The following is a 72,089-nucleotide window of genomic DNA, read 5'->3' on the forward strand; positions in this document are numbered from 1 at the left end:
TAGATTATACTCTTGCTTAAAGATTTTGTATTGTTTATTCATGACAGGAAAAAGTCATGCAGCTTAAACAATCATTTTAAAAAGTTTTAAAAGACACCTGAGACACTTTTCCTGAACTATTTTTTTTTTAATTTTAATGCATTAATGTAAATCCAGCATAAATACTGTACTGTATCTCTGTTTTGTAAAATATTCTGCTGTGAATACATCAATCAGCACAATTATTTAATTGATTATTCTAATTTAATTAAGGTTTAATATTCATTAATCTATTAAAGTAAAGCTGATGTACTGACTCAGAGTCTTGCCTGCTCTCTGAAAAAGGTTTAAATGTCATTTTGTATCACCTTGATTTAGTGACTATTACACCATCTTTCATTGTTCACACACATTTGCACATGTGTAATTATGTAAACCCATGTAGGCCTGTGTAGTGTTATTAAGTTCTGTGTTGTTTTATGTGTCACAAAGGCTTTGGAGAATGATTATGTCATATCCAGGAAGCGATATATGTGAACAAATGTTCTCTTCTTTTATAAGTTAATTAAACTTTTATAAGTACTTCAGTTTATTTACTGCGGTATTTCTTTCTTTAGGCCCATTTCTCCAATTCTCTCACAGCACAACGTGTACCTACACACTTACCTTTCCCACCACATAAGATATGCAGAGTGCTTTATGCTAATTAGATGCAAATTCTATGCGTCTCCAATGTAAGATCAAGGGGATTCATCATGCATCTCACCTGGTTAAAAGCATGTTGTAATGGTTAAGAATGTTTCATTCATCTGACATTGACTTTTTTTTTTTAACATTTCTCTGTTTAATGTCACTGTGTACTGTACCAGCTCTATATGGTTGTATTCGTGGAAGTGTAATAGGAGGCGACCTGACCCCTCTAGTGTGTGATTCGGTGTATGTGCTTGTGCTCTGCAGTGGGTTGGCACTCTATCCAGGGTGCCCTTTGATAGAATCCCTGCAATCCTACACAGGAAAAGTGATAAAGATAATATACTGTATGCATGTGACCTTACTTTTCCTCTTCATACGCTTTACTTTAAATAGCTCTAGTACAAGTTAATTCTAAGCTCATCCAAGTACCAAGTAATTGATTTGGCCAAGTCTCTCTCTCTCTCTTACTCTGATGGAACTTTTTTGCAGGCTCATGATGGCCTCCTTTATGTGCATCAGCACCTCTTTAGACTGTATATTGAGACTTCCTCTAAACAGCAACCACAGGATAAACTGATTCAACACCCCAAATTTAAGCACCTCTATCTGTCATGACGTAGAGTAACTAAGACACAGGCACAATTTGTAAAGTGTCATTTTAAAACAGTTAATGCAATATGTTTATTAAACAGTTTGAATTAAAGCTGAAATTCTACACTTATGTCACGTATTTATATTTAATAACGACGTAGAGTACACAGAGCCAAATTGAGGTAGTGCAAATAAATTGTCCATATATGGTAAATGCACTAGACATTTCTGTTTTAGTGGCAGCAAAGAAAACTTATTGTGAAATAGCAGCAGTAAATATTGTGCAAAAATAAACGATTGTGCAGTTGTTTGTGTGTGCGTTTATCAGTCCAGTCCCAAAGTACAAAGGAGTTGGATGGTTTGTGGAAAGAAACTGTTACACAATGTGTATGTTTTGTTACCTTTTTCCAGATGACAGGAGGGTGAAGTGTGTGTGAGTGTGTGTCAGCCACAATGCTGGTGGCTTTGCAGATACAGCGTGTGTGGTGTAGATGTCTGTGATAAAGGAAAGAGAGAATCCAGTGATCTTCTCAACTGTCCTCCCTATCTATTATAAGGTCTTATACATGGCACAATTTCCAAACCAGACAGCGAAGCAGCTGCTCAGGATGCTCTTGATAGTCCCTCTATAGAAAATAATGAGAATCGTGAAAGCTCTGTCTTCTTTAGCCTTATCAAGAAGAAGATATCCAAGATGGCGGCGCGGCAGTAGCACGCAGCGGCCGCTCCGGAGCCAAAATGGTGCTACGTTGTTTACGTTGTTTACGTTTTGTGTGTAACGCGGTTATTTTACTCCGTGTATGGATACCGTCGCGACTGGTGTCCGTACATACAACAGCCAGACACTTTTGTTCCTAAATAACCCGGGTAACAACATCCACGATGAGCTGCGAGAAAAGCTACGCGACCTCGGCTTGCTGCGCGAACCAGGCCTCAAAGCCTCGGCGTTGCCTGATGCCGGCGGCCGGAGGAAGGGTCATCGGAAGCGGTGCGCGAGGAAGCAGAAGCGCGGCAAGCGGGCGGGAGTCTGTGCTAGGCTAAAAACAAACCCTAGCCGGCCGGCTCCCCCGTCCATCATCCTATCCAACGTCTGCTCCCTGGACAATAAACTGGACTACATCCGACTCCAGCAGGCTACACAGCGTGAGGTTAGAGACTGCTGTGTCTTTGTTTTCACGGAGACATGGCTCAGCAACAGAGTACCGGACGCCGCTATTCAGCTAGACAGGCTAGCCTCGTTTCGCGGCGACAGAAATGCAGCTCTGTGCGGTAAGACTCGTGGTGGCGGCTTGTGTGTTTACATCAACACGAAATGGTGCAAGAACTCTGTGCTAGTTTCTAGTTATTGCTCATTGCTAGTGGAGTTTGTGATTGTTAGATGCAGACCTTTTTATTTACCACGGGAATTCACCACTGTTTTCATTATCGGAGTGTACATTCCACCTAGCGCTAATGCTAAGGAAGCGCTATGGGAACTGTATACAAAGATCAGTGAACTGCAAAATACACACCCGGATGGACTGTTTATTGTTGCTGGAGATTTCAACCATGCAAATCTCAAGTCAGTGCTTCCTAGATTCCATCAGTATGTGGACTTTGCAACGAGAGGGAAAAACACGCTGGATCTTGTTTACACAAACATCCCCGGCGCATATCGGGCAGAGCCCCGCCCCCACCTCGGCTACTCAGACCACATCTCTGTTATGCTAATTCCAGCATACAGACCACTCGTCAGGCGCTCAAAACCGGTTCTGAAGAAGGTGAAAACCTGGCCAGCAGGAGCCATCTCTGCTCTTCAGGACTGTTTCGAGAACACTGACTGGAACATGTTTAGGGAGGCTGCAACTTACGGTGACTTCACTGACTTGGAGGAGTACACGTCATCAGTGACCAGCTACATTAACAAGTGCACCGATGAAGTCACTGTCTCCAAGAACATCATCTCACGACCCAACCAGAAACCCTGGATTACTGCGGAGGTGCGTGCACTTCTGAGGACCCGAGACTGTGCCTTCAGAGCGGGAGACAAGGTGGCCCTCAGAACAGCAAGGGCCAAACTATCTCGGGCCATCAGAGAGGCAAAGCGCGCACACGCCCAGAGAATCCACAATCACTTCAGGGACAGCGGCGACACACGGCGCATGTGGCAGGGCTTACAAGCCATCACTCACTACAGGACGACATCACCTGCCTGTGACGGTGACGGCTCCCTCCCAGATGCGCTGAACAACTTCTACGCTCGGTTCGACAGGCAGAACAACGTGGCGGCGAGGAAGTCCACCCCTCCTCCGAACGACCAGGTGCTGTGTCTCACTACAGCTGAGGTGAGGAAAACTCTACGCAGAGTCAACCCACGTAAAGCTGCTGGACCAGACAACATCCCAGGCAGAGTGCTCAGAGAATGTGCTGAACAGCTGGCAGATGTTCTCACCGACATCTTCAACATCTCTTTGAGCAGCGCCGTCGTTCCCACGTGCTTCAAAGCCACCACCATCGTCCCCGTGAAGTCTACTGTGTCCTGTCTCAATGACTACCGTCCCGTTGCACTTACACCCACCATCATGAAGTGCTTCGAGCGGCTCGTCATGAGACACATCAAGACGCTGCTGCCCCCTTCACTGGACCCACTGCAATTTGCGTATCGTCCTAACCGCTCAACGGACGATGCCATCTCCACTACACTCCATCTTGCCCTCACACACTTGGACAAGAAGGACGCATATGTTCGAATGCTGTACGTAGACTTCAGCTCAGCATTCAACACTATCATCCCCCAACAACTGATCGGGAAGCTGAGCCTGTTGGGCCTGAACACCTCCCTCTGCAACTGGATCCTAGACTTTCTGACCGGAAGGCCTCAGTCAGTACGGATCGGGAACTGCACCTCCAGCACCACCACACTGAGCACTGGGGCCCCACAAGGCTGTGTGCTCAGTCCCCTGCTGTTCACACTGCTGACTCACGACTGTGTAGCAACACACAGTTCAAATCACATCATTAAGTTCGCTGATGACACGACCGTGGTGGGTCTCATAAGCAAGAACGACGAGTCAGCGTACAGAGAGGAAGTGCAGAGGCTAACGGACTGGTGCAACAACAACAACCTGTCTCTGAATGTCGACAAGACAAAAGAGATGGTTGTTGACTTCAGGAGGACACGAGGCGACCATTCTCCGCTGAGCATCAACGGCTCCTCTGTGGAGATTGTCGAAAACACTAAATTCCTGGGTGTCCACCTGGAGAAGGACCTCAACTGGTCCCTCAACACCAGCTCCCTACACAAGAAAGCCCAACAGCGTCTCTTCTTGAGAAGACTGAGGAAGGCCCAGCTTCCACCACCGATCCTGATCACCTTCTATAGAGGGACTATCGAGAGCATCCTGAGCGGCTGCATCACTGTCTGGTTTGGGAATTGTGCCATATCGGACCGCAAAACCCTACAGCGGATAGTAAGGACAGCGGAGAAGATCATTGGGGTCTCTCTTCCCTCCATTGAAGACATCTACACCACACGCTGCATCCGCAAAGCCAACAGCATTGTGGCTGATCGGACACACCCCTCTCACACACACTTCACACTCCTGCCATCTGGAAAAAGGTACCGAAGCATTCGGGCACACACATCCAGACTGTGCAACAGCTTTTTTCCACAAGCCATCCGTCTCCTCAACAAAAAGGGACTGAACTGATAAACACACACACACACACACACACAAACATTATCACTTAGCTTAACTACTACAACTCAACTACATCAATACATCAAAACACTGTGACTGGACTGACAAATCAACACAAGCGCAGACACACTGACCCACACAAACTATTCTACACACATCTGTAAATGCCTCACTGTTTATCTCTTCTGCACAATATTCATTACTTTTTGCACAAATACCAATTCTTGCTGCTATGTTTTTTACTACCTCAACACCATATTTTATGTCTTATGTTTTATGTTCTGATATGTCGTTGTCGTCGCACTGTCACTTTGTTGTTGCTCGTTTTGCACATTTGCACGTGCACTTTATGTTGTTGTCTCTTGTCTGGGAAAAAAAAAAAAACCTGTAGATAGTCTTTTAGTTAGTTAGTCTTTTTTTTTTTTTTTTTTTTGTTAATTTAAATTTATGTTGTAATTTATGTTAGGAATATCTGTCTTGTCTCTGCTAGCCAGCTAACTAGGCCTCCTAGCTAGCTAGTTTAGCTTCTCTGTTAATTTATGTTGTAAGTTTATGTTGCATGTAGCACCTTGGTCCTGGAGGAACGTTGTTTCGTTTCACTGTGTACTAACTGTATATGGTTGAAGTGACAATAAAGCCTACTTGAAACTTGAAACTTGAGATGCTGCTGGGCTTTCTTGGTCAAAGAGCTGGTGTTGAGGGACCAGGTGAGATTTGTCGTGGGATATTTTGTAAACTGCACCAATTTTCTAAACACAAACCTAACAACTACTTAATTTGCAAGATTTATATACCCTTACCCAGCAATTACCTTATTGTTTGCTCCTCCTAAAGTCAAATAGTTACTTAATATTCGTTAGATGTCAGCTACTTTTGTTCAGGTCAGATTGATATGGCACCTCCCAGTTACATAATTTTCCCCTTCTCATCTCATATTTATTCTTGTCTGGGTAGGCATAAAAGATCTTATCTCCCCCCCCCCCTTTTTTTTTCAAAAAGGTAAGTTTGTTTTTTCCTAACCAGACTATTGCTAGTGAAGACTTGGATTTTCGTCTGAGAAAGTTTTAAGCTTTTTCTAAGATGCATAATAATCTTATTCTTATTTTCCTATTTTCCTATTCCTATTCAATAACTTCAATCCTTGAAGTTATTGAAATAATTTATTGGTATTTTTTTTTTATAATACTTCATTTTTTTATGATCTGAAAATTATAATGAATAATTATGGGACTTAAGTACAGTTAGTCATTCATTTTGTCAAAGCTTGATTGCATTATATTATATTATTTTAAAATATTATTATTATTGCATAATTATTATAATTATTTTTCATTATTTAAAAGACTGATCATAAAAATTTTGATTCATAAATAATCCTATTTTTAAATCATAATTTGATTATTAACCTATATGATTTTAAACATTGACATTTGATATTATATGTATACAGTATATTAGTAATTATTGTTATATTAACTTATATACTTTATTAATTAATATTCAAAAATTACAACCTCTATTGATGAATCTTAATTATGTAGTATAATATACAGTGTAGTAAGGCATAGTAATTAATTTGATTATAACCTATTGATCGCTTTGTTTCTTAGCTTTAAAAACGGGAAGTCTGGCCATCTGTGCTTTGTGTCCAGAAAAGAACGGAACTAAAAGTTATTTCTTTTAACTTTTCCTAAGCGTTTCTGTTAATCTTATTTTGGCAAAGCACTGTCTGCACTTTTCCATTACGATCTGCCTGCTTTAAAGTTCCTTATTTCTTGTTCTCTGTGCATACAGGTCATCCTTCTGTCTCCTTCTGTTTTCTACTTGAGTAAGGTTAGAAAAGGGGTATAATAATATAAAATATAATAAAATGAGTAAATAGTAATTTGTTAATTTAGATATTATATTAGGTTAAAATATTACTGTTAAAGTTGTTTGAAGAGTTTTTCTGTGCCTCTTGCCTGTGTATCCCTTCACTACCCTAAATTGAGTGTCTGCACGGCCTGTGTTTTTCTCAACAGAAGAACAGAGGGCCAGCTCTTTCACACAGGGATTCTGAGTATTGGACATTAAACCTATTTTAAATAGGACATTGGCTTACTTAGAGTACTAAATCCCTTAAATATAATTGAAATTAAATAAAATTTTTCACAGACTCTCTACCAGGTCGACACCAAGGAATTTGGTGCTCTTGACTATCTCCATGGAGGAGCTGTTGATGTTCAGTGGAGAGAGGTTGCTGGGTGGATGATGATGGCCTTTAGGCACATGGAAATGAGAGTGCTGCTTGTAGATGTCACTAAGAACATCTGTCAGCCGTTCAGCACATTCTCTGAGCACTCTGCCAGGGATATTGTCTGGTCTGGCAGCTTTACATGGGTTGACTTTGTGTAGAGTTTTCCTCACATCAGCCATGGTGAGACACAGCACCTGGTTGTTGGGAGGAGGGATGGTCTTCCTCACTGTCACATTGTTCTGGGATTCGTACCAAGTGTATAAACTGTCCAGGACATCTAGGTCTGTTACAGGCAGGTCGCAATGTCCTGTAATTAGTGATGGCTTGTATGCGCCTCTATGCCTTGCCACATGTTGTCTCTAAAGTGGTTTGTGGATTTTCCAGGTGTGTGTGCTTCACCTTTCTGATGGCAAAAGGCGGTTTTCCCTTGCTGTTTTTTAGGGCCACCTTGTCCCCTGCTCTGAAGGCTGAGTCTTGAGTCTTCAGAAGTACACGCACCTCTGCAGTAATCCACTGTTTCTGCTTGGGCCGTGAGATGATGTTCCTGGAGACAGTGACGTCATCAGTGCACTTGTTAATGTAGCTGGTCACTGACGTGTACTCCTTCAAATAAAGTCTTTTTTTCGTGTACTTTTCAAGCGCGCTCCGGCGCTTCTTGTGAATGGATAGTCTAAATAGTCTAAAGACTTAATCTTGCTTCTGCAGGTAAGTAACGCATGCGATCGAACGATTGCGTTTCGTATTTGGCCGCGGAAGCGGGATTCCCCCAAGCGCACGAAAAAAAACCCCAACAGATTGCTATTGGGTGGCCGGGGGGAGGAGCCTTGGATAAACGGCGCTCTCTCTCTCTTTTCTTTCTTGGCAACCTTCATAACGAGTTAACTCTTTCATGGAATAGCCTTATTCATCCCGTGTTTTCGTGCCATCATCTTCGAATTATTCGAATGTTGTTGATGCGAAGGCGTGGTTATATGATGATGTCCCAGTTAGAAGAGATGCTTGGGCTATCTCCCTCCTGGGACATCATCCTCCCTGAAAAGAAGCATACACTCCCCACCAAGCCGTGTAGACTGACATCTTCCCTGATGGAAAAGAGCTTCAGGCAGCTGATCAGGCTGGTGCTTTATTGCACACCATGGCGGTTTTGCAGGCTTACCAGGCTGACCTGCTGAAAGACTTGAGCACTGCCGGGGCTCTACAACGTCGTTCCTGGAAGTACGCTGAGCCACAGACCTGTCTCTTCGTGCAATAAAGCAGACGGTCCATGCTATCGGCTGTTTATGGCTGCGATGGTGTTCCGCAAAGTTACCTGTGGCTAAATCTCACGAGAGAATCGAGGATAAGGATTGTGCATTCCTATTTGATGCCCCATCTAGCCCTCTGGAGTGTTTGGCGAGACTTTTAACGTTGCCACTAGGTTCGGGAGGCGAAATCATATAAACAAGGCTTTAGGAAAGTCCTTCCCCGCCATGCTCAACAGTCGGGACTGTCGGCCACCCAACCCTGACCGGGTCTGACTCTCGCGAGGCGCTAAGCGCAGGAATAGAGCGTTATGAGCCAGGCACCCCCTTGTAAGACTGGATTTTGGATCTTTGCGGGCTGAACCGCTTTTCAAAATGAGACAAATGTTGTATGTCAAAGTAATTGCTCTCAATCCAACCAAGGGATTGGTTGTGACAACCGATCTGAAGTACACATATATTTCCGGATGCATATATTCCCGGATGTGAAGGACGCATATAATTCCGCATGTAGGCCGGGGCAAACTGTGCTCGCACCGCTTGAATGAGCTAGCTCAGCAGTTCTGCTTTGAGCACAGGGCGAGTCCCTGTCTCTCAGGGCGATGTACATTTTGGCCCATAATCGCCAGAGCGCACTGTGCTGCGCCGCTTCAATGAGCTAGCGCACCACTTTCTGCTTTGGGCACAGGACGAGTTTCTGTCCCTTAAGGCGATTTACACTTGAGGGCATATGGAGTTGGGAGCCCTGGTACCTTCAACGCACTAGAAGAACGTATGCCCTCAAGGAGAGGGTATTTGAAAGTGATGCATGGCGAAACATGTAGACCCAGTCCACTGCCGAATTGTTTCAGTGCTGGAGTTCTGGCTTATGCCCTAGTACCCTCGGAATGTACGTAGCCGCTATTTCAGCTTGTCATGTTCTGACGGATAGGGACTGGCTGACACCCATCCCAAACCACTGGAGTCAGCGCCTGTCTGGCTTCTGACCCTCAAGATGGTTTTCCTTATAACCACTTTTGGAGATCTGTAGGCTTTCCTTCCTGCCTAGACTTTGCCCCTGGGCTAGTCAGAGCTATTCAGCATCCTCACCCGAACTATTTTCATTCTTGACCATGCACCCAGTTTCCTCGAAGCCTCCTGTCGGAGCAGGATAGGTTTCACCTACTATCTTCAGTACGCACTCTTCAGATTTACGTCCACCGCACTAGCTAGTGGCATAAGTCAGAGCAGCCTTTTTCATCACATCAGGGAAAGATGCTATTGCCCTAGCCTACGAGGCGAAGTGAGACCACAAGCGTAGGGCTCATCCAACCAGGGGGATTGCGTCATCTATTGTGCTGGCAAGAGGGATTCCCCTGCAGCAAATGTGTGTCATGCGGCAGGTTGGTCCTTTGCGCACACATTTGTGAGATTCTATAGTCTGGATGTTCATGCTACTCCGGGCTCACAGGTCCTGGAGTCAGCCTCCCAGAGATTGTTCTAAAACCCCCTCAGCCTTTGTGCGCACACGCTTCACAACCTTGGGGTGCAGACACTTGCAGTGCGGCGGCGTTGGTATTCTCGTTCCCATAGCGTTTTCACGCAGCATCGAGTGTAGCCTTTGAAAGGGAACGTCTCGGGTTACTTTGCTGTAACCCTGTTCCCTGAAAAGGCGGAAACGAGATGCTCCGCTCCAATGCCGCACTGCCTGCGTGACTGGACGTCCTTTTTAGACAAATTTGATCTGAGAAATGTTTCCGGTTCACTTCATCAGATCACGTCACCTGACCGAGGTTATATATGCTAAAATTTGGAGTTTGATACACACATGCTTCACAACCGGCAACACAAAAAGATGTTCCCTTAGCGTTTTCACGCAGCATCTTGCTCCTGCCTTTTCAGGGAACAGGGTTACAGCAAAGTAACCCGAGACGTTTTGCCCTCTCATTGCCAAGTCCACATACTGATGGAATTTAGTACTGACTTGATATTTGCATGGTCGAAATCTCCAGTGACACTAAACATCTGCATCTAACAGTCACAAACTCCACCAATAAAGAGCAATAGCTAGAGAGTAGCACAATTCTCATTCACTGTTAACTGAGTTAACTATTTTTAACAGTTCAGTTATTTCTGCTTATCATTTGCATCAATGTTACAATTTTATTATAGGAAAAAATATTAAGTCCTCACTACTGCATGTTATTTATGTGGAGCTTTCTGTAGTGGTCGTATTCCTAGTTAATTTAGTCAAGATATTTAATAAGAATCTTGTTATGAGGAGACGTTTCAGGAGAGCGCCACTAGATATGTTGTTAAGTGTGGGAGACCCAGTGCAGGAACTTGGAGGGGAGTGTTTGTGCACACATTCAGGGGCAATTTGTTCTTTAAAAGCCAAGGCACAAGCTAAGATTAAAACAAGGGCACCCAAGTAAAGGCACAGAAAAGTAAAATACATAAAAAACAACACAACAAAAAAGTTCAGGGAAGCACAACGCTGAACGAAGGTAAGGCCACTTTGACATTGCCTTGTCTTCTCAAGACGGTGGTGCCCTGTTTGTCTTGAATTAAACTCAAATCATTTCTTTGTAACTGAAATTATCTTTTCTCTTAAGGAGCATGGAGCACACAACATTCTTTTTCTCTATTTATTAACTTATTTATTTACATGTATTATCTTTTTCTTTTTTGTGTTTTTTATTTCATGTATGTGTGCACCACTTTACTGTGCCTTTACTTGGGTTCTTTGTTTTGACCTTAGCTTCGGCCGTCGCTTCTGCCTTGGTTTTTGGCTGGTTTAAGAAGAAATTCACAATTTCGTAAATAAATTCCGAGTACACCCCTGGGGGTCTATAAATAATAATTAGCAAAAATGATTGAGCAGACTGTGGCTACAATTGTTATTTTACTATAGACAGCTTCAAATGCATTAAATTATGACACGGAGGTGCTTATGCGGACTGTAACAGAGCAGATCCTTTATTTATCCACACTTTAACTTTTTCATGACTTTGTTTAAGAACTTTTGTGATTCATAAATTTGAGAGTGATGTAACTAGTTTTTAAAAGTTTCAATTCTGAAGAGCATGAAGCGTTTTGCGCTATTTACAAAAGGTGATAGTGAAACCCTTTGAGTTAAGTTAAGTTAAGCCTTTATTTGTCACACATACATTACTGCACAGTGAAATTCTTTATTCTTCACATATCCCAGCTTCTTGTTAGTAGGCAGGGGTCAGAGCGCAGGGTCAGCCATTTTTACGGCACCCCTGGAGCAGACAGGGTTAAGGGCCTTGCTCAAGGGATCAACAGCGGCAACCTGGCAGAGCTGGGGCTCGAAACGCAGATCTTCTGATCTGTAACTCAGAGCCTTAACACACTGAGCCATCACTGCCCTTTGAGGAAGTGCAGTTAAACCAACAGCTCTTCCTGCAATCACAGATTTTATAAAAAAAAAAGATCATTTTAATTAAAGAAGTAACAAAACCAACGCACATCAATGCACAGAATGTATAAGTATTGAGGCTTTGAAAAAAAAGACATAGAAAGACAAATAAAAAGCATCGTCCACACTGAGCACCTGACACAGTGTTGACCTGCACTCAATCTATAGCAAGCAGTACTGGACCAATGCCAGGAAGATCGAGAAGAACCTCAGCCACCCCAACAATGGGCTGTTCTCTCTAGGGGTCAGGAAAGCACTTCCGCTCCCTGAAGGCCTGAGGACTGAGGAGAAGCTTCTTGCTGCAGGCTATATGGCCTCGTAAACACACCACATGGGGACTTAACACTCTGGCTGCTTTCTCACACAAAACAATCTCACTCATCACAATGTACATTACACACTACAGTACATATTAACACACATACTGTGTATGCACATTTTGCACATCACGGAACGCTGATTTTGCACATTATTCTGCACATCCTTACATTGTCTTGCTCATAACTGGACATGGTTTCTATACTCCACTTTATTATTATTTTATTTTATTCTTTGTGCATAATGTAAATTTATGTTTTGTTTTTTTTACAGCTAAATGGTCTTGCTTCTATGTATTTTTTAGATTTCTAATTTGTAAAATAGTAAAAAAATTCTATACCATGGAATAATAAGGAATGACAGGAACATACATAAACTTAAAAGCACAATAAAAACTGAATCAGTATGACATTAAATGAATTATATTCTCCATGTATTTCTCTACACAGGTGTTCTCACTCAGGACAGTAGATATCGTGTGAATTATCCTGATAATCCGATCTGTGCTGTGAGAGGATTCAGTGTCTCCATTCCCTGTAGTTATTATTATCCAACATCAAATCCCAACATTCAGGTGACACAAATGCTTTGGTGCTCAATGAACAACAACATAGAAAAGTGTACAGACCCTCCGTATGTTTATAACAGCTCATCAAACACCAACTCGGACTTTGAGTACGTTGGAGACGACAAATCAAACTGCACTTTGTTAATCCACAATGTACAGTTCAGTTATTCTGGAGAGTACAAATTTAGATTTATTTCTAATTTGCCTGGTGGCAGATGGACAGGTGATCCTGGAGCGACTCTACAAGTTGCAGGTAATTTTTTATAGATCCAGAGTTATTCAGTTTCTGTGTTTGAGGTAAAAACTTACTCAGGGCTTCCACCCACACCACATCATATTACACTTTTTACAGTATTTGTATACACTGTATAAAAAATATCAGAATTAATACTTACTGTAATTATGTCAGATGAGGAAACAGCATAATACATAACCTTGTCATTCACTACATTCAGGTCGTCAACTGACTTCATTTTATTGCCACATAATGTTGGTGATCCTAGAACTGAGCAAAGGAAGCAACCTCAGATCATAACACTGCCTCCAGAGCCTTTTACAGTGTACATTACTATAGGCCACTATCCATGATAAATGCTTTAGGCATATGTTAGTGAAAGACATAAGAGTCCTGACTGATAGATATTAAATATGTGTTTTATAAGTCCTTATTGAGTGACGTGGAGTCTTTCCTGCTCTCTGAAAAAGATTTAAAGGTGTCACTAATCAGGCTGAGTGGAAACGGAACCCTTAAACAAGGAGACTCGTTAAATCTGACGTGTGATGTGAACTGCACACACAGTTCCTCACAGTTTGTGTGGTCTAAGAACAACGAGCAGTTAAACACATCAGGACCCGTTCTTCACTTTCCTGCTCTAACCGTGAGGGATTCTGGGAATTACACCTGCACTTGGAAAACCAAGGAGACGTCAGGATCTAAAACCATCAGCCTTCAGGTCGAGGGTGGGTCCGTCTGCTCACAACACTCCTAAGTTACTGAAAGAAATAAAAGAGACTCCTTCAGTTAAATACTTAATTGTTAATTTATTATTGCTTTCTTTTTATCAGAAAATAATAAAAAACCCAAAATAGGTGAGTGATTGCTAAAGGAAATAAAGTGACTTGTGTTCACTTAAACATTTATATGTAAAATACTATTGTTTTTCTAACAGGTGACACGGATGGAAATGCTTGGCCAATCTGGATCGTTGTCATGGTAACAGCTGTAGTGATTTTAATCATCTCAGTGATCACAGTCTCTTGGTGAGCATATGGGTTTTACGTTACAGGCTGCACTGGATAACTGTTAACATGGTAATTATCAGCAGTTAATGTGTAGTTTGTTCCTCATGAACAGGTTTCTGTGTAAGTGCAGGAGTGTACAGACTGAGCAGAGGGACGATGCTCACACCTACGCTAACGTCAAACAGGAAAAGGACAAAGCTAAGATCTGTGCTAATGTAGAACAGAAGAAGGACAATAATGCTATCTATGCTAATATGTAAAAGTAACACGCTGCACACACTTTCACACCTCTCGCTCAACTCAGAGTCTTGTGAATAACCTCAGCAGCTAAAAAAAAACATGGCAGCAGACTCACTTCTGTGTTCTGCTTTTAAGCTCAATACGCTAATGGACAATTTAGTCATGTATCACATGTAGTTTTAATGTGATTTCAAATCATGGATAAATCTTAAAGCTGGTTAAGAAACGAGTTTCAAACATTTTCTGTGTGACTAATGTTAAGCTATAAATTAATTAGGTCAGAAATCCCAAAAGGTAATGCAGCAGGATGTGCTGGAGCCTCATCAGTTTTGTTATCTTTGTTAGATGGGTGCCTTATTCACAACAGGCTGCACTGTTTTTATATACAGTATACAGTATACACTTCCATACTCTCAGTTGGAGGACTTCCGGTTCCGGTCACCTGGTTAGTGTCTGAGACGTCATTCCAGACGCTAGCCCATTCGCTTGAGTGTGGGCTGTTATAAAGTTAGGGGGAAAGTCTTTCCGCTCATGTAGAGCGCCCGCCTCCTCTTTGTTGTGTACCTGACTTTCTCAGGTTTTTTCTGGACTCTTTAATAGTGAGGTCTTCCCCTATCAACCCTCTTTCATGTAGAACCGCTTCCATCTCAGTGCTGTCTTTTCCTGTTGTCTCTCTTTCGCGTAGAGTGCATGTCGTCTTGTTACGCACCTGACTCCGCTTCCATCTTAGGTTTTTTCTGGATTCCTCAGTAGCGAAATCTCATCCTATTGACTCTCCATCGTGCCTTTTTGGCTGCACGCTCAACTTCCGGTTTTGTTTCAGTTTCCACTTAGACTTTTGAGTTCCCTTTTTGACAACATTACCTTACTGTAAGTATCTCGTTTCCTGTACTTTCTGGTTGTAAAAAGTTGTAAAAATTACACACACACAAATCCAGGGATATTCACACACACGAAAGACGTTTTTCACATGCACAGCCCATGATGCACTCGTGAATTTTTAACATAAAAAAAACATTTACACAGTTGTACAACACAATTGTGTTTTGCATTTGGGGGTTGATGTTAATTCATCAACCCCCCCGATCCCCCCCCCCCCCCCCCCTTTTTTAATAGTCTACTCATCCAGTGGTAAGCTCCAGCCCTAATGTGGTCATGTGTATTTTAGGGTTTTGTGTATCATTCATAGTGTAGCATACACTTGATGCAGTTGCAGCTACTTTTAGCACTGCTATATGTATCATTTCTGAACTGCTACATGTGTTTGATTGTTCGTGAGAAAAACATTTATGTACAAAATCCACACCTCTTGCATTTTCAGTGAACGTACCTGGGTGCTTTAGTTAAGGTAATATTTACTGTAGGGTTAATTGATTTCCTTGGGTGCAGTTCCTAAGGTGGCGTAATTGGCTACATTGTTAAAACCTGGAGATCGGCAGAGTTTGAGCCACCACCTGCACCTCGCCACACAATATCAAAGCACTTTATAAAATCTGTAACCTTTTTAAATAAAATGGCAATTTTTTTTATTTCATGCAAATTTATTTCTAAATGTAACACTTAATAAAATGGGCATAATCAAACTGGCCATAACAACAGGGAGACAAAACTGAAGCCAAAAAGTCTCTGATGCCCCCTAGTGTCTGGATGTGGTAAGTTTTTAACCCTAGTCATTTCTGAGCCAAACTTAATGAAAAGTTGACTACACAAATTGTTCTCAGAAATGTGTGTTTTTAGTTCGATTTGTAAAAAAAGTTTCTCTAAAAATATTTTCTCTATGATATATATTTATATATACAAAAAATTATGATAAATAGAAAGATTTGGTTGATGAGGTAATAAAGGGAGTCAGACGTTAAAGTCGACCCTTAAACACACACACAAACACACACACACACACACTTCCAACACACACCGAAAGCTCTGGACAAAGCCTTGACATTTTCTGCTGCGAACTGTTCTAACAGACCATCAGCGGTGAGTGGATAGAACAATTGTAGAATCCAGGGCAGCTAACACTAGCTACATTTCATAATTTATTAACTGTAAAACCTTAGAGGGCACTCAGATATCCTGGTCTCTCCACTTTAAATGACCTTTACTATTAAAATGAGCAAAGAATAAGTGACATGTTTGATTCCCAGCCAGTGCCCAAACCCCCCAGACACTGGATGCAGTGCCGGTCCCAAGCCCGGATAAATATTTTCCTAATCTGGAGTAGACAACAAAATTTTATAACTTTTTTTGCTATAGAATTTTCACATGTAAAGCCACTTGTACTATAATCCAGTCTATTATTGCTACTAACTACAACCATTCACTTTTTAAAATTCAGTTTTATAGATTTATTTTCAATAAATTTTTCATTATTTGGGTTACATATGTAAAGCCAATTGTATTATAATCCACTGTATTATTGCCACTAACTGCAGTCGAACAGGGATTGTATGTGGCTGACAACGAAAGAACAACAACTTTCGTACAACACTCAACTTTGAAGAATTGGATTAGACAGAGAGTTAGACAGAGAGTTAGACAGAGAGTTCTGCCAGACAGAAATACAGACAGACATGTACGTGAGCATTAAGATGAAATAATATCACTGATTACATTAAAGCTCATCAAATATTTTTTAGCTTTAACCTTTTAACTATTGCTTTTTAATTTTGTTCCTGGAGATGATGGGTACTTACGCTAGTTAACACTATTTTGAGCAGACGTTTTCTCAGAACCACATCCAGTAATCTGATTTCTCTAAACTCTTAAAAAATAAAAAAGATGCTGGGTTGTATCTGTAACCACCTTGTTGGGTGGTTTATGCTGAGTTATTTTGGGTACTTTAAACACATTGTTTAGTTGCTCATGCTGTGTCAAATGAGAATTAGTGAGTCATTTACAAATGAACACCTGGTTGGGTTATTTTGACCCAACAACTGGTTTATTCTTTATTCTCTAGTTTCTCCAAACTGCAGCCTGCAAAGTGTTTGAAATATTACTGTTGTAAGGGCCATATTTCATTCTTGTGATTTGTTGTTATGTTTATCTTATTTCAGTTTATTAGTTAAGCATTAAGCATTAAGTATCATAAATATAATTTGTATTGTGACATCACTTCATGGGTTGTTCTGTGACATCATCCCACAGTTGTGCAGTTCCATGTCTATCACGCACGTTAGTTGTAGTTGTTGTTAAGACACGGAAGGATACAGAAAGGTTTGGAGCACACAAGCTTTTGACCGTGATAACGTGAGACAGTAAGCTAAAAGGAATACAGCCGCAGAAATGAAGATAAGTGATTTAAGATTGTGAAGAGCGCGCGTGCGACTTCAAAAACGCGCATCAACCGAAACCGAAAGCGAGAAGAGGACTTGCCTGCCTTAAACTTCACCATGTCACACGGCGAGGACAACGCCGCTATCGCCGAATCTGAGCAGGTGATGGTGCTCGACGAACTGAAGAGCGCCAGAGAAGGCAAGTGGAGTCAGTTGACTGTATTATACAATGAACTAGAGGCGCTTATGGACAATGCTTGTAATTTGCATGACGTTAAAGCCAAGCGCCGCCAATACAAAGCGCTGCTAAATGACTTTATTGAAAGTAATGTAACAGTGCGATCGTGCGCAAAGGTTGAAGAGCGTGAAACTGATCAGCAACACTGGTTTCACCCTAGATTAACGCGCTGCTCAGAATTCATGGTAAGAGTGGAGTCGTGGATCGCGGACACTAGTAATCGCTTTAAGTTGTCTCAAACAGTTGACGATGGAGTTTCGCCAAACGACAGTGTGTCAATGGCGGAGCGTAAGACGCCCGCCCCCCAAAGGCACGGAAGCGTAACGTCAGCGGCATCCAAGAGGTCCTTAACGTCAGCAGCATCCGAAGCTCGACTAAAAAAGGCAGAAGCCAATAGAGCAGCTTTGCTGGCTAAAGCAGCAACTTTAAGCCATCGGCAGGCGCTGGAGCTGGAGGAAGCACGATTAAAGGCCGAGGAAGAGCAATTGAAAGCAAGATTAAAGGTTGAGGAAGAGCAATTGAAAGCAAGATTAAAGGTTGAGGAAGAGCAATTGAAAGCACAACTAAAGGCTAAACAAGCACAATTAAAGGCACAAAAGGAAAGGCTGGAAATGGAAACGGCGCTTGCAATGGCCGATGCTGAACTAAATTCTTACCAGAACCGCAAAAAACAACATCCTGCCAGACGGAGCGTGGTCGTCGAAACGAGTGGTGCACGCCCCCCGGAACCAGAGCAAAACGACCACTGCAACCACAGTTCGGCAACGGAATACCTCGAGCTGCCATCACGCCTCCGAGCAACCCACTTAAGCATGCCAGTGAGTGCCAAACCCATAATGTCAAGCACCCTAATGGAACGGCCCACCCAAGGTAACGAACACTCACTTTACAACACTGACATAGTGGAGCCTCAGGGTAGGATGCCACTTCAGGCAGATCTTACAGAAACGTTTGCAAAGAGTCAGAGGCAACATTCCTTACCTCCGCGCAACGTTCCTCCATTCTATGGTAACCCTCTTAAGTTCACGTCCTTCGTAAGAGCTTTTAAACATGCCATCGAAACCAACACTGATAGCAATCATGATAGGCTGTTCTTTCTCGAGCAGTATACTGAAGGACAGCCTAAGGACCTAGTGAGAAGCTGTCTGCTCATGCCAGAACATCGTGGCTACGCAGAGGCTATGAAACTGTTACATGACAATTTCGGAAATAGACAAATAATCGCTACAACGCTGATGCAAAAGGCACTCAACTGGCCGGAAATAAAGTCAGAGGACGGATAGTCGCTAAAAACTTTCTCCCTGTTCCTAGTAGAATGTTACAATACCATGTCAAGCATTGATTACATGGATGAGCTAGACAATGCTACCAACTTGAGAGGTGTTGCCTCAAAACTGCCCTACAAATTGCGTGAAAAATGGAGAAGCCACGTATACAAGTACGAGGAGCGCAATCAGGAAAGAGCTAAGTTCGTGCAGCTGATGAAATTCGTAGAACGAGAAGCAAAGGTAATGTCCAACCCACTCTTTGGAGACCTGAACGTTTCGACTAGTGGTACAACGACTAGTGGTAAAAAACACAGCAGCAAATCCTCTCCAGGATTCAAGCAAAAAACTGAAGAAAAGAGGGGCAGCAGCTTTGCGACCGGCGTAAAACAGGTTGGTAAAGTTCATAGAGACTCAATCACAGTAAAGAGTAGTGGTGCATTAGTTATTAGTGCCTTCACTAAACCTTGTGCATCCTGTGAGCAAGATCATACCCTAGACGAATGCCACAAGTTTAACAATGAGACATATAAGGTCAAATTGGACTTTCTAAAAAGGAATGGATTCTGCTTTGGCTGTTTAGTAAAAGGACATTTAAGCAAAGACTGCACGAAGAAAATTACCTGTCAGCTGTGCTCAAAGAAACATCCTCGCATGCTACACATTGCAGCAAAAGACACAGCTCAAGCGATCGCAAAGGCTGACAACACCGAACCAGTTCAAACATTGCCTGTTACAGCGAGTCACGAAACGAGTGCGTGTATCGGGGCTGGAGATGACTGTATTCTCTCCATAGTACCTGTTAAAATAAAGTCCAAGAAAGGCAACAAGACAGTAAAAGTATACGCCTTTATGGACCCAGGTAGCTCTGCTACCTTTTGTACAGAGTCACTAGCAAGGCGATTAAACGTACAAGGTAAAAAAATTGACATCATGTTAAGCACCCTGAACGCGAAGAAACAAGTAAAAAGCTATGTGCTTACTGATCTAGAGGTTAGCAGTCTGGAAGAAAACACCTTTGTTGAACTTCCCAAAGTGTTCACACAAAAGAGTATCCCAGTCTCAGTGGAAAATATTCCACAACAGCACGACATTGATAAGTGGCCATACCTCAGCGAAGTAAAACTGCCTTACATTAATGCTGGAGTTGAAATTCTCATAGGTAACAAAGAGCACAGGCTCCTAGAACCATGGCGAGTAATTAACAGCAGGCACAATGGGCCATATGCAGTAAAGACTGCTCTTGGATGGACCATAAATGGACCTCTTCGAGAGTCGGTCGAGGAAGGCACATGTGACAATGAGCAAGTGAGCGTTGCAGTCAACAGAGTCTCCATCGAAAGTGTGGAACAAATGCTGATACAACAGTACAACCATGATTTTCCTGAACGGAACTGTGATGACAAAGCTGAGTTGTCACAAGAGGACTATCAGTTTTTAGACTCTGTAACTAACTCCCTGCAATTTACCGATAATCACTTCTACATCGGTCTCCCATTTAAGAAAGCAGCTATTCAAATGCCCAATAACCGAAGCGCAGCCATGCAGCGCGCACTGAACCTCAAACGGAAGTTTAAGCATAACCGCTCCTTTCACAAAGAGTATTTAAACTACATGAATGACATGTTTGAGAAGGGTCATGCAGTCAAGGTCCCCACACCCCACCTAAGTCGACAAGACGGGCAGGTGTGGTACATACCTCACCATGGTGTGTACCATCCTCAAAAGAAAAAGCTAAGGGTAGTCTTTGACTGTGCTGCTAGCTATCAGGGAATATCATTAAATAGCGAGCTTCTGCAGGGACCCGACCTGACAAACTCACTCATTGGGGTGCTCGCACGCTTTAGACAAGAAGAAGTTGCTATGATGGCAGATGTGGAAGCCATGTACTATCAGGTCAGAGTTCCGGAAAAGGACACAGACTTGTTGCGTTTCCTGTGGTGGCCGAAAGGAGACGTGAGTCAGGACTTGGTTGAGTATAAAATGGTTGTTCATTTGTTTGGTGCAAAATCATCTCCAAGTGTAGCCAACTTCGCCCTTAGGAAAACAGCAGAAGAAAACCGCAGCAATGCATCTGCCGAGGCAGTCAACACAGTACTTAGAAACTTTTATGTAGACGACTGCTTGAAGTCTGTCTCTAGTCATAGTCAAGCAGTTGCGCTATATAGTAATCTCACCAAACTGTGCGCAAGTGGAGGGTTTCACCTCACCAAGTGGGCAAGTAATAGTCGTACATTGCTAGCTTCCATCCCTGAGGGTGAGAGAATTAAAGACATGAGGGACTTAGATTTGAGTAAAGACGTACTCCCTGTTGAGAGGGCTCTAGGGGTGCTGTGGTGTATTAATTCAGACACGCTCAAGTTCAAGATTAGTTTAAAAGAGCGGCCTGTGACTAGAAGAGGAATCTTGTCAGTCACTAGTTCAATTTATGACCCCTTAGGCTTCCTTGCACCAGTCATACTGCCAGCTAAGATTTTAATGCAGCAGTTATGTAAAGAGAGACTTGCTTGGGACGATGACATTCCCGAACAATTTATAAAAAGATGGTGGCCCGGCTACACGAGTTGCATCAATTGTCTGAGTTTAGTGTAGCAAGATGCGTAAAACCAGTTGACTTTGGAGTCACAAATACAGCACAACTTCACCACTTCTCAGATGCAAGTGAAATGGGATATGGAGTTGTCTCATATATTAGGTTAGTAAATGCTGATGGACTTACACACTGTGCATTCATGATGGGGAATTCTCGCGTAGCGCCCTTGAAACAAACTACTATCCCCCGAATGGAATTGACAGCGGCAGTGGTCGCCGTAAACAACGACAAAATGCTGAAAGGTCAACTGGAAATAGAACTGCTGGACTCTGTGTTTTGGACCGACAGCACAACTGTTTTGAGATACATTGTTAATGAAAAACTTCGCTTCAAAACCTTTGTCGCTAACAGAATCTCCATCATACGAGAGTCAACCAAGCCACAGCAGTGGAGGTACGTCAACACTTTAAAAAACCCAGCCGACGCTGCTTCCAGAGGAGTTTCCTGTGAAAAATTCATGAAAAACAACAATTGGATCCATGGTCCGCCCTTTCTTAAAACACCAGAGAGTAAATGGCCTGAAAACATTCACGATCTGTCGACGAAAGAGGATGACATTGAGATTAAACACTCAGCCTCAGCGAATCTCGTAAAAACTACAGAGAGCACAGATGCCGTGAGTAAACTGATTAACTATCACTCCGACTGGTATAAGTTAAAAAGATCCGTTGCCTGGATTCTTTGCGTTAAAGACATGCTTAAACAGAGAACGAAAAGGATTAAGGGACAGGCAAACAACTCAATAGAAAACCATAAGTCTCTATCAATTAAGGACTTAACAAGGGCAGAAAACTAAGTCATTAAGTTCGTTCAAAACCAAAAATTCAAAGACGAAATTTCCATGTTACAAAAGGGTAATGCTTCCGTAAAAAGAAACAGTTGTCTCTCCAAACTAGATCCAGTAATGCAGGATGGAGTGCTAAGAGTAGGAGGACGTCTTGGTAGGTCTGCAATGCCTGAGCATGCAAAACACCCTGTCATTATACCCAAAGACTCACACATTACAACTTTAATCTTAAGAAACACTCACGAACAGGTCGGACATTGTGGAAGGAATTATATGCTTTCAAAATTGCGGCAGAAATACTGGATTCCGACAGCAAATTCCCTTGTGAGAAAGTTTCTGTCCAGTTGTGTGACATGCAGAAAGATCAGAGCGAAGAATAGTGAACAAAAAATGTCAGAACTGCCACCCGATAGAATAACACCAGATCACCCACCGTTCACTAACGTAGGGGTAGACTATTTTGGACCCTTCGAGGTCAAACGGGGTAGAAGTAATGTTAAAAGATATGGCGTATTGTTTACTTGTCTGACAACAAGAGCCGTGCATATTGAAGTCGCGCAGTCATTAGATACAGACTCCTGCTTAAACACTATTCGACGCTTCATGTGCAGAAGAGGCCAGGTGTCAGTTATGAGAAGTGATAATGGAACAAACTTCATAGGCGCTGAGACTGAATTGCGTAAAGCTATCCAACAGTGGAATCAGTCAAAAATTGAAGGCGTCCTCATGCAAAAGGGGATACAATGGATATTTAATCCTCCTGCTGGGTCTCACTTCGGTGGAATATGGGAAAGGCAGATAAGGTCAGTAAAAAAAATCTTGAGGTCTGTACTAAAAGAACAAACACTAAACGATGAGAGCTTGCACACATTCCTGTGTGAAGTGGAAGCTATAATAAATGACCGTCCCCTTACCACCGCTACAAACGATCCCACAGACCTGGAGCCCCTGACACCTAACCACCTGCTGCTGATGAAAAAACAGCCAAACTTGCCTCCTGGTCTTTTCAAAAAAGAGGACACTTACGCACGTCGCAAGTGGAAGCAAATTCAGTACCTTGCCGACCTATTCTGGAAGCGATGGGTCGTGAATACTTGCCCTTGCTTCAGGAGCGCCAAAAATGGTCTCAGGTGAGAAAAAACCTCTCGATTGGAGACGTAGTTCTAATAATTGATGAGTCTTCTCCAAGAAATTCATGGGTCATCGGACGGATCACGAAAGTGTTCCCTGATAAAAAAGGACTTGTGAGACGTGTACTGGTCAAAACTAAAACCAGTACCCTGGAAAGACCCATCGATAAGCTGTGCCTGATATGTGAAATGGACTGTTAATTACCTTATAAAGTAGTCATGTTCCTTTCATTTGGTACGCAGCAATATGAATACCTTAAGTTAAACCGTTAAAAAATGTTTAAAGTGTTAAGAAAGTTAATTCTAAAGTGTTAAGAAAGTTAATTCAAATTTTAATCCAATAGTAAATGTTGTGGCCCAATCGTAAAAAAAAAAAAAAAACAACAAAACAAAAAATGTGTGTAATTGTCAGTCTTCCTGCCTGTCAATTAGGGGCTGGAAATGTAAGGGCCATATTTCATTCTTGTGATTTGTTGTTATGTTTATCTTATTTCAGTTTATTAGTTAAGCATTAAGCATTAAGTATCATAAATATAATTTGTATTGTGACATCACTTCATGGGTTGTTCTGTGACATCATCCCACAGTTGTGCAGTTCCATGTCTATCACGCACGTTAGTTGTAGTTGTTGTTAAGACACGGAAGGATACAGAAAGGTTTGGAGCACACAAGCTTTTGACCGTGATAACGTGAGACAGTAAGCTAAAAGGAATACAGTAAAATAAGTTGTTGTAACTGTAATCTATCGAAGCTACAGAACACAGCAAGCGACTTGTCGTGACTACAGTGGATTTATGCAAGAAACTGTAACAACCGTTGTTTTTGATGTTGAAAATAAACAAGAGACAAAGAAATCAACGAAACGTCTGATGTCGTCAGTGACACTGTGTAACAAAAGACACGCGTCAGAACTTGTGAATAACATGCACCTACAACTGTTATTGTGTCACAAAGTGTAGTTTAAGAGTTGTTTAGGTGAGAATGTATGTGTGTACAGCTCAATACATCAATCGGTTATTGAGGATAGAGTCTATTTATAAAAATGCCCCAACGATGTCGGAGATTTGCGCTCCTGGCAGGCAATACAGGTGCCCTGCGCTCATGTAGCCGGCCAACACAACCTCACCTCGGCAAGAACTTCTAAAACTACCGCTGGCTGTGTTGTCTCTGCAGTGGTTAGAACAGCGGATTTATTTCATTCTGTGTATTTATAAAAGGCAATCTTTGGTATAATACGGCTATGGCACTTATAGGCTTATTTCTATATGATTTTTTTAATAAAATAATTTAAAAAATGTTAAAATGGAATTTTAAAAAATTTTTATAGGATCATCTGCACAATGCATGAAGTAACATTTTGCTAGCCCTTAAAGTTTTAAATCAGTTCAACTATTGTCCTTTTTTTATTTAAAACAAGTGGTCATAACTCACTTCAATGTATTATTTTATCAATACTGACACTTCTAGTTCCCAGTGTGCTAATATTCTTGTTCCGAAAGTATAAAGACAAGAGTCGTGCTGCATAGGCTAAATGCCAAGAGTGGCATGCGAGCGGGGTGATGTCATGCGCCCCCGGGACTTCAAACGTTAGAACTGAATGCTGCTATTTGATCACTGCTTTAGGATAGCCGTCCTTTCCTTCCTTTCCGTCCTCATTCTTTAAACCCTTTCTCCATTTTACCAAAAAAAATAACCCTCTTCCTGTCTGTGTGTCTGTGATGTCGCCCATGAGAAAGAAATTACAAGGGAACAAAAACACAATTTTTAATTCAGACTAAAATGAAAATTTATTAATTTTTATTCAAATAATGACTTCTTTTCCTCAATGTTATAAAAAACAAAACAATTTAAGTTACTGAACTGATTTACACCTGGACAATTGCAGTAAGACAATATGCATCTGCACAACTGCATTTAATGAGGCATGTGAACTAAAGTGCATCGCAGGGCAATAAAAAAAATATATATATCTTTTGAGGAAACAGTTAAAACCAAACTTGACAACATGCATCAAAAGGGTTTTGTTGTTACTCTGAACACACATCTGGAGAAGCATTAAATCTGTAGTCAAGAGGTGCTGTAGTTTGGAGTTGTAGTTACTGCGTGAGAGATCATTGATTATTGTTTTTGAAGAAGACTAGGTAACACTGAAAGAGACTGATTTATGATCAGATATAAATCAGATACAACAAAGCCACAAAATTGCAAACCCTGAGCAACAAACATGGTCAAGGCTGGTTATGTTATACATTAGCGTAGATGTCAGACTCGTCCTCGATTTGTTGGACATTAGCATAGATATGAGAATCATCTTCCTTTGCCTGGACATTAGCATAGATGTAAAAAGTGTCCTCCATCTGCTGCTCAGTGTGGACACTCCTGCTCTCACACAGAGACCTGTTTCTGTGGCACAAAATGCATGTTAATTGTTATTAATTGATAAAGGAATATTTTTGCATTGCAATTTCAGGTAATTTAAGTTTTACCTTCTGCTGTAAATCACAGCTCCTAAGAAGATCGAGATGATCACTCCAGCTGTCACACCAACAATCATCCAGATTGACCAATGAATAGGCTTTTTAAAATTAAGAATTGCAGAATCTTCCAGATGTTTACGATTTTCAGAATTGTACTCTGTTAAAAACACCAGTATTTTACATGTGAATATTTCTTATCTTATCACTTTATTTCCTTCAGTAATCACTCGAGATCAATCATTCAGGAGTGTTGTGAGCAGACGGACCCACCCTCGACCTGAAGGCTGATGGTTTTAGATCCTGACGTCTCCTTGGTTTTCCAAGTGCAGGTGTAATTTCCAAAATCCCTCACGGTTAGAGCAGGAAAGTGAAGAACGGGTCCTGATGTGTTTAACTGCTCGTTGTTCTTAGACCACACAAACTGTGAGGAACTGTGTGTGCAGTTCACATCACACGTCAGATTTAACGAGTCTCCTTGTTTAAGGTTTCCGTTTCCACTGAGGCTGATTAGTGACACCTTTAAATCTTTTTCAGAGAGCAGAAAAGACTCCACGTCACTCAATCAGGATTTCACACACAGGTAAACATGTATTACTGAATAATAAACAGATGAATGCGATTTCCTGATTGAATTAAAACTGGACTTAAATCCACTTTTACAATTCATGAAGAGAAGATGACTGCAATGGTTTAATGCATTCCTGTGGTTAAGGAAAGGTAAATAATTCAGATAATAAATATTTTGGATCTTTTGTTTTAATCAATAAATTTTACCTTCAACTTGTAGAGTCACTCCAGGTTCACCTGTCCACATGCCATCAGTCACATTAGTTATAAATCTGAATTTGTACTTTCCAGAATAATTGAACTGTACATTGTGGATTAACAAAGTGCAGTTTAATTTGTCGTCTCCAACGTACTCAAAGTCTGACTTGGTGTTTGATGAGCTGTTATAAACATATGGAGGGGCTGTACATGTTCCTCTGTTTGAGTTTATTGAGCACCAAAGCATTTGTGTCACCTGAATGTTGGGATTTGATGTTGGATAATAATAACTACAGGGAATGCAGACACTGAATCCTCTCACAGCACAGATCGGTTCATCAGGATAATTCACACCCCATCTACTGTCCTTAGTGAGAACACCTGTGTAGAAAAATACATGGAGATCAAAGACAATTGGTAAGATTACACTGATATAGTATAAGAGCCAACCTTTTACTACCGCCACTCTCGTACTTAACCAAGCTGAGGAAAACACACCATGTGTTCAGCACCGCGGTCAGCTCCACCTCAAACACAGAAGGGGCGGAGTGTCTTAACTGTCCGGAAGCAAAACAGCACCAAAAAAGGAGACCAACCAAAAGCAAATCTTTTTATCATCTCCTGGAATCCAGTGTTAAACGGGAGGCAGTACTGCATATACATATACAGCTATGAGGCCCATTGTCTTTCAAGTAAGCTAATGTCCAGTGATGAGTGGGAATCATTCTTGCATATCTTTAAAGAATCGTGAAACAAGAAGCACTCACTAGAGAAGCACAGCGAACGTACTTTACTTTCATGAGCGATGAAGCAGCCAAGTACAACTAGGTGAAGTCTGAAGTCCTACCACACTGTGTTTACTGGTATATTATATTCAGTATTAATTTGATAAGGAGATTCTATACCCGTGTGTGTATAAAGTTGTTGACTGATGTTGAACTGCAGTAGGATGTGTTAGAGTGAGCAGGTAATTAGGCACTACAACATTGTTACATAATAGCGGATGTTTAGGGTTAATTGACTTTAATATTTTACCTGTGTGTTTATAAATATTTATTAAATATTAAAAAAGGAAATAATCATGAATATCATACAGTATACTTTTTAAACAATTCAAAATAATTCAGTAATGATGCAGAGTGTACACACTGTAACATCAATCAGCACACAGTTAAAACTCTGAACAATAATTCTGTCTAAGAGTGAGATGATGTTTCATACCGGACAGCGAGAGCAGAATCAGAGCCAAGTGCAGCGTCTTCATCTCTTCTTCAGTTAGAACTTCACACACTCACTGTTGGGTGTGTGCTCACACTGAGCTCACTGACTTGGACAGGATGTGTGAGAGCAAAGTTAAAGTACTTCCTCGGTTTAAAAGAAAATACGCAGAATAGCTACAAACTCAGAAACCACAAGCGTGCCGAAAACACAGGAAAAAGGGCAGTGGCGCCTTCGGACACACACATACACACAAAACTTACATTTTGAGTTTATAGTGCACTTATAATGCCTAGCCACAGTATGTAAACATTTAACCACCTCATATGATCTTGTTAAACGTCTTGTTCCTAAAGCATGGACAATACTATGGAGCTGTTCCTCACCTCTGCAGTAAAGATAATAGATAACGCATATTATTGATCTATTAATAGAAAAGTATTCTGAGGCTATATCATGTGATATTTGCTTAAACGCCTAATTGAAACAGCGATAATGTATGTATATCAAATAAATAAATAAATAAATAGATTTGTATTTCATCATTTTCATGCTGAGTGATGCATGCTGGGAGGTTCTGTGTGCATTGCACTTGACAGTGAGATCTGAGAAGGTGAGAACTTAATCATTGTCAGTTAATGTTCTGCCACTTTCATGTTCTGTTTCCTCCCATGTCTCTGTTTTGGTTATGTACCTCATGTGTCTCTCGCGTATTTGTGAATGCTGTTTGTTATTTCTTTGCCATGGTTTCTTTAATTAAATGACTTTTTTATCTGCAGTAGAACCCACCCTTACTCCATAATGACATGACATTGTTTCCAGTTGGTTTGCTCAATCATTTGTGTTTTTAAAATCAGTTTTGAAAATTTTTCAATTTTAAAAATTTTTTCATGTTAAATTATATATTGGCCTTTAATTTATTGGTCAAGTATGAACGGTTTAAAGAATATAAGATATGCAGAGCACAGGAAAATATTAAAATAGGTTTTTCATCATGGACCCAGCACTACTGCATTGGATGGCTGAGAAATCCTGTCTGGAAAACTGATTTCAGATCTGCAATACTGAAATAAATCAGTTATTTTATAGACAATACAGCACTCTGGAGACTCTAAAGTGCAGCATCTTAACTATAGGTGGGAATTATTCAATGTCTAATCCACCTACTTGTTAAACTTACTGCACCTTTAAAGATGAACTAACTAGTTACTGAGTTCAACTTTGAGTTTTTGATGCAACTGTACCCCAGTGGAAAAAAAACAAACACTTTAGTGTATTACAAATATATTGAAATCCTCGATAGTACATTGCAAATATACTAACAAAAAATTGTACCATCAGTTAATATATAAAAAGTATACTAACACCATGCTTTTATAAAATTTTGGAATTAAATTTTAAATATACCTAAAAATTATTGTATCATAGTACACTTTTCAAAAATATATTATTGGAAAATATACTTTAAGTGAAAGGTGGGTCTAATTTCCAAAATATACGTATTTAAACTTGTTTTTCAATGTATTTTTGGTATATTTTTTAAAAAATATGCTCGAAATAATCATTGTACAAATGTACAGAAAGTACACATTAGAATAAAGTTTTTAATATTCGGTAGTCTCAGTATATTATCAGTTATATTTAAATGTACTCATATATAGTGCACTACTCTCTCGTGCTTTTAGACTCGTTTCTGCACGATGAATCTCTCTCAATCGTTGTTAAACCCGTTTTTGTGCGCTAAGAATTATATTTTCCTGTTCAAGATAATTTATGTTTGCACTCTCTCACTCTTCTGTGCGCTCACAGAATAAAGTGACACTGCAGCGGTGTGATATCTCTGTATCTATTCCAGCCAACCATAGACTAGTATTCGGCCAATCAGAGATTGTAGGCGGGCAGATTCGGACTGTCCGCTCTCTGATTGGCTCCCCAGTCCTTCACTTCTAGTTTGAATTAACGGCTGGAAGCTGCAACATCGCGTGCGTTAGTTCGTATCGTTATTATTTTATTTCCATTTATTTTTAAATTTAACCGTTTTTGTTAGGTCATTTGTAATTAAGTACATACTTTAAACTATAGAATGTATTGTCTAATGTGTTGTTGCTAAATCTCATTTACTTTGCTTGTGGTATAATGGCTCCGTAGCTCTCGGCCTGTTTTCAGTCTCTGTGTAACAGAATCAACACACCAGGTTTAAACTAATACTGTACCTGTATACTCTAATACTGACGTCTGTCTGTGTCCACACACCAGGTTTAAACTAATACTGTACCTGTATACTCTAATACTGATGTCTGTCTGTGTCCACACACCAGGTTTAAACTAATACTGTACCTGTATACTCTAATACTGATGTCTGTCTGTGCTTACACACCAGGTTTAAACTAATACTGTACCTGTATACTCTAATACTGACGCCTGTCTGTGTCCACACACCGGGTTTAAACTAATACTGTACCTGTATACTCTAATACTGACGCCTGTCTGTGTCCACACACCGGGTTTAAACTAATACTGTACCTGTATACTCTAATACTGACGCCTGTCTGTGTCCACACACCGGGTTTAAACTAATACTGTACCTGTATACTCTAATACTGACGCCTGTCTGTGTCCACACACCGGGTTTAAACTAATACTGTACCTGTATACTCTAATACTGACGCCTGTCTGTGTCCACACACCGGGTTTAAACTAATACTGTACCTGTATACTCTAATACTGACGTCTGTCTGTGTCCACACACCAGGTTTAAACTAATACTGTACCTGTATACTCTAATACTGACGTCTGTCTGTGTCCACACACCAGGTTTAAACTAATACTGTACCTGTATACTCTAATACTGACGTCTGTCTGTGTCCACACACCAGGTTTAAACTAATACTGTACCTGTATACTCTAATACTGACGTCTGTCTGTGTCCACACACCAGGTTTAAACTAATACTGTACCTGTATACTCTAATACTGACGTCTGTCTGTGTCCACACACCAGGTTTAAACTAATACTGTACCTGTATACTCTAATACTGACGCCTGTCTGTGTCCACACACCAGGTTTAAACTAATACTGTACCTGTATACTCTAATACTAATGTCTGTCTGTGTCCACACACCAGGTTTAAACTAATACTGTACCTGTATACTCTAATACTGATGTCTGTCTGTGTCCACACACCAGGTTTAAACTAATACTGTACCTGTATACTCTAATACTGATGTCTGTCTGTGTTCACAGAACAGTTTAAATTTTAGTTTGTGTGTTTGTTGAACACAAATAAACTATAGGACTGTTTTTTGTAACCTTGTGCAAATTAAATCTGTTGAACTCATGAATAAAATCTCTCTCATAATTACTGTACTAATGTAATGTGTTTCAAAATCATGTTATAGTGTAGAAAATACATTCAGCATTTGTAAATTATCCTAAACACCTTTAGTGTACTGGTAACACATTTGCAATACTGTAACATAGAAGGTTTTATGTACTGTATGATACAATAAAGTATATGTGTATTAACCACAAATATATATAAATTAAACCACCAACTTTTTTTGTATTTATAATTGACCAGAAGTATAACAGCTACTGCTGCAATAAGAATGTACTCATAGTATATTAATCATGTATTTGTAACACAGTAAAAATAGCTGTAATGTCTGTATAATATATTAAATATATACTTTAATTGTATTAATTACTGTCAGGTATGTAAATTAGTACACACACAGGCATATACTTTAAGTGTACTAAGTATACTTAAAGTTGTTCCACTTTAGCACACAAAAGTATACTTAATACACTTAAACAGCTTAAATACACTTAGTACAAAATTAGTTGTTCCAAAATAGCAAACTTCAAGTCTACTAGTCATTAGTCTGGCTGCAAGTACATTTAAGTATGCTTTGGCATGCTAGGATTTAATATACTTAGTATACTTTTTTTTTTATTAGGATAGGGTTAAGAAGATAATCATGTGTTTGGAGATTAGTAAAAAAAACCAAAAAAAACAATGAGCAAACAGCTCCTAACCAGACCAGTCACTGGTAGAGCCGGGGACCAATAATTACAGAGACACACTAATTAAAAGTTACTTGTACAATCAGTCAGTGTTTATCAGGCATTCTGTCATAACAATCTGTCACTGATTATTTTCCTATTGCAATGCATTCATCCTTTTTTTTTTGTAAGTAACAGTGATTGTGTGTGTGTGTGTGTGTGTGTGTGCATGCAGATATACTTAGCTTAATGATAATGAAATGAGAAGTGAAAACTAAAATGTTCCTAAAATGGCAAAAAATGCACAAAATGAAGAAATGTAATGTCAGCGTGTGAGGCTGGATGCAGGATGCAGTTAAAACGTTTGCTGAGCAATGAGGAAGACATGAACAGTGAGTAAAGACATGGTCAAAAAAATGTTTAATTAGTTATAATTAAGTTCATTTTTGATGTTATTAATATTTTAATAGTATTCAGTAATTATCCTGCAATAGTAGAAACTTGTCAGGAATTTCAAATTGAAAGTGGTTTTGATTTGTTAAGCATTTTTTATGGTTGACGTGTAAATCTGTATGTTTTATTTCATGCTGTACTTATTTAGAAGTAAAAATAATTCAGATTAGTATTTTAAGAATAAAAAAGTGGGAAAGTAAAGAGGAACTTTTTAAGGCAGTATATAAACTGAAAGTAATATGGTGTAAATGATGTTATCAGTTGTAGTTTGGATGTACAGTGTGTGTTTATGTCTGTGTTTAAGAAGAAAAAGGTGAATTAGGCTTCTGCTCATCTTCCTGTTATAACAGTTTGACACTTTTGTGGTGTTGTAGCCATACTGGGTGTGTTCAGTTTGCCAGGAACAGCCTTTAGTTCTCACTTCATGGTCTTCTCTAAGCTAATCTGATTATGTGTGTATTTGTATGTGTGAGTGCCATTTCAGAGTCAGTTTATAACTTTTCTCCATCACCAGAGCAGACTGTGTTGGCCTGAACTTTTCATTTATTTATTTATTTATTCATTTATTATTTGTATTATTTGTATTGTTTACTTCATGGAGTTTCTGAGCCCATGGCCCAATATTTTACCATCGTCTTTATTTTAAAGAAAAATGACTACAGGAAGTCCCCGACTTATAAACGAGTTCCGCTCCGAGAAATCATTAGAAAGTCAGATTCGTTAATAAGTCAGACAAAGTGAGTCTTATACACCTGTATACACCTTTGAAACATATATACAATGTGATGCATGATAAATAAACACACAGGTTAGGTTATACTCTTGCAAGTCTGCACCTGTATTCCACAAGGGGAGTCCCGGTGATGTAGCGGGGTCAGCTGACCTCGTTTAAAGGTCACCCGGTTAGATGTCAGGGATGATTATATATTATTGTGAAATATATTGTGTTTACTGCATGCTTGAAAGGATGCCATTTGGTCTCAGAGCTGTATTGGACTGTGAACTCTGTTTTGTCGAGGATTTTTTTGTACAATACATGTGAGCTACTTCAGAAATTCGTAACTTGAATGTTCATAAGTCGGGACTTTTTTATTTCAAATGAAATATTTCAATTTTTTTTTAATAAATACAACTGTTTAAAGAAAGATGGAATGGGAAAAAGTTTAATAATGTATTTTATTTCCACACATTATTACTATATTTTATTTAGGTTTGCACTGCAGTTTTTTTTTTATAGCTCTTTTAATGATGTGTGTGTGTGTGTGTGTGCATAAGACCTCTGCTGACTTTCCTGTTTGTGGTTTCTAAGCTTGTAGCTAAATCCAGAATGTTCTCTTTATCCGGGAAGTATTTTCAGTTTTTACACATGATGTCAGAGTCAGTAAGCTCAGTACACACAGACCCAACACTGTGTGTGTGAAGTTCTAACTGAAGAAGAGATGAAGACGCTGCACTTGGCTCTGATTCTGCTCTCGCTGTCCGGTATGAAACATCATCTCACTCTTAGACAGAATTATTGTTCAGAGTTTTAACTGTGTTCTGATTGATGTTACAGTGTATACACTCAGTTACTGGTGTAGTTTGACTCAAAAAGAATACTGTGTGATATTTAATAACATTTCATTTCGACTTAATAAATTAAAACTAATTACTAAATATTTATAAACGCATGATTAAAATATGAATAAGTATATTTACCTTCCATAATAAATAGCTATTATGTAATAATGTCGTAGTGCTCATTCACCTGCTCACTATAACACATCAACATCAATCAACAGCTTCATACACACAGGGTATAGAAGCTTCTTATCAGATTATTACTGAACATAATATACCAGTCAACACAGTATATTTAAACATTTAACCTCTTCACCAATATGACAATTTTTTAAATACTGATGCTAATCGACTTCATCAGGAGAAACGTGACGAGAGTCTGTTTCACGTGTAATTGCATGTGAGTTTACAGATATGAATCTAAAGACTGTTGTGTGGTAGAACTTAGTACAAGTCACTTTTTGTCTTGTTTGCGAATTGAAGTGAATGCACACACAGCAGGCGTGTCATCGTTGCACTTCCTATGTCATGACTATGTCACAGCCTGCTCTGAAGGAAAAACAAGACAAACTTGGTGGCATCAGATCCTAAATATATCATTTTGCAGTGAGCCAGAATTGAATGAGTAATGGTTCTAACTATGTTTTATTGCATAGCAACTTATGCCAGTAAATAAATTAAAAACAAGTTTGGTTAAATGTGATAAGATGACAGGATCAGACTGAGACCATCAGCAGGAATGTTTGTCATTAAAGCACACACTTCATATCAGGTCAGGCTTAGGAAATTTCTATTGTTTCTATGGATGCATGTTTCGAGTTGTCATGCTCCTTTAGGTTAATCAAAATGTAGGGAACTAGGAAGAATAATATTTTGTGATCTCTAAGAAACTTAAGCATCTGTAATAATATACAGTATACAGATAAAATAGTATAGAAAAAATATATATCAGAGACACTGAGACACTTAAATACACATATAAACCTTTAAACCACTACCATGTAATCTTACCAATCTCCTTTATTCTCCATGTATTTCTCTACACAGGTGTTCTCACTAAGGACAGTGAATGGGGTGTGAATTATCCTGATAATCCGATCTGTGCTGTGAGAGGATTCAGTGTCTCCATTCCCTGTAGTTATTATTATCCAACATCAAATCCCAGGATGCAGGTGACACAAATGCTTTGGTGCTCAATGAACTCAAACACAGGAATGTGTCGTGTCCCTCCGTATGTTTATGACAGCGCATCAAACACCAAGTCAGACTTTGAGTACGTTGGAGACGACAAATCAAACTGCACTTTGTTAATCCACAATGTACAGTTCAGTTATTCTGGAGAGTACAAATTCAGATTTATAACTGATGCGACCGTTGGCATGTGGACAGGTTTCCCTGGAGTGACTCTACAAACTGGAGGTAAAATGTATTGATTAGAATTAAAGTCCAAAATATTTATTATCTGAATGATTAACTTTTTCTTAACCACAGAAATGCATTAAACAACATTGCAGTCATCCTCACGTCATGAACTGTAAAAGTGAATTTGAGTCTATTTTTAATTTTATCAGGAAATCTCATTTATTTGATGTTAATGTTTATTATTCAATACTACATGTTTATCTGTGTGTGAAATCCTGATTGAGTGACGTGGAGTCTTTCCTGCTCTCTGAAAAAGATTTAAAGGTGTCACTAATCAGGCTCAGTGGAAACGGAACCCTTAAACAAGGAGACTCGTTAAATCTGACGTGTGATGTGAACTGCACACACAGTTCCTCACAGTTTGTGTGGTCTAAGAACAACGAGCAGTTAAACACATCAGGACCCGTTCTTCACTTTCCTGCTCTAACCGTGAGGGATTCTGGGAATTACACCTGCACTTGGAAAACCAACGAGACGTCAGGATCTAAAACCATCAGCCTTCAGGTCGAGGGTGGGTCCGTCTGCTCACAACACTCATGACTGTCTCGAGTGATTACTGAAGGAAATAAAGTGACTCGTGTTCAGTTAAATATTTCAGTGTTACCCCAGTGCTGGTGTTGTTTACAGGTGACAGCACGAAAGATCCAGAAAATTCTGAAAATCCTGATGCTCGGTCAGTCTGGATGATTGTTTTAGTGACAGCTGGAGTGATGTTCATGGTGTTCGCTATCCCAGCTGTGATTTACAACAGGAGGTAAAACTCTGCATGTTTCCACACATTACAATCTACACAGTGAGAAATAAAATCACATCCTGTGTTGGACTTTAATCGAGTCTCAGGATTCAGTTTCAGTTGTAGATTTTTAGCTCTACTTGATAACAGTTGAAGTGGAGTTTACTGCAATATTTAACACACACAGTATTGTTCCTTACTCTGTTTAAATGAGATGTATGAGATCACAGTGTGTATTCTAGGGCATGTCCATGTGCACTGTGTGTTTTCCTGCTTCTATTAGGAGGAAGTTTAAAGCTGCAGAAGAAAACAGGAGGGAAAGTGGAGAGAAAACACAGGTAGGAGCTTCTCACACAAACGCCTTTTTAAACTACAATGTTAAAATGCTAAAACGTTATTTATTTAACCGTTGGTTCTAACTGAGCAGTCTGATTTGACGAGAGGTGTACGACAAGTGGTGATAATAGATGGTAACAGCACTGGGACCAAATGTATCGCTCATATACTGTATAAGGTGTCAGTAATTACACTAACTGTTAGTTGCTCTATGTGTGTTGGAGCAAAATAACTGCGTAAGTAAACAAATAATCTGTTGATAATAAATTGTTCCACTCCTTCCCATTAACTCCCTCCTTCCCTCCTCTCGTCTTACAGAGTAGCCCTCCCTCCCGTCTTATTTGAGAGGACGGAGGGCTACTGTGTGAGACAACCTTCTCTCTCACAGACACGCACACGCACACACACACACATACCAGAAACACTGTTTATTAGAAAATTATGGAAAATAGTGGAAATAATGGAAACTCAGACAATTCGTTTCACAACCCAAAAATATTCAAATAAAAAAAAATAATCCGCAATATAAAGTGCAAATAAAACTAATGGATCCTATTCCAGGAGACTTAGGGAATATAGTGGGGTACACCCTGAACAGGGTGCCAATCCATCATAGGGCACAAATATAAACTGTACTCACTCACACAATTGGGCAATTTGGCAACGGCAAAGTAGAAACTAGAATGAATAAGTCGTAAAAACCCTGAGCAAACAGGATAACCTGGTCTGTTTCTTTTTAAACATTCAATCTGCAGTAGTTTTATTCTTAAGTTTGGTTTTGTTGGTTGGAGGGGAGCAAGTTCTCCAAAAGATGAGAAGTGTCCTCATGGTAAATATAAGTGTGAATACGTCTGAGCTGTTTCCCCACACTGCTGTACATTAGAACTGGTGATGTGTGTGTTGTGTTTTTACAGACAAAGCCACAGTTACAGCAAGTTTCACAAGATTCTGATGAAGAAACGCTGAGCAAGGAGGAAGTGACTTACGCATCTGTCCAAAAGAAAGCAAAGACCAAAGGGTAAAAAAATAATGTGTTTCATTGAAATGTTCTTGAAAATCACAATATGATATTTTGTCACCCAGCTCTTAGTGAGATTATTTTCTCTCTCTTGAGGTTAATAAACCGAGTTCCTCAGTCTGATGAAGAAGTGTTAGATGAAGGAGTGACTTATGCGTCTGTGTGCGTCAAACCCAACAAACCAACCAAACAGTAAGCATGAAAACATCACACTTTACTAATTAATTGCTTTAGACGTGCCATGTGTTAGGATGAAACAGTAACAGAATAAATTAACATAAAATCGTAAAAGTGTACTTTCTCTATTTAGCAATAAATATGGAATATATTACTTTTTATTAAGTTTATAATTTGTTTTAATGCTCTTGAGTATCTGTGAATGGAGTGTGTTCCTGGTCTCAGTGACGTTATCGCAGCTATAAACAGTCGTTTCCTCACCAGCCTCTCTTATATCTTTAAATGTAAGTGTGTTAGTGAGAAAGCACAAAGTGTGGTGTAAAAGCAGTCTAACATGCAGAATGTGTGTGTGATAAACAGGTGTGTGTGTAATTTCAGGCGTGTCCACACTGAGCAGCAGGAGGAGGACGATTCTGTAATCTACAGCACTGTGAAAACGGCCTGATGATGCTTTCACACCTCATTCACCCACAGTGCAGATGAGTTTTATTTAGTTATCATCATAATGCCTGGGATGTTTCCACACATGGAACTCATTATGGTTTAAGACTCGCTAATATCACAGGAAGTGGCAGTTTATTTACTGTAAACATCCTGTCTGGAAGTTGTGAGGCCACGCCCCCTTACACCAAGCACTTACTGTATAATAAAGGACAAAGCGATCCGTCTGCATTAAATATATAAGATGTGTGTAAGAGGCTACTTTTAGTGCAACAACCATGTGTAGATCATGAAGACACGCCCATCTGTGTGATTCATACAGAGAGCCCTTATCCTGTGGGATTTTGTTCAGAATCACTACAGACGTCCTCACACAACATTACTTAAGTCCAGAAAACTAATCCGGTCCGAATACGGCTTTAGAAACAAGATTTTCTGATTCTGATGTTGATCATCACCATTTAATGCAGGGAGTTTTTAATGATATAAAATCCCGGCACTGCCGAGCTGACACTGTTGGATTCATCAGCAAGTTCTTTAAACTTCATCTACTCGCTCAGCTGTAAGTCTCTTAGAATAAAAGTGTCCGACAAATGAGAAAATGTACAGTAAATGATTATTTAAGCCCTTACTGTATGTTAACAGAGTGTTTTTTTAAAAACATATTGCATATTGTTTGCAAAAGTAATATTTCGGTTTTGTTGTTTATGTACAATGTAATGAAAATGATATAATAGGTATATTCTTATGCTGAAGGTGCTAAATTTTCTCCATAATTTAGGTTATTTATTAATGAACACAGTAACAGTAATTAATAAACACGGTAATATGATGACAATAATCAGACTTGCCTGCTATGGTTTAAAATATAAAAAAAAAAATGAATAGACATTTATAAAAATAATTAATAAGTTATAAAACCTTAAGTATCTTGTGTGTTGCTGTAGAAAGTAAATATGTAATAATAGTATGGTAATCTGGTAAATCTGGTTCACCACCTTAAAAACTATTTTGTTGTTCTCAAACTTTAATATAAAACATGTCTGAGCCCTTAAAATGAAACCCCGTCATTCTGCAGAGAAAGTTCTGTAAATAAAAGATGTGGTTTAACACAAAGAGACTGGAAGTGTGTACTCAATATGCCGAGTGTACACAAGTGTGTGTTAGTGTTACAGGCACGGGATGAAACTTTGTGTTCAGACTTGTGCCACAAATTTAATGCATGTCATCTATATGAATATAACATAATAACACTGTTTCCTTTGCGTCCTGGCTGTATTACTACTGGTTTGAGTGAAATAAATCAAACTGACAGCGCCCTCTGCTGGACATTCCTCATAGCACGGGTACCTATTTATACAGTATATAACTTCAGTATTATAAACTTGACAATAACATGAAAAAATTATGACATTACAATATCTGCTTGTCATGAACTGATTATATTGTTATATTATAGTAGGTTAGATTAGATTAGATTCAATTAGATTTAACTGTTTAACTATTGTGCAAAGTGCATGTAAAAAGCCAATGAAACGCAGTTAGCATCTATCCAGAAATGCATAAGTGGCATGTTTATAATAAATTACAAATGGGGATTTACAGCTATGGGGTGATATGTACTGTACACAGGTATAGATGTTAATGTACAGAAGATGCAGTAGGGATTAGAAATAGGTTAAGTCTGGTATATACAGTATGCATGTGCAAACAATGTACTGTAGTGTGGAGTGGTTAAGAAATGTTTACAATATAACATGCTAAACAGGGTATACATATTTGTGTGTGTGTGTGTGTGTGTGTGTGTGTGTGTGTTTGAAACTAACATTAAGGTTTAGTAAGTTTAGTGCAAATAAATGACCAGATTTTAGAATTTTGCTAATTTAGAAAGATTTTAAGTCTGTAAATAATAATTGGGAGAATTATAGTATATTAAACTCCTAATAAGTGATAGTAGTTCCATTATCAATACATACTTTATACTGTATGTGCATTGATTAGCTTGTTAAAACAAAATGTTTCTACATTTTTGTTTAGCTCAATATGGTGGAACCTGATCGATGTTTCTGTGAGATTAGTAGATGGTCGACTGAACCATATTTTCTGCTCCCTGGTCTGAGATCTGGACTGTCACTAATTAACTATGCCTGGTCTGAGACCATAGGCTACACTGCAAGAAAATAAGCGTAGTTCCCTTTCAAAGGCTACACTCGATGCTGCGTGAAAACGCTATGGGAATATCTTTTTATGTGCCGGTTGTGAAGCATGTACGTATCAAACACGCCAAATTTTGGCCTATATAACCTCGGTAGGGTGACGTCATCTGATTAGACACACCTGCAGGTTATAAATACAGGTGAACCGGAAACATTCCTTAGATCTTTTGTCTTCACCGCTTTGTGCGCGCGTGTGTCAACAAGCATACTAAAAAAATTTCAGCAGAATTTAAAGCTTATAAAACTCACCAGACAATAATGCTGGAGTTAAGAGCTAGATGTCCCCCTCCGTGCGATAATTTCCTTTCGGAGGGCGATATGCACACTTTCTGCTTTGAATGTTTGGGTGAAAAGCACGCTCTCGAAGGGCTTAATAGAGAGTGTGCGAACACTGTGATCTTCTCCCCATGAAGCTGCTACACGCGCGTCTCGCGTTCTTTAGGGAGCCACGAGCCACGCTGCACTTATGGGGATCACAGGCTGACTTGGCCGAGGCACAAGAAACAGAGCCCCTCCTGGCCCTCTCACCTGATCCCGAACTCTCTCCTTCCACTTCATCAGTGCACTCTGGTGCCTCTCAGGGATGCGTTGAAGAGACTCACTCCCCTGCTTCTGTGGAAATGGATGTAGCTTCCTTAGAACGCTCCTCTAAAGATCAGAGAGAATATGAGGAGCTGCTTGAGGTTATAATGTGTGCAGTCGAATTGGCCATATTGATTGGCCACAGAAGCAAGCTCACCCAAAACACTTAAAATTACACGACAGATTCCTGTCCTGAGACGCTTGCGTGCTACAGTATCTCTCTCCTGCGGCATCATCTTTATTTAAGAAACCAACACTTCCCTCCAAGCCGTGTACAACTTCTTCTACCCTACAGGAAAAGCGTTTAAAGCAGCAGGTCAAGCCGGCACTTACTAGCACACCATGGCGGTTTTGCAGGCGTATCAGGCTGATCTGCTGAAAGATCTGAGCACGAGCAGCACGGTGAATCAAGAAGCATTCACTAAATTACGCCGGCTACTGATTTAACCCTGCGTGTGACTAAACAAACAGCCCGTGCTATCGGCCGTTCTATGGCCTCTTTGTTGACCGCTGAAAGACACCTATGGCTAAATCAAACAGGCATCAAGGATAAGGACAGAACTTTTCTCCTTGATGCTCCTGTTTCACCTTCCGGCCTATTTGGCAATGCTGGTAATACCGTCACCACTAGGTTCCGAGCGGCTAGATTGTATGAACAGGCCTTTGGGAAATTTCATGAGTCTCATGAGTCGAGGCCGTCGCCAACCAGCCTCGACCAGATCTGATTCTCACTAGGCGAGAGGCGCAGAAGGAGAGTGTCAGCAGCCGGGCACCCCCTGTAAGGACTGTGGTACGGCTCGTCGCCCCTCACAGACAGCCACCAAAAGATCAGATCGCCGCACTGTCTTCTTCGCTAAAAATAAATCCTGATAGCCTATGCGCAGCCTACTACGGGAGCGGCACTCAGCGCTTTTTCCCTTAAGCATGCCCCCCCCTGGCAGTGCAAGCTACTGCCAGGCTTATCTTCCTGGGTACTAAAGACTGTAGACAAGGGCTACGGGATTTAGTTTGCTCATTGACCTCCGCGTTTCAACGGCGTGGTCCACATTTCCGTGATACCGAAAAGTGCGCATTTGCTGACAGAAGTTGCTGGGGAATGGGGCAATGGAACATCCCCTACCAGACAGTGAGTCAGGCTACTACAGTCAGTATTTTCTGGTTCCAAGAGGAACGGGGGTCCAATTTTTTGATTTCACTGCCTGTCCCGCTATCTAAAATGACTAACACAGCTGCAAAATGTTGACTGTCAAAGTGATTGCTCTTAAATCCTACCAAGCGATTGACAATCAATTAAAGGAGGCTTACTCTTATATAGAAAAATTGCCACGACACAGGAGGTTCCTGAGGTTCACGTTTGGGGCGAAGTTTACCAGTATCGGGTCCTTCTATTTGGTCTAGCTCTCACCCGCACATATACAAAATGCATGGATGTAGCTCTGGCTCTTATGACTCCAGGGCATCCATATTGAATTACATATACGACTGGCTGGCCGTCTCAGTAGCTACCGCTTCGACATGCATGTCGTCCTAGCTCGTCTTTGTTTCTTAGGATTGAGACCGAATGCCACGAAAAGCTTGCTCTTTCCTGTTCAAAGGACAACATATTGGGTGCCACATGGGATTCGATCGTAAGTGGGCACAGTTGTCTCCCGCTTGTGTTAAATCCATTCTCAACACCCTTAAAGAATTTAAGCTAGACCAGGAAGTGATCATCAATTTCAGAGATCTTAGCTCTCATGGCAGCTGTATCCACGGTGACACCTTTGGGCCTTCTGCACATGAGAGCATCTCAGTTGTGGCTAAAAACCAGGGGATTTCACTCTAGGGCCAATCCCCAATAAAGGTTATGCGCCAGGTGCTTTGTACCCTTCCTATGTGGTTCAGACCCCGGTTTTTACTTTGGGTCCCACTCTAACTTCATCTTGTCGTCACAGATGCTAACGACAGATGCTTCTCTTACGGGCTGGGGTGCGGTCTTAGTTAACCGTCCAGCCCAAGGGAGCTGGAGAGGCCATCTTCTCGCGCGGCACATCAATTGCCTTAAAATGATGGCTCTATTTTTGGCCCTAAAGCACTTCCCCCAGCAGTTGAGAGGCTGCCATGTACTAGTGTGGGTGGACAACACTATGGAAGTCTCATAAATTAATTGCCAGGGCGGACTGTGCTCGCGCCGCTAATAGCTAGCGCACCAGATTTCTGTCCCTCAGGAATTTACATTCCAGGGCATATGAATGTGGGAGCAGCTGTACTGTCCAGTCAATCTCTGACACACGGGGAATGGAAACCCCAGTAGTCAGTCAATCTGGGAGAAATTTTATGTAGCAGAGGTGGATCTCTTTGCCTCGCAAGATCAGCAAATGTCCCCTTTACTACTCCCTGACTCTTCCAGCTCCCCTGGGTCTGGACGCCTTGGCCCATACATGGCCCAGGTTACACCTTTATGCGTTTTGCCTGACAGCTCTGCTCCCGGGAGTCTTGGCAAGGGTCCATCAAAAGCGTTTGCGCCTCTTATTTGATAGCGCCCTGTTGGCCAACCAGAGTGTGGTTCTCGGATCTAGTATCCCTCTTCAACGGCTCACCATGGGTGATTCCAATGAGGTGGGATCTTCTGTCTCAGGCGCAGGGGATGATATTTCACCCCCGGCCCGAGTTTTGGAACCTACACGTTCAGTCCCTGAACGGGACCAACTAAGTCAAGCTGGTCTACCAGCCAGCGTATTCTAAGTGCTAGGGCTCCCTCTCCCAGAAGAGCTTATGCCCTCAAATGGAATGTATTTGAAAGTTGGTGCATGACGAAGCAGGTAGACCCAGTCCACTGCCGAATTGTTTCAGTGCTGGAGTTTCTGCAGGAAAAGTTCGGGCTTGTGCCCTAGTACTCTCAGGACGTACGTAACCACTATTTTACCCTGTCACGTCTTAATTGATGAGGTTATTGTGGGAAACACCCCCTCTTCTTTTTGTTGAACCACTAGAGTCAGCGCCTCAGGTTTCTGACCCTTAAGATGGTTTTTCTAATTTGTAAAAGTTTCATTTACAACATGCACCCTGTTATTTTTTAAAGCCTTCTGTCCTCCGCCTTTACAGCTTCGGAGCAGGAGAGACTTCACTTACTGTCCAGTACGTGCTCAAGTGCGTAAGTCAGAGCAGCTCTTACTGTACAATGTTTTGGGACCGCAACCAGGGGGCGGCTGCCACTACACTGGGTGAGAGATGCTATGGCCCTCTCCTATGAGGCGCGTGGGCTCACTTTGCCTCTAGGAATCAGGGCTCATTCAACCAAGGGGATCGTCTCATCTATTGCACTAGCAAGAGGTATTCCCTTGCAGCAAGTGTGTGACACAGAGGGTTTCCTCTCCGCACACATTTGTTAGATTTTATAATCTGGATGTTCATGCCACACCGGGCTCAGGAGTCCTCGAGTCAGCTTCCCAGACGTAGTTCTGAGACCTCTTGGCCTTGTGCGCACACGCTACACAACTCAGGGTTCCAGACATTTGCAGTGCGGCCACGTTGGTACTCTCGTTCCCATAGCATTTTCACACAGCATCGAGTGTAGTCTTTGAAAGGGAACGTCTCGGGTTACTTTGGTGAGTCCCAATGCCACACTGCCTCGTGACCAGACGTCCGTTCAGACAAATTAATCTGCGGAATGTTTCCGGTTCACCTGTATTTATAACCTGCAGGTGCGTCTAATCAGATGACGTCACCCTACCGAGGTTATATAAGCCAAAATTTGGCGTGTTTGATACACACATGCTTCATAACCGGCAACGTAAAAAGATGTTCCCATAGCGTTTTCACGCAGTTTTTCTTGCAGGAGATGAACCTCCTGCAAGACCTCTGAAGGTGGCTCTGTCGGGCTCTGTGAATCAGCCTTGTTTGTCCATGCACATCACACAGATGCTCGATCAGATTCAGGTATGTTCTTTGGGATCAGCCCAGACAAGCTAGTATTCATTCCCCACACTGTTCATGACCCTGTTGCTGGTTCACCAGTTGTCCTCCCCATCTACTCAACACTGCATACTGGGAAAACTACACAAGACCTTATGTTTTGGAGTAGCTGTGACCTCTATATGTGAGTTATCTATAAATCATAATCTAGCTGTTAAATTCCCTCAGATCCTTACACCTACTTCTCCTGTTTCCCAACCCAAAAACTTTAAGAACTAGCTGTTAACATGCTACCCACCAAATTACACCCACATACTGCATGTGTTTCATTGTAATGAAATAATCAATGTTATTTACTTTACCAGTCAGTCGTTTTATTGTTTTGGCAGATCAATGTAGATCTTGGACCTGATCAAGTTAATTACTAATGTTGTGATTTGTTTCTTATTAATCATGTTATCGACTTAACAAAACTAAAAGTTACTTAAAAATCAGTATAGCCAACAATATTTGGATTATACACTCACACAAACACATTATACTGTGTAATTAACAAATTTACTGTTTCAAGTAAATACAGCGGCATACAGAGCCATAGAGAAGTTAGAACCATAGGGATTGTTGCTATAGTAAGTGCCAGAAATGTTAAAGGGCTAATATATAGTATATATTGTTTAGATTTAGGTCGCTGCATTTGTGTATGTTTATGTGGTTATCGAATATATGTACTAAAGTAGTCGGCATGTAAAACATACAATTTGCCAAATTTGCTATATTTACCGTGTGAATTGCTTTATTTACTTTGTTTCATTGGAAGGAAAATGTGTGCTGTAATACTGGAATTGTTGTTAAACTGAATTGAGCCAAATGTGCAAAATGTTTGTTTATTTTATAATTTTGCTGCTGAATATTTAGAAAAACATATTTTAAAGTACATTTTAATGTACAATACTAAAATTATTGATGTATTTACACAGACTAGAGTCACAGTTTTCCAAAGATGCTGCAATGTTGATGATGAAGATAATAAAGAACAGTGACCAAGCTGATGGTGAAAGTACCGAGGTGAATGATGAAGAAGATGCAAAGCCGTCTGATATAAAACACAGTCTGAGTCAATAGGTACTTTCTTTGTATGTATTAATTTTCATCCACCTTGCTGAGAGAAAAAGTGGTACTAGGTGTTTAGTTTGTGGTTTATCATTATAATGGGTAAATATGGTTATATTTTCTTAGTTTATGTTTATTTTATCATGTTTTCAAATACATTTCTGGAGATATGCAGTGAGGCAAAAAAAGATATACCTCAAGTATAAGAGACAAAATAAGAAAAAAAAAATCAGATTTATCACCTTTTAGCAAATTATGGTGGAAAATAAGTATTTGGTCAATAACAACATTTCATCTCAATACTTTGTTATATACCCTTTGTTGGCAATGACAGAGGTCAAACAAGTTTTCAAAAGGTTTTCACAAGGTTTTCACACACTGTTGCTGGTATTTTGGCCCATTCTTGTTAATGTTTTGCGGCTGTCGCTGGGCAACACAGACTTTCAATTCCCTCCAAAGATTTTCTATGGGGTTGAGATCTGGTGACTGGCTAGACCACTCCAGGACCTTGAAAAGCTTCTTATGAAGCCACTCCTTTGTTGCTTGGGATCATTGTCATGCTGAAAGACCCAACCACGTTTCATCTTCAATGCCCTTGCTGATGAAATAAGGTTTTCACTCAAAATCTCACGATACATGGCCCCAATCATTCTTTCCTTTACACGGATTAGTCGTCCTGGTCCCTTTGCAGGAAAAGGATGATGTTTCCACCCCCATGCTTCACAGTAGGTATGATGTTCTTCGGATGCAACTCAGCATTCTTTCTCCTCCAAACACTAAGTTCTATTTTAGTTTTATCTGACCATATGACATTCTTCCAATCCACTTCAAATCCAAATGCTCTCTAGTAAACTTCAGACAGGCCTGGACGCATACTGGCTTAAGCAGGGGGACACGTCTGGCACTGCAGGATTTGAGTCCCTGGCGGCGCAGTGTGTTACTGTTGGTAGCCTTTGTTACTTTGGTCCTAGCTCTCTGCAGGTCATTCACTAGGTCCCCCAGTGCGGTTCTGGAATTTTTGCTCACAGTCCTTGTGATCTTTTTGACCCCACGGGGTGAGATCTTGCGTGGAGCCCTAGATGGAGGAAGATTATCAGTGGTTTTGTATGTCTTCCATTTTCTAATAATTGTTCCGACAGTTGATTTCTTCATAGCAAGCTGCTACCTACTGCAGATTCAGTCTTCCCAGCCTGGTGCAGGTCTACAATTTTGTTTCTGGTGTCCTTTGACAGATTTCTGGTCTTGGCCATAGTGGAGTTTGGAGTGTGACTGTTTGATGTTGTGAACAAGTGTCTTTTGTTCTGATAACAGATGTCATTAACGGGGTAACGAGTGGAGGACAGAAGAGCCTCTTAAAGAAGTTACAGGTCTGTGAGAGCCAAAAATCTTGCTTGTTTGTAGGTGAACAAATACTTATTTTTCACCATAATTTGCAAATAAAATCTTTAAAATCCTACAATGTGATTTTCTGGATTTTTTAAATTTTATTTTGTCTCTTATAGTTAAGGTAAACCTATGATGAAAACTACAGGCCTTTCTCATCTTTTTAAGTGGTAGAACTTGCACAGTTGGTGGCTGACTAAATACTTTTTTGCCCTACAGTATATGTGCTATCAGGGTTCTTCAGTAAGGTCTTCATACACTATTTACTATATGCATACTCTTTACTGCGCTCACTTGGTTATGAGATGTGAGAACTAAAACATTATCTTAAAAAACAAAAGTGCCAAAGTACTCAGTACAGCTACAGCACCACAAAAATGTCAGACATTTATAACAGGAAGATGAGCCGAGGCCTATTGCTTTTTTTCCCCTCAGCACACAGAAAAGCTTTTGATACCGCGGGACAGTCTAGTGGTTAGCACTATCGCCTTGCACCACCAGGGTCCAGGTTCGATTCCCGACCAGTCTCGATTCCCGTCTTTGTGTGCATGTTTGCATGTTATTCCCGTGCTTGGTGGGTTTCCTCCAGGTACTCTGGTTTCCTCCAACAGCCTAAAGACATGTTGATTATGTGAATTGGTGTTCTCAAATTGCCTATAGTGTGTGAATGAGTGTGCGCCCTGCAATGGATTGGCACCCTGTCCAGGGTGTACTCCGCCTCATGCTCTAAGTTTCCTGGAATAGGTTCCAGGCCCCCCACGACCCTGAATATAGGATTAAGCAGTAATGATGATGAGTAAGTGAGTGAGTAATGCTCCCATATTTAGAAAATAAACAATAAATTTGTTGTGTGTGCAACGCCTGTTCCTCTGTGCTTCTATGGTATCAATTTCTGTTCAGACACATGTTAGATTTTCTTTAGGTGTGCACTCAAAGAGTAAATTTTTAAACTTGTTTAAAGATTATCGTGTGTGTGTGTGTGCGCATGTGTGTCTGTGTGCATGTCTCTTTGTGCACAAAACAAAAGGCTTCTGTTCCTGTCATATTTCACACTTGTGTCTAAGTTTGTAGCTATATTGGGTATATTCTATTAACCCAGGAAGTAATTTTAATTTCACACATCCTGTCTGAACCTGAAAGCTCAGTATACAAACCCAGCACAGAGTGTGTAAAGTTCTAACTGAAGAAGAGATGAAGATGCTGCACTTGGCTCTGATTCTGCTCTCGCTGTCTGGTATGAAACATCATCTCACTCTTAGACAGAATTATTGTTCGGAACTGTGTGCTGATTGATGTTGCAGTGTGTACAGTGTGTACTGTTTGGCCAGTTATTTGGATTATACTCTTGCTTAAAGACTTTGTATTGTCTACCCATTACAGCTTAAACAATCACTTAAAATAGTGCTGAGAGACACATGATACTTTTATTAATGTTTTATTTAAGTATTAAGCGGCAAATATGAATCCAGCATTCTAACGGTATAAAATATTCTACTGTGAATATATCAAAAAGGAGAATATCTTTACAGTAATCTCAGCTTTATTTCTTTATTTTTTAATTAAGGTTTATTTTTAATTAATACATTTGAGTTGTATAAGCAATGCTGATGTACTGACTTGGAGTTTTTTTTGCTCTTTTTAACTTTAAGATTTAAAGGTTCTTTTTTTTTGTCATGTATCATCTTGGTCTTATAACTATCACTATTATACATTCCCGTATAAGTCAGTGTAGTCCAGGGTCTTAAATGATAGATGAGCATTTTTTTTCCTTTTTTTTATAAGTTAATTTCGAAATACTTGGATTTCTCTACTGTTGTAGTTCTTATTATTCGTACTACCATTCTTTAATGGCATCTCTCCAAGTCTTGTGCCTGATTTGTACACTCCACAACAGCCAACACACTGCACGACCTTACCCAACACATACAGTAGATAATGGCAAGATTGGCCCAATGTTGGCACAACATTGGTTTAGTAGACAATGTCAAGGTTGGAAATTAGAAATTATATTAAACTCTTTTCATCATTGCCAATAATTTGAAAACACATATCTCCAGAGTTTTATTTATTGATTTTATTTGTGATAAAATTATTACAAACTTAAAAAATTAATTAAAGCATTATGATGATAAACTACAAAATTAACACCTGGTATACAAACACTTTTTTTCTAAGCAAGTTGGATGAAAATAAATGCATACAAATAAAAGTACCTACTGCCTCAGTATTTTATATCAGGTGGATCTGCATCTTCCTCATCATCATTCACCTAAATACTTTTACCACCAGCTTGGTCACTGTAGCTCAGCTTTTCTTTATCATTATTATTTTCATCATCATGAAGCGGTTCATCATCAGTTTCTGGCACTTACTATAGCAGTAACCCTTATGGTTTTAACCTCGCTATGGTTCTGTATGCTGCTGTATTTACTGGCTACATATAGCATATAAAAGGGCATAGCTAAACATCCTTCTCACCACATTACAGCAAAACGTCTCGGGTTACTTTGCTGTAACCCTGTTCCCTGAAAAGGCGGGAACGAGATGCTGCGTGAAAACGCTATAGGAAGTGCTTTAGGGAACATCTTGTCATGTTGCCGGTTGTGAAGCATGTGTGTACCAAACACGCCAAATTTTTGGCTTTTATAACCTCGGTCAGGTGACGTCATCTGATAGGACGCACCTGCAGGTTATAAATAGGAGTGAACCGGAAACATTCCTCAGATTGATTTGTCACAAAAACAGCCTTTTTCCATCTTAGAAATATTGCCAAACTTAGGAGTATCCTATCCGTATCTGATGCAGAAAAGCTAGTTCATGCATTCATGACCTCCAGACTGGACTATTGTAATGCATTACTAGGTGGTTGTCCTGCATCCTCAATAAACAAGCTACAGTTAGTCCAAAATGCAGCCGCCAGGGTTCTCACTAGATCCAGAAAATATGATCATATAACACCTATATTATCATCCCTGCACTGGCTACCTGTTCAATTTAGAATTAATTACAAAATAGTACTACTTACACACAAGGCTTTAAATGGTTTAGCTCCCTCATACCTAACCAGTCTTTTGATACGCTATAATCCACCACGTCCCTTAAGATCACAAAACTCCGGACTTCTGGTAATTCCCAGAATTTTAAAATCTACAAAAGGGGGCAGGGCATTTTCATATTTGGCTCCAAAGCTTTGGAATAGCCTTCCAGACACTGTTCGGGGAGCAGACACGGTTTCCCAATTCAAAAGTAGGCTCAAGACGCATCTCTTTAATCTGGCATACGCGTAACTCAACCCATAACCTCATACTCCATTACACTTATCCTGAATGGCAACTACGCTAATTCTCTCCATCTTTTCTGTATTTTTCTACCCATCCTGAGACATCTGGAGATTGTGCCAGCTTCAGTAGACAAAGGCCAACCCTGCGAGGTTTCTAAAGCATCTTGAGAAGGACCTGCTCCAGCTAGATCCTGCTTTATGATGGCTGGAGCTACACATCCTGCTCCTGTGCTTCCAGTGATCTGACCCCATCTGCCCTCTGCACCTATGCTGAACTGAATCTACACAACTTCTGATATATTGAACTTTCACCTGCACAACACACTTGATGTTATTTCTATCTGTTATCACCCAGATGAGGATGGGTTCCCTGTTGAGTCTGGTTCCTCTCAAGGTTTCTTCCTATTGCCATCTCAGGGAGTTTTTCCTTGCCACTGTCGCCGTCGCCCTTGGCTTGCTCATCAGAGACATTTCATTCATCATTCATTCATTTCATTATTATCTAGACACATTTTTCTCACACATACACACTTCCAAATATTTTCTTTTCTTTTCTTTCTTAAAAAAAAAAAAAAAAAAAATCTTTCATTTTTTTTTTGTGAAGCTGCTTTGGGACAATGACCATTGTTAAAAGCGCTATATAAATAAAATTGAATTGAATTGAATTGAATTTGTCTGAACGGACGTCCGGTCACATAGGCAGTGCGGCATTGGGACGCAGCATCTCGTTCCCGCCTTTTCAGGGAACAGTCTTGAGTCCCGACTCTTGAGCAAGGCGGGGAAGGAATTTCCTGAAGGCTTGTTATATAACTTCGCCTCATGAACCTAGTGGCGACCGAGTTAACGACATCGCCAAGTAGGCCGGGAGGCGAGATGGGGCATCGAGGAGGAATACACGATCCTTCTCCTTAATGCCCCTGAGATTCAACCACAAGTGCCTCTCCGCGGAGACCATAGCAGCCATAAAACGGCCGATAGCACAAGCCGTCTGCTTTGTTGCACGAAGAGACAAGTCTGTGGCCCGGCGTAAATCCAATACGCCCTACCTTGAAGAGCCCCGCCAGTACTCAAGTCTCTCAGCAGGTCAGCCTGGTAGGCGTGCAAAATCGCCATGGTGTGCGATGCGCCAACCTGACCTGCTGCCTAAAAAGCTTTTCCCTCCAGGGAAGATAAAAAGTCTACACAGCTTGAAAGGAAGTAATAGCTTTTCAGGAAGGATGATGTCCCAGAAGAGAGATAGCCTGGAAGCGTCTCTTCTATCTGGGTGTCATCATATAACTCCGCGTTTCTACCTCAATTATATTTAAATAAATAAATAAGTTGATGGCAGGAAAACACGGGATGAATACAGCTTGCTCCATGAAAGGGTTAACTCATATGGAGATTGCTAAGAAAAGGGGAGAGAGCGTCGTTGAGGCTCTGCCCCCGGCCACCCGACAGAACCTGCCGTCTATGTTTTTATTTATTTATTTTTAAGTGCTTAGAGCCTATTACCATCTCCGCGGAAGCAAGAGAGGATGTTTATCCTTGCCCATTCACAAGAAGCGCAGAGGGATTGTCTCACAACTAGGTGAAGACAAGAATCTGAGGAATGTTTCCGGTTCACTCCTATTTATAACCTGCAGGTGCGTCCTATCAGATGACGTCACCTGACCGAGGTTATAAAAGCCAAAAATTTGGCGTGTTTGGTACACACATGCTTCACAACCGGCAACATGACAAGATGTTCCCTAAAGCACTTCCTATAGCGTTTTCACGCAGCATCGAGTGTAGCCTTTGAAAGGGAACTACTAACTGCATGCTTTTCATGTAACCACCACAGATTCTCAACATTCCTATGTCTTTCTTAAGGGTATTGACATCTTATTTGGAGGAATATTTCTCCTTAGGAGGAAAGAGGCACAAAACTTTAGCTTGTGTTTAGCTTTGCTTACTTTATCATGTACCAGCAGCACCTGGCCTTCGTGGGGTTTTAGGTTCCTACTTAGCGATAAACGCCATCTAGAGACCTGTTTGAAAGTGAAAGTTGTCACAGCAATTCAAGGACTGTAATTGGTTGATAAAAAAATAACCTCTGACCTGTGCAACGGTCTTGAAATGCGCTCTTTGTGAAAATAGAATAAAGGTAATAGAACAGACAGTGAAATCATAATGTTTGTATATGAAAAAATTGTATAATCATGGCTACAGGCTACTTTATGCAAAGTGTCTGTTATAGGCTAAATATCTTAAAGTTAATTAAACAGCCAAATGTTGAAAATGTGTCTGCTTTTATAGCAACCAATTACCACACAGTAGCAACTATATTTAAGTAGTAACATTAATTTACCATGATGCAACATGATTGCAGGACAGTAGCTATTGGCTATTGTTGTAGCCAACAATCAAAGAAAGATGTGAGGAAGTAAAAGGACAAGAAAACCAAATTGAACAGAAGAGCAAAGTTAACTTTTAGCTTTACGTTCAGTGTTTGGAAAATATTTCTTCTTTCTTTCATTTTGTCCTCTGCTACAGAAACTCTCAACCCTCTTAAAAGTCCTCCTCTCTACTCATAACAATTTTTATCTTGGGAGCTGTTTTTAGGGCTAAGATATTTTGTGAATGATTTTTATCTTTACTAAGATAGTCCTAGATTTAAGGGGAAATTCTAAAACAATGTCATAATTCTAAGAATTTTCTTAGAATTTCATCACTAGGAGCAACTTTTAGGCTTAAGAATCTTTGTGAATACGGCCCAGGTCACTATGTGATGCTGGTGAAAGAAAACGTCATATGTGATAGTGATAGTGTGATAGTGATAGTGTAACCCTCAGAGGAAGTGCAAATGAAACAGCAGCTCTTCATGAAAGCTCAGTTTCTATTAAAAAAAGCATTTAAATTAAAAAAGGAAAATAAAAAAAAAAAACTGCACATCAATGCACACAATGTATGAGCACTGTGGATTTCTTTAATATAAACGTTTACTTTTTTAGCATGGCATAATTAATAAAGTTTAAATAAATTCTGTAAAACATTAAGCCAAATAAAATAAATTAATTAACTAAAAACGTCTCGGGTTACTTTGCTGTAACCCTGTTCCCTAAAAAAGGATCAAACACGACAAATTTTTGGCTTTTATAATCTCAGTGGGTGACGTCATCTGATAAGACGCACCTGCAGGTTATAAATAGGAGTGAACCGGAAACATTCCTCAGATTGATTTGTCTGAACGGACGTCCGGTCACGTAGGCAGTGCATCTCGTTCCCGCCTTTTCAGGGAACAGGGTTACAGCAAAGTAACCCGAGACATTCCCTTTTAAAGGCTACACTCGATGCTGTGTGAAAACGCTATGGGAACGAGAGTGCCACGCCGCCGCACTGCAAGTGTCTGGACTCCAAGGTTGTGTAGCGTGTGCGCACAAGGCTGACCCGTGAGCCCGGAGTAGCATGAACATTCAGACTATAAATGTAATAAATGTGTGCGGAGAGGACAACCCTCTGTGTCACACACTTGCTGAAGGGGAATACCTCTTGCTAGTGTAATAGATGAGGCGATTCCCCTGGTTGAATGAGCCCTGATTCCTAGAGGCGAAGTGAGCCCACGCGCCTCATAGGAGAGGGCAATAGCATCTCTCACGCAGCTTGTGGCCCCAAAACATGTAAAAGCTGCTCTGACTTATGCCACTGGCTGATGTGGTGGATGTAAATCTGAAGAGCACGTACTGGACACAGTGAGTAAAGTCTCTCCTGCTCCGAAGCTGTAAAGGCGGAGGACAGAAGGCTTCAAAACAATAGGATGCATGTTGGGAATGGAACTTTTGAAAGATAGTTAGTGAGGATGCAAAATGGCCCTGACTAGCCCAGGGGCAAAGTCTAGGCAGGATGGGGAGACTGACAGATCTCCGATCCTCTTAGAGAGGTAACACCATTTAGAAAAACCATCTTGAGGGTCAGAAACCTGAGGCGCTGACTCTAGTGGTTCAACAAGGGGGCACAAGCCGAGGACAAATTTTTCCTGCAAACACTCCAGCACTGAAACAATTCGGCAGTGGACTGGGTCTACCTGCTTTGTCATGCACCAACTTTCAAATACATTCCATTTGAGGGCATACGCTCTTCTAGGGGAGGCAGCCCTAGCACTTAGAATAGTCTTAATTACGCTGGCTGGAAGACCAGCTTGACTTAGTTGGTCCTGTTCAGAAACCGCCAAGGCGTCCAGACGCAGGGGCTGGAAGTCAGAAAGTAGTAAAGGGGACATTTGCTGAATTTTCCAGAATGTAAATCGCCCTGAGGGACAGGAACCTGGTGTGCTAGCTATTTAGTGGAGCGAGCCATGTCCTAGTGTTGTCTACCCACACTAGGACATGGTAGTCTCAACTGCTGGAGGAAGTGCTTTAGGGCCCGAAATAGAGGCATCATTTTGAGGCAATTGATGTGCTGCGCAAAACGATGGCCTCTCCAGCTCCCTTGGGCTGGACGGTCATCTACTGTAAGACCACACCTCAGCCCATGAGGGAAGCGTCTGTCGTTAGCATCCGCGACGACAAGATGAACTTAGAGTGGGACCCAGAGTCAGAAATCGGGTCTGAACCACATAGGAAGGGTACGAAGCACTTAGCGCGTAGCCCTTATTGGGGATTGGCCCTAGAGTGAAATCCCCTGGTTCTTAGCCACAAATGAAATGCTCTCATGTGCAGAAGGCCCAAAGGTATCACTGTGTATACAGCTGCCATGAGAGCTAAGATCTCTGAAAGTGATGGTTACTTTCTGGTCTAGCTTGATTTCCTTGACGGTGTTAAGAATAGATTTGACATGAGCGGGAGACAGTTGTGCCCGCTTACGCTCAAATTCCATGTGACACCCAGAAATGTTGTCCTCTAAACAGGAAAGAGCATGCTTTCATGGCATTGGATCTCAATCCTAAGAAACAAAGATTAGCTAGGACAACATGCTGATGTCCAAGCGCTAGCTACTGAGACTGGGCCAGCCAGTCATGTAATTCAAATACAGATGCTCTGGAGTCGTAAGAGCCAGAACTACATCCATGTATTTTGTGTATGTGCGGGTGAGAAAGCTAGACCAAATGGAAGGACCCGATACTGGTAAGCTTCGCCCCCAAAAGCGAACCTTAGGAACCTCCTGTGTTGTGGCAATATTTCTATTGATTTATTTTTGGATAGCGGTAAAGCCCGCAAAATCAAAAAAATTAGACGCAGCCCCTCCGTTCCTCTTGGGAACCAAAAAATACCGAATGTAGTAGCCTGACTCTCTGTCTTGTAGGGGAACATGTAACATGGCCCCATTTCCCAGCAACTTCTGTTAGCAGATGCGCACTTACCGGTTTCATGGAAGTGGAGACCATGCCATTGAAACGCGGAGGGTGATGTGAGAACTGAATCCTGTAGTTTCTCTGTACAGTGCTTAGTACACAAGGAGATATACTTGTCAGTAGCTTCCACGCTGCCAGTTTCTCAGAAAGGGGCAAAGTCTTGGTGGCTTGGTTAAACGGGGGGGATGTTAGATGTTCGGCATCCTGAAACATGGCAGGAAAAGAAATGAAGAACTAACATTTTATTGAAGCACGAAACACTAGTGGTGGCGGCGCAAGAACACCAACCTCCTGGGGGTGCCAGGGAGAACACTTCATTCTTTGAAAGGAATTTTGCGTGCCTCTCCCCATTGGGGGTCCACCCCCCACGGTCCTGGGCACATGAACCTCAGGGCTTCTTTGTGAAGACAATATGCCAGTCTCTTTTGAGGCGGGTTGCGTGACGCACCACAATCTTGCGAGGGGGTGCCCAGCTCAAAAACACTCTCCTTGTGTGTTTCACGTCTCGCAACAGTCAGACCCGGTCGAGACTGGGTGGCCGACAGTCCCAACTCTTGAGCACGGCGGGGAAGGAATTTATATATAGCTTATATAACTTCGCCTCATGAACCTAGTGGCGACCGAGTTTACGACATCGCCAAGTAGGCCGGGAGGCGAGATGGGGCATCGAGGAGGAATACACGATCCTTCTCCTTGATGCCCCTGAGATTCAACCACAAGTGCCTCTCCGCGGAAACCATTGCAGCCATAAAACGGCCGATAGCACGAGCTGTCTGCTTTGTTGCACGAAGAGACAAGTTTGTGGCCCGGCGTAAGTCCAATACGCCCTACCTTGAAGAGCCCCTCAGCAAGTCTCTCAGCAGGTCAGCCTGGTAGGCGTGCAAAACCGCCATGGTGTGCAATGGAGCACCAACCTGACCTGCTGCCTGAAAAGCTTTTCCCTCCAGGGAAGATAAAAAGTCTACACAGCTTAAAAGGAAGTAATATGTCCCAGAAGAGAGATAGCCTGGAAGCGTCTCTTCTATCTGGGTGTCATCATATAACCCCGCGCTTCTACCTCAACTATATTTAAATAAATAAATAAATAAGTTGATGTCGGGAAAACATGGGATGAATACAGCTTACTCCATAAAAGGGTTACCTCATATGGAGATTGCTAAGAAAAGGGGAGAAAGCATTGTTGAGGCTCCGCCCCCCGGCCACCCGACAGAACCTGCCGTCTATGTTTTTATTTATTTATTTATTTATTTTAATTAATTTATTTTTTAAGTGCTTAGAGGCTATTACCATCTCCGCGGAAGCAAGAGAGGGTGTTTATCCTTGCCCATTCACAAGAAGCGCCATGGCCCGCTTGAGAGCGGACAGAGGAATTTCCCCAAGGAGTTTTTAAATCCGTCTCTCACAGCTCTGCCGGATGCACGAGTTTAAGCCCCAGGAATGCGCGGCGGCTCGAAGCTTCTCAAGGAATGCGAGGCGTGCGCGTAGCACTTAATCAAAGCAGTAAAGTGTAGAGATCGCCATCCGATATGGATTACACACACACGGAGGGACATCTCGTTTAAAACTCTGCCATTATCGGTGAGTTAAACACTTATTTTGCTGGTTAGACACAACACGCTCACATCAGTGGCGGCTGGTGAAAATTTTTCCTGGTGGGGCTGATGTGACAAAATATTTCTTTGCTTAATCCAATATAAGAATTAAAATCAACAGTCAGACGATGATTACAATTAACAGTAATGATTTAATCTCCTCCTCAAAATCACCAGTTTCACAGATAAAGTAAATGAACAAATTTCCATTGTATAATACACCATGCATGCTTAAGAGAGTATCAAATACAATAATCAACATCAAAGGGTATGATCAGCTGGATCACCTTTCAAGCAAAGTTGCATCTCAAAGTGGTTCACACAAAAAAAAACTGTTTTAAAAATGCAATTTAACACAACAGTCTAAAACGGGTATATTAATAAGGATCTCACCGAATTTGGTGGAAACTGCTCTTCGCTCGTTAAGTTCGCCATCATTACTCTGATTGACCGCGCCTCAAAAGCAAAAAAACTTAAACCTTGCGGTATTTTCTGCTGCTTGGGGCAGAATGTTCAGCTCCCCAAGACCATAAAATTCTGAGAAACTGATTGGCCGCATTTTTATTGATTTACCCTAGCAACAGTACATGACGGGCTATTTGGCTGCACTCAGGGGCGCTTTTTCTCAGCGCCCCATGACAGAAACGATACAAGTCTGTCTGTGGAAATTCACTGGTGAATGAATGTCACTGGGTGGGAAATGTTGTATATGTTATTCATATCGCATGTAGGCACATACTGGTGGGTAAACCGAATTTAAAAACTTAATTTGTAAAAATATATTTTACATTTTTAGCCCCTCTTATGAGGGAGGGCGGTGCCCCAGCGACCCCGATGGGCCGGCCGCCATTGGCTCACAACTAGGTGAAGACAAGAATCTGAGGAATGTTTCCGGTTCACTTCTATTTATAACCTGCAGGTGCATCTTATCAGATGACGTCACCCACCGAGGTTATAAAAGCCAAAAATTTGGCGTGTTTGATACACACATGCTTCACAACCGGCAACATGACAAGATGTTTCCCATAGCGTTTTCATGCAGCATCAAGTGTAGCCTTTGAAAGGGACCTGTCATGGGTCAGAGCAGAACGAGATGAATTCAAGCGCAGATGAATGATCGCAACGTTAGATAAGAGCATGGTCGGAAAGGCGCATGGTCAAACAGTCAGTGAAGCCTCCAAGCCAAATAGCAAAACGAGAGCACTAGTCAAAAGAAAACCAGGAAATCAAAGAGCGGAGCAACAATCCAAAAATGTGAAACAAAAGCCGTGGTAAAAAACAAGAAAACACAAAATCAAAGCTGGAAAATCAAATAAGTGAGGCAAACACATTTAAATTGTAAGGCAAAAAAATTAGAAAACAAAAAACAAAACAAGAAAACAACGCGAACCAGGCAATGTGAGAGCATGGGAAAGAAAACGCGAGAGAATTGAGGTAAAACATACACAATAATCCAGCACTTCCAGGAAAGTAATAATAGTGAATAAGTTAAAAGTGAAAATTGGGCAGACAGAAGATACAGTAAATCATGACAAAAAACATCTTTATTATGTAGATCTTTTCGACAATGCACAACCACACTTACATACTCCTATTTAACTGACCCTCTCTAAAGCCCTGCATAAGGGCTATTTCATTTATTATTACATCTCATGATGTGGTCGTTAAACCCACACAACATAACAGATAATGCAAGGAAGTAGACTTTTTCACAACCATCTGCATTTATCCAGAATTGGGCTGGCACAAGAAGACACTGGATTGTGCCCCCCTGTGGTTACATTTGTTGTGCCAAATTCTTCCGATGAACTTAAATTGATCCATACTGCAGTTGTTTGCGTGAAATTAAACATTAGCTGTCACAGAATTGTCTCTGTATGAATGAGAAAAACAAAGTGTATTCTCTTTGGCACCTCTGATGTTTCTTGGTTTGTTACTGCAGAATGCTGCAGCTCATATGCTGACTAATACTTGTAGACATAACCATATCATACCAATCCTGTACTTCCTCCACTGGCTTCCCGTACAGTTCCGCATTCACTTTAAACTTTTAATGTTTGTTTTTAGTGCAACTAATTGTAGTTTGGCACCTTCTTACTTGTGTGAGACAGTGAGCTTTTATCAACAAAGCAGAGTTTTACATTCTGCTGACCAAAACCTACTGATGGTCCCTTGGTCAAGGTACAAACAGTGGGGTGATGGCTCTTTTGCAGTGGCTGGTCCTAAACTCTGGAACACCATTCGACCTGAGGTACGTTCCCCAGTATTACAAATATATTGAAATCCTCGATAGTACATTGCAAATATACTAACAATAAGTTGTACCATCAGTTAATATATAAAAAGTATACTAACATCATGCTTTTACCAAATTTTGGAATTAAACTTTAAACATACTTCAAAATAATTGTATTATAGTACACTTTCCAAAAATAAATTTTTTGGAAAATATACTTTAAGTAGGAGGTTGGTCTAATTTCCAAGAACACTTATTTAAATTTCGTTTTTCAATTTATTTTTAGTATATTTTAAAAAAATATGCTTGAAATAATCATTGTAGAAATGTACAGAAAGTATACATTAGAATACAAATTTTTAATATACAGTAGTCTCAGTATATTTTCAGTTAAATTTAAATGTACTTATTAATGCTTATTTTAGTGCACTACTCTCTCTTGTGCGCGTACGCTTTTAGACTCGTTTTTGCACGCTGAATTTCTCTCTCACGTGCATTCTTAAACTCATTTTTGTGCGCCGAAAAAATCACTTTTGCCTGTGGAAGATAATTTAATTTTAATTGCACTCTCTGTCTCTCTTCTGCGTGCTTACTATTATAAAGCTACACTTGCACAAACTGCAGCAGCTTTATAAGTCTGCAACTATTCCAGCGAATCAGAAACTGGAGGTGGGCACATTCAGACTGTCTGTTTTCTGATTTGCTTCCCCGTCCTCCGCTTCTAGTTTGAATTAACGTCTGGAAGCTGCATCACTGCGTGCATTCGTTGGTATCGTTATTATTTTATTTTTTTAGGGCAGAAGGTAAAATTAATGGTTTTTGTTAGGTAGTTTTAAATTAAGTACATCGTTTAAGCTATAGAATGTATTGTCTAATGTGTTGTTGCTAAATCTTATGTACTTTGCTTCTGGTATAATGGCTCCGTAGCTCTCGGCCTGTTTTCAGTCTCTGTGTAAAAGAATCAACACACAGGTTTAAACTAATACTGTACCTGTATACTCTAATACTGATGTCTGTCTGTTTCCACACACCAGGTTTAAACTAATACTGTACCTGTATACTCTAATATTTTATGTAGTAAAACACTTTGGTTCAAGGTGGCTGTATGGTGGCTACATTATTTATTATATATACAATTTATTATAAATAAATGTAGAGTGATTGGTTGGTCCTACACACACAACCTACATTAAACACACAATATACACACACTACACATCCTATCCAAGCACACACCCACTACGCATACACACACACACTCACTCAAAAGGCACACAGGTTGTCTGGTGCACCCGGGTGGTGATGACACAGGTGCTTGGGCCTGCTCATCATTTCTTGCAACTATTATTATTATTATTATTATTATTATTATCATTATTATTATATTGTTTTCTAGCACCTGGGGCTTTTTGTAGGTCTTACAGTTTTTGCCCATTGCTTGAACACTATAAACCCATGCTTAGACTAAAGTAACACAACTTGAAGCTTTTGTTACCACACCTCAAACACATGTACCCATACCCTAAACAAAAGCGCTGCTTTGCACTCTCACACTTACTCCTTTATGCAACACACATGGTCCTGCATACTACACTCTATTTCATACATAAGACACTTCTCAGGGTGCCATTTGGAAAACACATATATCCAAAATACAAAACACTTTGTAGAAGGCACTTACTTGCAAAACTGAACACCAATTAGCCAACTACAAAATGTGAGCCTCACCACCATCAGACGCATCTTGGGAAAACACAGCATCACCATGAAGCAGCTCTACAGAGTCCCATTTGAGAGGAACAGTAACAGGGTCAAAGGACTTCGAGCTAAATATGTACGGGTAAGTGTAACTGTCCTTTACATTTACAATACAGTATTGGTGAAATCCAGTAGCAGCTGAATATGTACCATATCAGTACCACATGGATCCATTCTGAGAGCTACACAGGTACCTGTGTGATGGGGTGAGGGTTCTGTATGTGTAGCACTGTAGTACAGTAATATGTTCCCTTTTTTTTTTTTTTTTTTTTACAGAGAATCTTGGCCATGGTTGGAGCTGCACAGCCTCATGAATTCATTTTCATTGATGAAGCTGGATTCGACCTGTGCAAAACAAGACGACGTGGTCGTAATATAATTGGCCAAAGGGCAATTGTGCACGTCCCAGGGCAACGCGGGGGAAATATCACATTGTGTGCCGCCATAAGCCTTCGAGGGTTTCTGCATCATGCAAAACTAGGTCCATACAATAGCCAACATGTACTCACATTTCTAGATGCTCTCCATAATATAGTTGTACAGAACAGACCAGATCAGCCCAGGTTTGTGGTGATATGGGATAATGTCAGTTTCCATCAGGCTGCTCAGGTCCAGGCCTGGTTCTCCAACCACAATCAATTTGAAGTGGTATACTGGCCCCCTTACTAACCATTTTTAAACCCTATAGAGGAATTTGTTTCGGCTTGGAGATGGCGTGTATATGCCTCTTCTGCAGCCAATGGAACAGGCCTGTGGCGACATTCAGGTGACAGCAATCCATGGATGGTTTCAACATGCAAGAGGATATTTTCCCCGGTGCCTAGCGGGAGAAGACATTGCTTGCGATGTCGATGAGGTCCTGTGGCCAGACTCCAACAGACGGCGAGATCCATGAGCCCACGTATGCACAATTGTCATGATTTTTTGTTTTTTCAGTATAGTGTTTTCTCTATTACTGTATTATGTTTTTTTTTTGCTTTATCTGAATTCATGGTACTGCAATGTACAGTGCTGCAATGTACAATATTGAGTAGGCCTATTTGCTTTTTTGGTTGTTTGAAAATGTGTCTCCTGAAAATATGCCTTTTGAATAAACAATGAAAATCAAAGACTGCAGTGTTTTATATAAAGTAGACCAGTGTGTTCCCCCTGATCTGAAAGTGTTTGCATATGATGCAAGTATGTGTCATTTTGTCAACAGAGTTACATTTTGACAAAGGTTTTGAGAGTAGAGTTTCAATTTGGCACAGATGTGAATGGTATATTTCCCAGTGTTGTGTCATGTTTACTTGTGTTTAGAGTTTTGGTGCAATGAGCAAAGTTTTGCAAAATGTGTTCAAGCAACGTGCAAAACCTGTAATGAGTCAGGTAGGAATCTGATGTCATCAGCACACCTGAGCAGTTGGGCCTTGTGCATGGGGAGCTGAGCAGGTGCTCACGCAACCTAATCAAAGAGCAAGTTTCAACCCATGTGCTGATTTTCATAATTATTTTTTTGTTTTATACTTAACAGGGAGTCAGTTATTTTGGCTGGTTTGCAAAACGCTCACTGTCTTTCTAGTGTGCCCAGGCGGCGATGACATGGGTGCTTGGGCCCGATCATCATTAACATGCGTGAATACATACAGCGAATACAATATAAAGATTTGTCCTGTACAATGAAATAATAAGAAATAACTGATAAACTCACATGAACTTAAAAACACAACAAAAATAATAAATCAGGGCCTCCGAGTGGCGCAGTGGTAAAGTGCTTGCCCTATCATCCGCTGATCGCTGGTTCGAACCCTGGGCGATGCTGTTTTTCTCTCACAGCCGGAGGCACAGAGAGAGCTGATTGGCCGAGCTCTCTCAGGGGGGAGGGATGAGAGGTACTGGTGCTCCCACATTAATCACGGCTCTACAGCCAATCAGGGACGTCTGTGAGCTCGCGCACGCGGAAGGAGCGGCTAGCATTTTCCTCCGAGTGTGTTACTCTGCCCCTAATGGTGCGTGAGCAAGCAGTTCGAAAAGATGCGCTTGGCTGATGCCACGCGGTTCAGAGGAAACACGGGATAGTATTCGCCCTCCTAACTAAGTGGTAGTAGTAGCCTTAATGTGGGAGCCCCCTAGTGACAGGGAGGAATTGGCCACGACTAAAAAAATAAATAAAAATAAATAAATAAATAATTAATCAGTATATTTTTTCTATGTATTTCTCTACACAGGTGTTCTCACTAAGGACAGTGGATGGGGTGTGAATTATCCTGATAATCCGATCTGTGCTGTGAGAGGATTCAGTGTCTCCATTCCCTGTAGTTATTATTATCCAACATCAAATCCCATTCAGGTGACACAAAGGCTTTGGTGCTCAATGAACTCAAACACAGGAAAGTGTACAGCCCCTCCGTATGTTTATAGCAGCTCATCAAACACCAAGTCAGACTTTGAGTACGTTGGAGACGACAAATCAAACTGCACTTTGTTAATCCACAATGTACAGTTCAGTTATTCTGGAGAGTACAGATTCAGATTTATAACTGATGTGGATAAATGGACAGGTGAACCTGGAGTGACTCTACAAACTGCAGGTAAAGTTTTCAGCATCATTCATCTTCTGGAATATATAATTTTTTTGTGTTTGAGGTAGAAACGTATGCAGGGCTTCACCCACACCACATCATATTACGCTATTGTACAGTATTTGTATATACTGAAAATAATATAGAATAATCTATATAAAAATAATCAGAATAAAAACTGTAATTATTTTAGAGAAGGCAATGTGATAATCTGATGATTCAGTACATTCAGGTCATCAGCTGACTTCATTTCATTGCCATTTAAAGTTGCTGTGCAAATAAAGCAACACCAGATCATAACACTCCCTCCAGAGGCTTGTACAATAGACACTAAGTATGATGGGTGCTTTGGACATATGTTAGTAAAAAATAAAGGAGTGTTGATATATAGATTTAAATATTCAAATAATTGAATGTATTTTTGTTAGTCATCTCAGACTTCAGATTTGACTGTATTATAATTATTGACCCCCTCTCATTCCTGTCTGACTGACGTGGAGTCTTTCCTGCTCTCTGAAAAAGATTTAAAGGTGTCACTAATCAGGCTCAGTGGAAACGGAACCCTTAAACAAGGAGACTCGTTAAATCTGACGTGTGATGTGAGCTGCACACACAGTTCCTCACAGTTTGTGTGGTCCAAGAACAACGAGCAGTTAAATCCATCAGGACCCGTTCTTCACTTTCCTGCTCTAACCGTGAGGGATTCTGGGAATTACACCTGCACTTGGAAAACCAACGAGACGTCAGAATATAAAACCATCAGCCTTCAGGTCGAGGGTGGGTTCGTGTGCTGAAAACACTCATGAGTTACTATAGAAAATACATTTCTTTAAGTTAAGTATTTACAGGTTTGTTTAATGATGAGACACAAATAGGTAAAACCCTGAAACAGGTGAGTCACGACACTTCTGACTATCTTCAGTCATTACTAAAGGAAATAAAGTGACTTGTGTTCAGTTAAACATTTACATGTCAGATAATGCTGTTTTCACATCCTACAAACGCACACACACCCTACACACACACACAACTCATCCTATTCACACACTACACACACAAATACATACTACACATACACATTTATATGTTTAGCATACATATTTTTAAAGTTAACCATTAATATGTAAGATACAGCTGTTTACACATCCTACACACACACACACACACACACACACACACACACACTGCACATTCTACACACACTAAACATTCTACATAACCAATGGCTGGCCAAAGCACCTGTGCCATTATGATCACCAGCAAACCCGTCCCATATGATCTTAAAACATTGACGATGCAAAATTTTGAAGGGATTTTTGATATCTCAGCTAATAGCTTTATGGGTGACATAATTTTAAGTGACATCAGCATGTGAGCCTTTTTGGGGTCTTATCATGCTCAAAAGGCATACAGGTTGTATGTTAATGATGGTGCAGGTGCTTGAGCCGATCAACATTGCTTTCAACTATAATAATAATAATAATAATTATTATTATTATTATTATTATTATTATATTGTTTACTAGCATCTTGGGCTTTTTGTAATCAACACACAGGTAGGAATCTGATGTCATCAGCACACCTGAGCAGCTGGGCCCTGTGCATGGGGAGTTGGGCAGGTGCTCATGCAGCCTGATGGCAGAGCAGGTTCCAACCTGTGTGCTGATTTTCTTAGAAAAAAAAATTCTACTTAACAGGGAGTCAGATATTTTGGCTTGTTCCGGGTATGCTCACTGTCTTTCTAGTGTGCCTGGGCGGCGATGGCACAGGTGCTTGGGCCCGATCACCATTAACCTGTGTGAATACATACAACAAATACAATATAAAGATTTGTCCTGTACATGGAATAATAAGAAATAACTGATAAGCACACATGAACTTAAAAAGACAACAAAAATAATGAATCAGTATATTCTCCATGTATTTCTCTACACAGGTGTTCTCACTCAGGACAGTGGATGGGGTGTGAATTATCCTGATAATCCGATCTGTGCTGTGAGAGGATTCAGTGTCTCCATTCCCTGTAGTTATTATTATCCAACATCAAATCCCAACATTCAGGTGACACAAATGCTTTGGTGCTCAATGAACTCAAACACAGTTAAGTGTGAAATACCTCCGTATGTTTATGACAGCTCATCAAACACCAAGTCAGACTTTGAGTACGTTGGAGACGACAAATCAAACTGCACTTTGTTAATCCACAATGTACAGTTCAGTTATTCTGGAGTGTACAAATTCAGATTTATAACTGATGTGACCGGTGGCAGGTGGACAGGTGAACCTGGAGTGACTCTACAAACTGCAGGTAAAATTTAAACAAGATCCAGCACTATTCTTTTGGATTATTTTTTTTTGAGTGTTTGAGGTAGAAACTTATGCAGGGCTTCACCCACACCACATCATATTGGACTATTGTACAGTATTTGTATACACTATGTGAAAATTATCGGAATGAATACTTACTGTAATTATTTTAGATGAGGCAAAAGCATAATAGGTGTGATAACCTGGTGATTCACTACATTCAGCTCATCAGCTGACTTCATTTTATTCTATCCTAGACCTGAGCAACTGAAGCAACACCAGATCATAACACTGCCTCAGAGACTTACTGTATACAGTGGACACTAAGCATGATTTACATACATTTACATTTAGGCATTTAGCAGACGCTCTTATCCAGAACGACTTACATTTTTATCTCATTACACTTCTGAGCAGTTGAGGGTTAAGGGCCGCACTCAAGGGCCCAACAGTGGCAACTTGGTGGTTGTGGGGTTTGAACCTGGGATCCTCCGAACCGTAGTCCAGTGCCTTAACCACTGAGCTACCCCTGGCCTCCATGATGAATGCTTTGATTGCTTTGGAGATATATAGTATTATTGAAACATAAAGGAGTCTTGATTTATATATTTTGTTAGTTATCTCAGACTCTAGAATTTGACTATTCTCATTATTGACCCCCTCTCATTTCTGACGTGGAGTCTTTCCTGCTCTCTGAAAAAGATTTAAAGGTGTCACTAATCAGGCTGAGTGGAAACGGAACCCTTAAACAAGGAGACTCGTTAAATCTGACGTGTGATGTGAACTGCACACACAGTTCCTCACAGTTTGTGTGGTCTAAGAACAACGAGCAGTTAAACACATCAGGACCCGTTCTTCACTTTCCTGCTCTAACCGTGAGGGATTCTGGGAATTACACCTGCACTTGGAAAACCAACGAGACGTCAGGATCTAAAACCATCAGCCTTCAGGTCAAGGGTGGGTCCGTCTGCTCACAACACTCCTGAGTTACTAAAGAAAAAAAAAATAATAAAAAAAATTTATATATATATATATATATATATATATATATATATATATGTTTATTATTAATAATATTATTAATTATATTATATATAATAATAATTAATAATATTAATGCTTTTTTATTAGATGAAAATAATAAAACCCTGAAACAGGGTCACAACACTCCTGAATATCTCGAGTGATTACTAAAGGAAATAAAGTGAATTGTGTTCTGGTAAACATTTATATGTAAAATACTATTGTTTTTCTAACAGGTGACACGGCTGAGAATTCTTGGCCAATCTGGATCGTTGTCATGGTAACAGCTGTAGTGATTTTAATCATCTCAGTGATCACAGTCTCTTGGTGAGCATATGGGTTTTACGTTACAGGCTGCACTGCATAACTGTTAACATGGTAATTATCAGCAGTTAATGTGTAGTTTGTTCCTCATGAACAGGTTTCTGTGTAAGTGCAGGAGTGTACAGACTGAGCAGAGGGACGATGCTCACACCTACGCTAACGTCAAGCAGGAAAAGGACAAAGTTAAGATCTGTGCTAATGTAGAACAGAAGAAGGACAATAATGAGATCTACGCTAATGCAGAGCAGGAGAAGGATGATTTTGATATATACGCTAATATGTGAAAGCTACAAGCTGCACTTTCACACCTCTCGCTTAGCTTAGAGTCTCGCAAGTCTTGCAAATTTCCTCAGTGAGCTAAAAAAAAAAAACATGGCAGTTACTTCCTGTATTTTGCACTTAAGCTCAATCCTGTAATGGACAATTTTGTCATTTATTACATTCATTTTAATTGTAATTTTAATCATGGAGCTATTTTAAAGCTGGTTAAGAAACAAGAGTTTCAAGCATTTTCTGTATATTTAATGTTAAGCTATTAATTACTTAAGTCATAAATAAAAAAAATTCTTTACAACATCAAACCATTTATAAAAATCTGTTACCTTTCAAATAAAATGGCAAATCACATTTGTTTTTTAGTTCATTCAGATTCATTTCAAAATTATTTTAATGACAAAAGTAGTAGTTCAGACATTTTGCTCTTTGTACTGCAGTTTAGCATTACAAGCCAAGTCCATTTAAGTTGAATTTAAGACTTAATAAAATAGACATCAAACTACCTGTAAAAACAGGGAATCAAAACTGAAGCCAAAATGTATCTGATGTCCCCTAGTGTCTGGATGCGGTTCAGTTTTTAACACTGCTTGTTCCTGAGCCAGACATCATGAAAAGTTATCTACACAAATTGTTCTCAGAAATAATGTTCTGTGTTTTTAGTTCATTTAGAAGTCAGACATTACAGTTGGTCCTCAAGAACACACACACTTTAAACACCTGAAGCTCTAGACAAAGCCGTGACATGTTCTGCTGCAAACTCTTCTAACAGACCATCAGGAGGAGCTCTTTACCCTAGTAACAAAAAAGTATACTAAGTATATTAAATCCTAGCATGCCAAAGCATACTTAAATGTACTTGCAGCCAGACTAATGACTAATATACTTGGAACAACTAATTTTGTACTAAGTGTATTTAAGTTGTAATTAAATTGTACAAAAGCACAATTTTAAGTGTATTAAGTGAGGCAGATTTTATTCATGAGTTCAACAGATTTCATTTGCACAAGGTTACAAAAAAGCACTACTATAGTTTATTTGTGTTCAACAAAATTCAGGTTGTCTCACAAACACACAAACTAAAATATAAACACAGACAGACATTAGTATTAGAGTATACAGGTACAGTATTAGTTTAAACCTGGTGTGTTGATTCTGTTACACAGAGACTGAAAACAGGCCGAGAGCTGCGGAGCCATTATACCACAAGCAAAGTACATAACACATTAACAATAACACTTACATTTTATAGCTTAAATGATGTACTTAATTACAAATGACCTAACAAGAACCATTAAATTTACCTTATGTCGATGAAAATAAAATAATAATGATACCAACGAACGCACGTAACGATGCAGCTTCCAGCCGTTAATTCAAAATAGAAGCGGAGGCCTGGGGAGGCAATCAGACAGTCCGAATCTGCCCGCCTCCTACTTCTGATTGGCTGGTGCCGCGCTGATTCTAGTCTCTTGTTCAATTCAATTCAATTCAATTCAATTTTATTTGTATAGCGCTTTTAGCAATTTTCATTGCCGCAAAGCAGCTTTACATAGTCAAAAGAATTATTTAGGTTTGTATGAAATGTGAATTTGTATGAATCAAAATGGTCAGTTTGTCCCTGGTGAGCAAGCCGAGGGCGACAGTGGCAAGGAAAAACTCCCTGAGATGGTAAGAGGAAGAAACCTTGAGAGGAACCAGACTCAACAGGGAACCCATCCTCATTTGGGTGAAACAAAAAGCAGTAAATGATCTGCATTTATACAGTGTGTAGGGTGGGAGGCAGTTCAGCTATAATAGCTGATGTTAATTGATGTTAATATGGAGTCCAGGTAGTTATTGAAGACCCAGGTAGACTTGTAAGAAGTTCCAGTCATGAACTATTGAACTGTCAAGTCCCCAGAGAAACAGTTGCCAACACCAGTCAAGGCCAGAACCATTTTCTAGGTAGAGAGAATCATCCCCAGACACCAGACGCATCCCAGAGAGACACACGGGGCATCCATGTGATGAGATCTTCAGCCAGAAGCGGGGCACCAGGATGGGTCAGACAGGTCCGGAGGGCAGAGGGAGTCTGGATCACTGGCAGCTCAGGAACGACATGTGTAGCTCGACAGAGAGAGAGAGAAAGAGTGAAAGGGGGGACAGGAGGAGAGAGGAAAAAGAAAGAGGGGGGAAGAGAAGAAGAGGAGAGATGGCAGTTAGGTATGGTCACAGTCACACAATGTATAATGTGAATGTATATTAACTGTAGCGTGCAAGCAGAGACTCCGGCAGGACTAACTATGACAGCATAACTAAAAGGGAGAGCCAGAAGGAAACACAAACATGAGGGCTTCCTGACATGTAAAGCAAACAATCACCTCACCGTCAGCAAACCTGAGTGATCAATGAGAGTGAGGAAGACAGCACCCAAACATACCAGTTCACCATAATACTCTACGTCCATGAGTCCCCCAGATCTGCTCCTTTACCTATGGCAAATTTATTTATAAAAATGCTTGGCTAAATAAATAGGTTTTTAGCCTGGACTTAAACACTGAGACTGTGTCTGAGTCCCGAACACTATTTGGAAGACTATTCCATAACTTTGGGGCTTTGTAAGAAAAAGCTCTGCCCCCAGCTGTATTTTTCATAATACGCGGTACTGACAAGCAGCCTGCATCCTTTGATTGAAGTAGGCGTGGCAGATCGTAAGACACTAGCAGTTCACTCAGGTACTGCGGCGCGAGACCATTTAATGCTTTATATGTCAAGAGTAGTATTTTAAAATCAATGCGAAATTTCACAGGGAGCCAATGGAGTGAAGATAAGATAGGGGTAATGTGCTCATATCTTCTGGTTCTGGTGAGGACTCTCGCTGCTGCATTTTGGACTAGCTGAAGCTTATTTATGCATCTAGCTGAACAACCAGACAGTAAGGCATTACAATAGTCCAACCTAGAAGTGATAAAAGCATGAACTAGTTTTTCTGCGTCGTTTAGCGACAATAAATTTCTTATTCTGGCAATATTTCTGAGGTAAAAGAATGCTATCCTGGTAATATTATCTACATGTGCTTCAAATGAAAGGCTGGAATCAATAATCACACCAAGGTCTTTCACTGTTGCATTTGATGGAACAGAAAGGCCATCTAAAGTTACAGTATGATCTAAAATTTTACTCCTAGCTGTTGTTGACCGGAATAGTTGAAGAGCTACAACACTGCTGCAGTTCGTGCAAGTGTCGCTTTATGACAGTAAGCGCATAGAAGAAAGTTTAAACACAGAAATGATCTTGAACGTGAAAAATGATTTTCAAAAATGAGTTTGAGGGCGCGCACGGGAGAGAGAGCTTCAACGTGCAAAAACGAGTCTAAACGTGCACGAGAGAGTAGTGCACTAAATATGAGTACATATGGATAAGTACATTTAAATTTAACTGATAAGATACTGAGACTACCGTATATTAAAAATTTTATGTGCGTTTGCACATTCTTTCTGTACATTTGTACAGTGATTATTTCGAGCATATTTTTAAAAAATATACCAAAAATACATTGAAAAACAAGTTTAAATAAGTATACTTTGGAAATTAAACAAACCTTTTACTTAAAGTATATTTTCCAATAATATATTTTTGGAAAGTGTACTATAATACAATTATTTTGAAGTATATTTAAAGTATAGTTCCAAAATTTGGTAAAAGCATGATGTTAGTATACTTTTTATATATTAACTGATGGTACAATTGTTTGTTAGTATATTTGCAATGTACTATTGAGGATTTCAATATATTTGTAATAAACTTAAGTGTATTTTTTTTTTTTTTTTTACTGGGGTACAGCTTGTCCTAATACAGTGGAACCTTAGATTACGAGCATAATTCGTTCCGGAAGCAGTTTGTATTTCAAAACACTCATAAACCAAATGTAATGTTCCCATAAGAAAAAATTGGAACTCAAATTATTCATTCCACAGTACAAAAAAAATGTATACAAAAAAATAATTAACAAAAATATAAAGTAAAAATAAAACAAATTATCCTGCACTTAATAAAAAAAAGTAAAAATAAATCCAGACATATAAGTGTTTCCATTTATGCACGCAGGCGCCGTGTGTGTGTGTGTGTGTGTGTGTGCTATACCTGTAAAAGACAAGCACT

At 40.4% G+C, this 72,089-nt stretch overlaps 2 protein-coding genes across 2 annotated transcripts; one reads left to right on the plus strand and one right to left on the minus strand.

The window, feature by feature from the left end:
- Positions 1–26,212: 26,212 nt before the first annotated feature.
- LOC128513817 (uncharacterized) lies at positions 26,213–28,058 on the minus strand. The gene is made up of 3 exons (XM_053487367.1): positions 27,958–28,058; positions 26,746–27,117; positions 26,213–26,496 (listed from the first exon to the last, which is right to left on the minus strand). Exons 1-3 carry the CDS (start codon positions 27,998–28,000, stop codon positions 26,213–26,215), a joined length of 699 nt encoding a protein of 232 aa, XP_053343342.1. The 5' UTR covers positions 28,001–28,058.
- A 5,793-nt stretch (positions 28,059–33,851) lies between these two features.
- Positions 33,852–38,988, plus strand: LOC128513818 (uncharacterized). Its single transcript, XM_053487368.1, has 7 exons — positions 33,852–33,894; positions 35,651–35,905; positions 36,022–36,148; positions 36,411–36,465; positions 37,378–37,481; positions 37,578–37,673; positions 38,037–38,988. The coding sequence occupies exons 1-7, from the start codon at positions 33,852–33,854 to the stop codon at positions 38,101–38,103; spliced, it is 747 nt and encodes a 248-aa protein (XP_053343343.1). The 3' UTR covers positions 38,104–38,988.
- Positions 38,989–72,089: the final 33,101 nt, after the last annotated feature.

Source organism: Clarias gariepinus, chromosome 26 (assembly GCF_024256425.1).
Source record: "Clarias gariepinus isolate MV-2021 ecotype Netherlands chromosome 26, CGAR_prim_01v2, whole genome shotgun sequence".
In the NCBI taxonomy this organism is placed as follows: Eukaryota; Metazoa; Chordata; class Actinopteri; order Siluriformes; family Clariidae; genus Clarias; species Clarias gariepinus.

Bases quoted from the DNA above. Each gene is read 5' to 3' on its own strand.
- LOC128513817 (XM_053487367.1), bottom strand. From the start codon at position 28,000: ATGAAGACGCTGCACTTGGCTCTGATTCTGCTCTCGCTGTCCG. The intron at 27,118-27,957 runs GTATGAAACATC...TTTTCTACACAG, and splicing joins GATTCTGCTCTCGCTGTCCG to GTGTTCTCACTAAGGACAGT. The intron at 26,497-26,745 runs GTAAAATTTATT...TCTCTGAAAAAG, and splicing joins AGTGACTCTACAAGTTGAAG to ATTTAAAGGTGTCACTAATC.
- LOC128513818 (XM_053487368.1), top strand. From the start codon at position 33,852: ATGAAGACGCTGCACTTGGCTCTGATTCTGCTCTCGCTGTCCG. The intron at 33,895-35,650 runs GTATGAAACATC...TCTCTGAAAAAG, and splicing joins GATTCTGCTCTCGCTGTCCG to ATTTAAAGGTGTCACTAATC. The intron at 36,149-36,410 runs GTAAAACTCTGC...TGCTTCTATTAG, and splicing joins GCTGTGATTTACAACAGGAG to GAGGAAGTTTAAAGCTGCAG.